Raw genomic sequence first — 70994 nt, 5'->3', positions numbered from 1 at the left:
GAAAAACATCTTGGGACCAAAAGAAACATATAAAGGGTCTGTAGTTAATGAGAAGAACAGTAGAAATATCTGGGTGTGATGTCTGATGACAGACTGAGGTGAAGTCTCCATGTAGACTACATCATAAAAAAAGAGAAACCTGCTCCTTACTGCTTGAAGAAGTTCAATTCATTTAAGATTCTGGTGTTATGAAGATGTTTGACGTGTGTGTTATGTGCAGTGTGTGGAATGACTGTGTTGTAATCTAGGATGGTGATGTGAAGAAAAGAGACAAAGACACGATTGATAATGTATCGAAGTAGGAGAGTGAGCTAATGGGTCAGACAGACATATCAGTTTTCTAGTAGAAGGTTGTCCAACACGTTTCAGGCTGTTTTAAAGGACGAACATCCACCTGTTTATCATGACATCAGAAACAGTTTTAAGCAGCAGATTAAGACCCCCAGCCTGGAAAACACTACGTTATTTCCTCTGCTTTGTGCAGGGAATTAGACAATATAATGGAACCGGTACAAGAGCATAACACAAAGATGTTGATGATGAAGAGTCTCAGTATGGACAGATGGACAGACAACAGCAGCTCTCCCACTGTTTCTCTGACTAACTGAGGAACTCTGCTTCATGTTTCATGGTGGATGTGAGTGAAGGTGGATGAAGCTGATTCTGACTTTGTCTCTTCCTCCAGGTTGGACCACTGTGGCCTGCAGAAACTGAAACCTGGTCTGACGAAGTGTGAGTGTGTTTGAATTCTAACATCTTTCCAGACACACAGACAAAAACCAGAAGCTAAATCCTGAATGAATCTCTGGAGAAATTCATCTTTGTACTTTAGTTAAAAAATGTCAAAATCTAGTGGAACATGTGCAGCTGTGTTGTCTCGGATCAAACTTCAATCAATCCATTTCAAATCCACCAACACAACAAAGTGAACACAGTGATCCAACCAAACTCATCAACACGTTCAACAGTGGAGCAGACACAAAGGAGTTTTGTTGCCTTCAGGTGCTGCTGGTAAACTGGTACTTCACAGTTGATAGAAGTTGTGTTAAAGTAGCTTCACTTTTCCTTTCTGGATGTGTTTAATAAGTCAGTGTTGAAAAAGCTACAAGTCAGAAACACCTCACATGAGAATTCATGTAGAACAGTTGAGTAAAGTGAGTTGAGGTTGATTTACCTTCCAGTTCCTCCCTGAATGGGAGAGCTGAGGCCACATGGACAAAACATACACACAAATACTAGGCACCCTCCATTGTTCATGCATCAGCTGGTATTTGTAGAAGCAGCATGTGAGCATGTCACACAGACTTCAGAGAAGCGTCCACATGGTTTCTAGAGCCAGCTGCAGGTGATAAGTTGGAAATGGAAAATAGGCTGAGAGATGGAATCTTCAGGAGAAAACATTGTTGGTTTGTCTTGTTGCCAATTTGACCAATTGTGTTTTTTTGAGTCTCCTACTGATTGAGGCTGTGTCTGTGTCCATTTGTGTCTATGAGGCTCCTGCATGTACAGTGGCAAGAAAAACTTTGTGAACCTTTTGGAATTTCATGGTTTTCTGCATTAATTAGTCATAAAATGTGCTCCGATCTTCATCTAAGTCACAACAATAGAAAAACACAGTCTGCTTAAAATAATAGTACACAAACATTATATGTTTTCATGTTTTTATTGAACATAACATGTAAAAATAGTAAAAAAGTATGTGAACCTTTGGACTTAATAACTGGTTGACCCTTCTTTGGCAGCAATAACCTCAACCTAACGTTTCCTGTAGTTGCAGATCAGACCTGCACAACGATCTGGAGTAATTTTGGATCACTCCTCTTCACAAAACTGTTTCAGTGTAGCAATATTCTTGGGATGTCTGGTGTGAATGGCTCTCTTAAGGTCATGCCACAGCATTTCAATCAGGTTGAGGTCAGGACTCTGACTGGGCCACTCCAGAAGGTGTATTTTGTTCTGTTGAAGCTATTCTTTTGTTGAATTACTTGTTGCTTTGGGTCATTGCCCTGTTGCATCAACCATCCTCTGTGGAGGTTCAGTTGGTGACAGATGGTCTTACGCTTTCCTGCAAAATGTCTTGATAAACTCTGGAATTCATTTTTTCATCAATGACAACAATCCATCCAGGCCCTGAGGCAGCAAAGCAGCCCCAAACCACGATGCTCCCTCTGCCATGTTTTACAGTGGGGATGAGGTTTTGATGTTGGTGTGCTGTGCCTTTTTTTCTCCACACATAGTGTTGTGTGTTTTTTCCAAACAACTCAATTTTGGTTTCATCTGTCCACAGAATATTTTGCCAGTAGTGCTGTGGAACATCCAGGTGCTCTTTTGCAAACGTCAAACTTTGCAATATTTTTTTTGCATTTACATTTAGTCATTTAGCAGACGCTTTTATCCAAAGCGACTTACAAGTGAGGAACAAGGTAAGCAAACAAAATCTAAGGCAAGGGGAAAAAACATCAAAGCAAAGTGCTATCAAAAAAGTGTTTCTGTTTCAAGAGATGTAAGTACAAGAGAGTTTTTTTTTTTTGTTTGTTTGTTTTTTGTGCCAAGGAAGAGTTCTGTTTTTAGCAGTTTTTTAAAGATTGCAAGTGAGGTGGCTGAGCGTGCAGAGATAGGCAGCCCATTCCACCATTGTGGGATCACTGAGCTGAAGAATTTTCCTTGTCGTCGACTGTGTGGTGCTGGTACCACCAGACGTCGTTCACTGGTTGAGCACAGTGGACGGGAGGGGATGTAGATGTTTTTGGACAGCAATGGCTTCTTCTGTGGTGTTCTCCCATGTACTCCATTCTTGTTTGATGTTTTCCTTATTGTAGATGTGTCAACAAAAATGTTAGCATGTGCCAGAGATTTCTGTAAGTCTTTAGCTGACACTCTAGGATGCTTCTTTCCTCATTCAGCATTCTGCACTGTGCTCTTGCATTCATCTTTACAGGACGACCACGCCTAGGGAGAGTAGCAACAGTGCTGAACTTTCTCCATTTGTAGACAGTCTGTCTTACCGTGGACACATGAACATCAAGGCTTTTGGAGATACTTTTTTAACCCTTTCCAGCTTCATGCAAGTCAACAATTCTTGATCGTAGGTCTTCTGAGAGCTCTTTTCTGCGAGGCATGGTTCACATCAGGCAGTGCTTCTTGAAACCAGTAAACCCAAAACTGGTGTGTGTTTTTAAAGGGCAGGACAGCTTTCAGCAACACATCCAATATCATCACACTGATTGGACTCAAGGTTGGCTCACTCATGGCTCCAATTAGCACTTGGAGTAGTCATTAGGCTAGGCTACATACTTTTTCCACCCTGCACTGTGAATGTTTACTTGTTATGTTCAATAAAAAACATGAAAACATATAATGTTTGTGTACTATTATTTTCAGCAGACTGTGTTTTTGTATTGTTCTGAGTTAGATGAAGATCGGAGCACATTTTATGACCAATTCATGCAGAAAACCATGAAATTCCAAAGGGTGCCCATACTTTTTCTTACCACTGTAAATGTGAGCTCTTTAGTGGAGGTAAAAAGAGCTTTAGAAAGCAGAGGGTTCAGAGCTTCTTTGTGCTGCAGTGAAAGATGATGTGCCAGTTTTCTTAGTGAGACTTTTTTTAGTCCATGTGTTTCTTGATGTGGATCTCCATTAGCTGTCTTACTTGGCTCCACAGCAGAAACAAAGCAGAACATCGCTGTTGAGGTTGTTCTAACTGGATTGTTTAATTTCACTTAAATGGAGTCAAACATTGTTCCCAGTTGAATCTTAAATGTCACTGATTTACTTTAGTTGTTGAGAAATCGACAGATGATAAACTGCAGCTGTATTGTGTCTTGTCTCTCAATCAGATGCCTGTGAACTGGAACTGGACCCAAACACAGTAAACAGAAAACTACAACTGTCTGACAACAACAGGAAGGTGACACATGTGAAGAGGGATCAGTCATATCCTGATCATCGGGACAGATTTGACTACTGGTCTCAGCTGCTGTGTAGAAATGTTCTGACTGGTCGCTGTTACTGGGAGGTCGAGTGGAGAGGAAATGTTGAAATATCAGTGAGTTACAAAGGAATCCAAAGAATAGGAGACAGTAATGACTGTGTGTTTGGAGGAAATAATCTGTCCTGGAGTCTGTTCTGCTCTGACGATGGTTACTCTGTTTGTCACAATAACACAGTAACATCCATCTCCTCCTCCTCTGTCTCTAACAGAGTATCAGTGTATGTTGACTGTCCTGCTGGGACTCTGTCCTTCTACAGAGTCTCCTCTGACAAACTGATCCACCTCCACACCTTCAACACCACATTCACTGAACCTCCTTATCCCGGGTTCAGGATCTGGCCGGGTTCCTCAGTGTCTCTGTGTAGTGTCTCTGTGTAGAGTCTCTTCTGTGGACAGAAACTCTGCTGACTGAAGGTCTGGTGCTGAAATCAAAGTAGACTCTGTTCACCATCACACATACTCTTCACTGTGAAGCAGATCTGTCTGAGACTCAAACACTGAACATTCATTTGTATGATTTTATCACTTTGATCATCATCTGTTCAACTGTTTGTAAAATGGTGATGATGACTCTTTTAACTATCTGGAAAAGTTTGGCTATGGGAAGTTCTTTAGCAAACCTGTTCAAACTTGAAAAGAAAATGGAAATAACTAGAAACTAGAAAATGGCTCCAGCCAAAGTTTTCTACTTCAAAGAGGCTTCCCTCAACCCTCTCTCAAACCACTTGTCCTCTTTGTCCAATATGTGCACGTCATTGTCCTTGAACGAGTGTCCGTTGTCCTTAAGATGAAGGTACACAGCTGATTCACGGAGGTGTTCTGCCTTCTGTGTAGCGGCTGTTTGGTTTCTCCAATGTACAGCTCAGAGCATTCTTCACTTCACTGGACCGGTATGCAGTTTTTTCTGAAAATCCTTTTCAGCTTCTCTGAAACCCCAGCCATGTAAGGGATGACCAGGTTTTTGTGTTGGACCTGGGACTCCAGCTGTTCCATTGTTCTTTTTCTGGAACAGGATGCTGCCTTGTTAAAGGCATCAAATCCTTCAATTGGGCTTCTGTAGAGGTGGGGATGTTTTGCACTCTATGGTTCAGGGTCCTAATGTTACAGTTCCCTGCTCCAACCAGCTTCAGTTTTCAGTAGTCAGCTCCAGCGAACTGTTTTCTTTGTGTTTGCGTTTATTTTCACCGTTTGCTGTGTTTTCTTTCTTCTTTCTTAGACCAGAGAGTCTCTAGTTTTACTGACTTTTGCAGAGTCCCTTTGTTTTCTCCTCCTTTTTTAGGTTTTTTGATTTGTTCCGTTTGTCTCATTGCATACCCTCTGTTCTGCATTTCGCTTGTCAAAACTGTTTAATAAAATCTTTTGTGGGAAATCGAACTCTGCACTTGTTGTTTTTTCTGCAACTGGCATAGATTTGCAGGAAACTCATCCACAATGACCAGTACCTTTTGACTCACATCATCCACTACAAGTCTGGATTGTGCCTCAGAAATCCATCTCATCTAATAAGATGAAGGAGAGTTCTTTTCAACCAGCCTCGTTGCTGCCTGTATTTCCCCCATGCCCTTATTTTGACAACTTTCCTCCTCCCAGTCTGATTACCTTCACCCACCTAATTGACTGCACCTAGTTTCCCCCACACTACATATCCAGGCCTGCTCACCTTTCTCCTCTGCCATATAGTCTATTCTCACCCCTTGAGTAACTATCCAGTGTTTTCAATTGGACTGCCATTTTGGATTTTTCGGATTCTGTCTGTCCTGGACCCTGTCTCTGGCATGACCCCCAGGTGCTGTGAGTTCTGTTTATTCCCCGTCATTCCCCCTGCTCACAGTACCAGACCTGGACCTGTATCTGTCTAATGCCCCTTCCCGGACCTGCACCCCTTCTACCCTGTCTCTGTGTGATTCCCCTCACCAGACCTGCCTGACCTGAACCTGCCTTTATGTGAGTGTTTTTACCTGATCTGTTCCCTCCCTCATTGTTGCTTTCCCTGCTTCAACTCTGTGTGGACCACCTAGTGTTTTTGTTATTGTTATTTTGTTGTGGATTTTGCCTGCTGGACTTCCCTTTAACCCTTCTCTCTGTGTCTTGCAACCTCTGGTATTAGTCTCATGGACTCAACTGTTGGATTATTGGATCTGGCCTACTCTTGTCTGACCTGTCTAATTGTTTGTGAAACTAAACTTCGGTTATCAATCTGTTTTTGGACTTGAACTGTTTTGTATGGTGCTTCAGCAAACTTGCCACTACTCACCTGGAACTTACCACCTTTATCAGTCATGTGTCTTAGTGCTCTCAGTGCTCTCAGGCCTCCCCCTCTGTCCAACGGACATCTTGGAATTGTTGTCACCCTCACCTCTCACACTCATCAATCATCTCCAGATCACAGTCATTACTACCTCCGCCATTCCCTCTGGTTCTCCACAGCAACTCACATCCAGACCTTTTGTACTCACCTGACACCTACTTCTCTCTGTTGGACCTCTGCTGAACCCCCCCCACTTTGTTTGTGTCCTTTTTCTGTGGTTAATAAACCTTCTGTACTCTACTCTGAATCTGAATTATCTCTGGCCATGGGGTCCTTCATCCAGCTCGTGACAGAATCACATGGATCCTGTGCAACATTTCCTTAAAGCGTTTAAAGGAGACATAGATGTTTGATGTTGGCTTTGCTCTGGTCACCCTGAAACTTCATCCCATTGATTTTGGCTTTGTCACTGCTCTAAAACACTTTGGTACCAGATGGGCTATTGAGTCTTTTTCAACTAAGGGACGATTTAGTTTGATGCCCTGAGAATGTTCTGTTTGACTTTGTTCAAATGGAAAAACCCAGTGTTAAACAGGCTCCAAGATCCGTCTGAAAGGGGTCTTAACAAAGTTCCTCTGTTCTCTGGCTTTAGAAAGAAGCTGACTTTTACCTACAGTCCATCAAATCCTGCTCTGATAACAAGACTGGAAAAAGTGGTTTCTGTCATTTTATGTTATTTTACTTCCTTTTCTCTCTCTTTGTTTTGAGGCTGGTTTCTAGTTTCAGTGTTACTTTGTTGTATTATATGGTTCATTAAATGGAACCAGATGTAGCAGCTGATGTTCCTGACATGGCTGTAGTGGAACTAGACTCTCAGCTGGTCTCTAGTCTTAGCCTTAGTTTGATGGGACTGGAAAACATTGCAGGTGTTTGTGTCCACATCAAGCTTTTTCATCACACTCGCTTATTGAGTTTTCAAAGAGCCACATCCTGACAGAATGTGCTACAGCATTCTCATGTTGATGTTCAAATCCTTTACTAAAACTAGCAGTAGTGGTGGGCAAATGAAGCCTTATGAAGCCCTGAGGCTTTCCTAACAATTGTCGAAAAAGGTTCAAAGCTTCAAGACCTCAGTGACAGTGACATCTGATGGACAACTGAAGCCAAAGCATCCTCTAAAGGGCACGACTGAAGCACTGGCACTGTTTCAATCCCATGACAGCAATAAAAGTTCAGAAAAGTCTGTGTGGTCATTCAAGTGTTTTGTTTATTCATACCAAATACTGATTATATAGTCATTACAATAAAATATGCAGATGCTCTCTCCCATACTCTAAAACACATTAACCCAAAGAATCAATTCAAATCATAATATGGGTTAAATGTTGTTTAAGGGTTTATTATCCCTAACAGGATTATAGATCCTTCCTACTTTGCAAATGATCAGTGTTTGAATTCAGAAACATTGTCTTTTTTTGTGTGTGAAGTGTTTAAAGATAATAGTTTGTCAGTTGAGGACTTGCATGATTGATTTGGAATGATTATTTACAGAAGCAGACAAGTTGGTTGTCTTCACAGGTTTTTGTTGAGAAATATCTTTTTTTTTTTTTTTCTACTGTCGCAGGCTTCAGTTGGCTCATGCCTGGTCGCAGCATAGATGATGTATTGTTGCTGTAAGACAACTCTTGTGTGCAGAGCAAACACCGCACCTACAAGCAAGTGTAATTTTGAGACCCATTTAAAAATTAAAAATACAATTCAATTATGGAAACATAAAATGTCTTCCATAAACTGTATTATACCCATCTGGTGGTATGAGATCAAAATGATCCCAAACATTAGAAGGTCGCTTATTGGTGGTACTCGCCATGAAACTTGGCAAAATACTCCCACTCTCCAAATCTGTCTCCTCACAAGCCCCATTTTGAAGCATAATGATGCATCTTATACAGCTGGTACAGCACCAAACCACTTAAATCTGTAAAACCTGTCAAGCTGTCACTGGCTCAGAATGTATTGAAACACCATGAGCCAATGACAAACACTGAAAGACTCTGAGCTAATAAGAAGCTTTGAACATTTTGAATGAATGAAGCGTGAAATGAAACAGCGATGATGCTTGGAAGCTTTGAACGTCATCGCTGTGTCACGTGACACTGGTGTTTCGATACAAGCTCCGATACAGCGATTCGAATCACGGAGTTTCACGAAGAGTGACACGAGCTCCGAAGCCTCTGTATCATTTGCCCATCACTAACTACCAGTACCATTGAGTACACTACAGTTTCCTCCTCTGAAGCCTTTGTATTATTGGTTACTAGTTTTTGTTTTTTCACTTACTTCCAGGGGGCATATCTCGGCTGGCTCGAGTGCATTCAGGTGTGTGTTTATATCAGGTGTTTTGTATTTGCTCAGTACTGTGATTGTATTTAAGTTGGTCTCTTCCTGTTAATCATTGCTGCTGTGTCACATGTCCACCTCCTTCGTTCCTTGTTCCTGTCACTCACCCTTATCCCAACCTCTAGCTGTTTTTATCATGGTTAAGTATCTGTCAGTATATTCAGCTTGTTTGTTCTTTGTTAGTCCAGTCAGATTTTGTACTGAGTTATTTCCAGCTGTGCTTTTGTTTTCTACTTAGTTCCAGCTATTGCTGTGGTTTTTGTTTCTCTGCTTAGCAGAAAGTAGTTCCAGCTTTGAGCTGCGATTTTGTTTTGCTTCTTTCAACTAGATAAGATGGTCTTTATTCTGCCTGCCTTTTGCAGTGTATGCTTTGTTTCTACCTCCTTTTGAGGATTTAGTTTTATACCCAGTAAGTTTCCATTGCATTCTGCCTAGCTGTCTTGATATAGTATCTGTATAATAAATCATTTGGGAAACCGTACTGTGCCTGCTGTATTTCTGCAACTGGGTCCACTTGTTAACCTGTTCGTAACAAATGGTGCAGTACAAGCTCAGAAAGCTAAGAAAAACTACCTGTGTATTATCAGCTACATGTTGTTCAAGTATCTTCAGTAAAAGCCCAGCAGTAAAATGTCCCTGTGAGTGTTGCACTCTATGATCTGATGGGATGATTCTTACTGATGATGACTGTGCATCATCAGCAGTTTTCAAAAGAGTTTAGTTTGATTTGATTGTTCTTTTACTTCCTGCTTATATCTGTTGTAAAACTGTTTCAACACTTTGACATTTGGTCTCTTTGGCTTTTGAATCAGTGAAACCCTTTAAGCCGCAGTTTGTGGATGAAATGTGTTGCATCAATGGTTTATTACTAGTAGTAGAAATATGAGCTCACAGTGAAGAACAATAAAGTCTTGTATCTCTTTACTGATGCTCATGATGTTTTCACTCTTGTTTTGCTATTTCACCACCTTGTAGCATGATGATGTCAAACAGACGATGAAGATCAACCCTCATGTCGATGTTGGACTGTTCCTTCCAGCAGCAGGTTTACAGTCCTGTTTATTAGAACAAAATTAACAATGAACAGAAAAATCCCAGAAATCAACAAACAGCGGAAAACAAACATTTTCTATCTAAAAGCTTCTGATGGTTGAGCTGCTGCAATCTCCAACCTTTCAAAATGATCTTCAACAAAAGTTCCTTACTGTACTTTGAATGAAGGACAGTTTCAAATGCAGAACTTCCACTTGGAATCGAGGATTTTTCAACTGTCCTGTTACTACTTTGACTTGAGGAAACCATCTGAAAGCTTCTTGGAGCCATTGGATTAGAAATGCTCTGGGTGTGGGTGTGTTTGTGTCGTGCACACACGCATGCTCAGTCAGTCAGGTTTGTGTTGATGAAGAAAAGCATTTTACTCTCAGCTTCACTGTAGCTTTGTTCTAGTGGTCCACGCTGACTGGGTTTTGTGTTTTCCTCCAGTCCAATCATATTTTTATCCTGATCTTAATTTAATCTCAGCCTGATTTAAATCTAAGTCCTAATATTAACACATTCAAAATAAATCCTAATCTCAATTCTGCTTATCTGCAGTGCAGATAATTAGGAAGATACTAAGATTGTTTTTAGGATTGTAAGTATTAGAGAAAAGATTAATATTCTGGATTTAAGTTTGAGATTAGGATTGTGATGTGGATAACATTTGTATTACAATATTAAAGAAACAAGATAATAAGGAAACTCTGGTGCTGATCCTAGTTCTAATTTCAACAACTAACCTCTGAGTCTGTTCCTGTCCTGGAGTCTCTGAGCGCCGTTGGATCCATCTAGTGGACAGATAGTAGAACTCCATCATCTGATGTGGGATTTCTGGGACTCTGGGTTTCTGACACAGGTTCCACCAGTTTTGACGTCACTCTGACGTTAGTTCAGATCCTCAGATCAAACTCTCACAGACACCAGGACTGACGAGGGAGAGGGATCCAGGACCAGTTCCTAGTCAGGATTCAGGTAAGTTTTGGTTTGGAGTTCAGTTTGTCTTTCTGCTGTAGAGGAGAGCAGATCAACCACGTTTAGTTTGATTCATGTTTTTGTTTCTCTACAACCTCCTGGTCCTGTCTTCCCTCACCCTTTTGTTCCGTCGCTCTTCATGATACATGGAGTGAATAAACTGCATGTCTTTTCTAGCTGCTCATTAGTTTTCATTTATTTTGATCAACATGGGTAGCTGTCTCCACTTCTCTTACTTCATTCTGTAGTGGGGACTTTGTTTCCCTGGTTTATGTTGTCACTTTGTTCATACCATGTTTGTTACTTTGTTCTTCACCGTTTTTCGTTTTTTTTATTGTCACTTTGTTTTCTCTTCTAGGCGGTATTGTCATGTTTGTTTGATTCCCCCACCCCCCCCCCCCAGTTGGTTCCCCGTGTCCTGTTTATAAGACCGGGTTGAAATACAATCCTTTTGTTCGTTATTCCATTGTCTTTTTAGTTAGTTTGTAACACTTTTGTATTGAAAGTACTGTTACATCCTGGTTCTGGCTCAAACCACCAGCTCTAACTCACTAGGACACACCCAGAAGTTAAACTCTGAGCTGGATACTAAAAGACCACTTCACTGCTGTTGTGGTAAGATTGTAGGTTTTCCGCTCACTGGTTCAGTTCCACTGAAGCAGAGACTCTAAGGATTTCCTGTTGTAGTGTGATGTGGAAACGCAGCTTTCGTAATGACCACACCTTTGACAAGACAACAAGCAGCGACACAGTTCATAACTTTACCACAAGGCCATTAGTACAGGCAATATTTGACCAAGGTATTGCCTGTTGCCTGTCTTACGATGAATCCAGCAGCAGAAAAACAAACAGCATCTGGCAAAACCGAGCTACAGAGACCTGCAGTTAGAAGTGTGCGCCTTATTTTTCGAAGTGTACTGTGGAAACATTTTGGATTTGCTCAACTATAAGAATTAACTGCAGGTAAGGGGAGACAGGGGTCATCATGAAGAGGTTGTTGAATAAAGGCTGCCTGGACAGACAACGTCCTAAAGTTGATCAAACTGGGACAAATGTTCAGAGCAACACGTCTGACCCCTGTCAATAAATGGTCCTCCATGCTGTGTTTCAGCTAATTCTTCATAGGCTAAAGGAATTGCACGGGTCGACCTGGCGAGATGTGAATGAGCTGGTTCCTGGTTTAAAATCCTGTCTGTCTAAACTAAACACACTCCATTATGCAGATAGCTTAAAGGAGCTGAAGATTGGCACCACACAAGTAAACAGAAGGCACCCTTTGAACGAGGAGCTAGAAGAACCAGACAGAGATGTCTTCAGGGTGGTCTGTAATCAGCCGTTACAGAATGAACTTCTAAATACGGCTTTGGCAAAAGCGCAGGGACTCGCTTTCAAAAGTCGAGAAGCCTTTCTGTCACTGCAGTTGTTGAAAGATGAGCATGAGCGATTGCAAATGACAGAGATGTGCCAGTGTGATATTGCAGTACAGTTATCAATTTTACCTAATTAGATAACACCACTGCTGCATATTAGATAACAGGCCACTTAACACACCAACAAACACCAGAAGCAGATTTCCGCAAATGATTTTCAGGTTATTCTTGGGACATCCAAGTCAGCAAGATTCTGAAGAAGACGACATGACCGGACAAAGACACAACTTGTCATGGTTCCGGCCTCATCCCCGTTCTGTTGATGTTTTTTGTCTCCCCCTGGTGTTTCCCTCATCTCCCTTCCTCACTCACCGGACTCCTAATTGACTAACTCATTTTATCTGTGTGTCTCTTTCAGAGGTGGGAAAAACGAGTCTTTGAACTGACTCAGATCCGTGAGTCTCGAACTCTAAAGTGAACGAATTATTTCGTTCATTTCACAGCGGGTTGCGGTGTAACCCTCTAGTGGGCGATATAAAAATGGCCGCGGTTCTCAGACACTATATAGTGAAGACAACATGGTTTGGTCAGCTGACAAATTATAATACACAAAATGCCACAAGCAATTCAAACCATGTGAAAACCTAGGAAAGAAAATAAACACCACAATAAAGTGACTTGTGTTCCTGCATCCTCCATGATATTGTTGTTTAACAGCGCAGCAGTGACTTTGTAGCTGTCACGTGACAAATGAACGAGAGACTGAACCGCGAACGAGTGAACTGCTGCTACAGCCTGAGCTGTGAACGATGAACGATGAATGAAGAACGATGAAAGAGAGCAGTGAACGAAGAACGATGAACGAGAACGATGAATGAAGAACGATGAATGAAGAACGATGAACGAGAGCAGGGAACGAAGAGCGATGAACGAAGAACGAGAACGATGAACGTGAACGATGAATGAGAGCGAGTGAACTGCTGTCGCAGCCTTTCCTGTGACGCTGGTAGAGGACGAGTGAAAGTTTAACTTATTTGGATAATGAGTTAGACTTTTAAAGCAACAAGTAACAAGTTCCCGAAAATATTTACATTGTGCATTTATTGTGTCCAAAACGTGACATCATCATTATTATTATTATTATTGATGTTATTGTTGTTGTTATTAATAATGTTACACTTTATTATTTTATGGACGAGAATAGCACAATTAACATGTTTATAATTTTGGAAAGTATTTATGTACAAACATAATTTACATTATTTACACAAAATCACTACACACATCTACAAGAATCGAAGACCACTAATTAATTATGATTCCATGAATAAATAATGTATGTTGGTCAGGTGACAAATAAATGATCGTCATATATCAGACATCATTCATTTCCTTGTTTCTCAGTCCACAGCTCCGTAGCGGAGCTACAGCTGTCACGTGACAAATGATCCGTAATGATCTGTATGAACGACTCGTGAACGGACTGTAGCGCTCCTGACACAGAGCCTGAGCGGCCTGGCAGAACGAGGACCTGAGGACAGACTCACAGTTGAGTGAGTCGTGAACGAATCATTTCTGTTTCCTGTCCTGCTGACTGAGCTTACGGAGCTGCTGCCATGTGGCGACAGAAGGTACTGCAATGAACTGGAAATGAACGAATCACTCACTGAGAGAACTAATCACTCCCAAGTCATAGAAAAGATTTGTTCATATTGAACGAATCGTTCACGACCGAAACAATACTAGTAAGTACACATCAGTCAGGCAGCACAGTGGGTGTGCATTTCCACCTCACAGAGAGTCATGGGTGCTAATCCATCAGGCACTTGTGACCTTTCTGTGTGGACTTGCTCTCCCTGTGCATGCGTGGGTTTACTCCGGGTGCTCCGATTTCTCCCACAATCCAAAGATTAATTACATTATGTCTAAGTGTAAATAGACATAGTGTCTAAAGACGTTACAGAGCACATGGCCCAAAGAGTGGATCGTCTGTAGCTGCGATGAGTGCGCAGAGTACAAGGGGCTGTTTGACTCAACATAAATTCCTGCTTCTCCAGCTGCGACTAAATTAACCCAGCAACTCCCACAGCAGACTCCGGTCTCACTGGTTGAGGTGTGTGACGGCTTGTTATCCTGTATATTGCTGGACACGGTGAAATCGCTGGTCAGTCGGTTGCTGCAAATAGCTATATACGCCCACCAGAAGGACATCTGCTATGGCTGTGTGACAAACCATCCGAGTCAGATTAACCACGTTTGTCTTTGGGAAATCCCCGAGCATTTCCTCTGGGTGCATTTTGAGAAAGTGAAAAAAAGAATGTGGACCGAGAAATTAATACCCACTGTTCTTCATCTTCTAGAATCCTACGACCTGCGTGCGTCATAAGCCAAAATCCAAGGAGTCATTGAGACATTTATGTATGAGTTGAAACAAAAGCCTGATATTATCCTGGCAATTGACGAGATACATGAGCCCCTGGTGGGTGACGACATGACAGCGGGGTCCCAAGCAGTCTTCAGACAGATGAGGAAATATAGAAAACATAGAAAAAATATTGGGTGAGCGTAAAATTAGAGGTCTAAAACACTTTTTGGTTAAATGGAAAAACTGGCAAGTGATGTTGTGAATATATAAGAACATATTACATCCATCAACGCCCTGTCAGTGTCATGGGTGAGGGGTTTTACGGCACCTTCCGTCTAACGCTAGCTACAATGTATTTAAAAATAACACGAGTTCAAATTTCCGGGTGGATTTGGCTCATCATATTGACCTGGATGGTAAGTGGGAAGTGGCCGTGACCGATATCTCATATCCGCATACTTGGTACACTGTGAAGAAGGAACAGGCATTTTTTCAATGTGTCGATTTATGGCAGCACGGTGCCCCTGCGCTTGGAGAAAATGTACCCACACCATACAAGGAGAATTTGAATGTACGCACAGTGCCATTTGAAGATGGCATGTACGAAGACAAAGACACAATCCTACAAGAGTTAAACGCTTGGTTTAAATTACAGGGCACTGAGATCTGTCTTGCCTATAATGAAATCAAAAGGAAATTTTAATGGGTGGGGGCAGGGCATTATCCAGTCTGTTTCTACACCCAACTGTCTTATTTACTCGAATTAAAAGAGGGTGTGTGGCTACGAGCTGGAACTGAGCCTGTCCTCTCACCGTATCCAGATGACATCAAAGGAGGCTTTTATCATATTTCCGGGTATAGTGACATTGTGCGACATCAGCTGGTGGGTGACGCTTACGCTCCCCTCCTTCGAGCTGTTAAAATAGAGGGAAAGTACGGTGACATAATCACTCTTTTAACCCCCCACAGTACTTACCTCTGGCAAAGAATCATATGTGCATAGATTAGCCAGTAATTGGGCCGACAGCCAGGAGGGTTCTGGTACCATGGTTCTCTCGAGGAGACCTAGGAGGCGACCACCTGGTGAGCGAGCGCCTGAGGGGGAGTAAAAAAGCTCCACGTTCTCAAAAAACAAAGTCAGTCGAGGGGAGCAAGCCGAAGAGAAGGAAGTCTGCGCGGAGCTCCAGCGACATATTTAGAGAAAAAAATGTGGCTCTTTTACACGAGAAATTGGCTGAATGTGCCATGTCAGAGCTGGATTTGTTTTCCTGCCCCATGTCCCAGCTTAGTATCGAGGATAAGCAGTATACGGAAATCAGGCCGATTTCAGCTATCACAGACCACGGCCCCAAGAAGTTTTTTGTACCCGGAGACTGTGAAAAGTATATGGATTTAAACGACACCTTGTTATTTTTACAGCTAAAAATTACAAATGCTGACGGAACAGACATTGAGATAGACTTAATTCACAATCCAGCGCAACGCACCCATACAGAGCAATAATTGAAACGCTGTTGAATTTCTCTGATGACACCCTGAAATCACAATTCACAGCAGGCCTGTTTTACAAATACACCGCGGGCTATTTAGATTCCTTTGTTACAAACAATGGTCCAAATAGAGGTCTAGTAAAAAAGGCCACCTCCAGTGAAGAGTCAAAGGAATGTTCTAGGGCCTATCCACGCAGATATATTTTTCTGTGAGAGGCTTCTTTTGAACTCTGTGGATTTGAGAATCAAGCTGACCAGAGCACACAATGCTTTTTGTCTAATGCGCGCAGCTAATGCAGATTACAGGCTCAAATTACTCGGGGCGTCCTTGTATATCAAGAAACTCAGTGTTTCCCCATCGGTGGGAATTGGCCATTCGGCTGCATTAATGAGGGGTAATGCTTTATACCCGCTCTCACGCATCAATTTGAAAACATATTCTATCCCTGGGAATTTCCGAGTATGCAACCAAGAAAACCTGTTTCTCTGGAATATGCCAAAATATATGATTTTCAGCACGGCTACGCATTGTCTTTAATCTGACAGCAGATGAAGATACATCGGGCCTGTGGTTTGTCGTATCAAAATGTTCTCTCTTTATAACAGTGAACCACAGTGAAAAACAGTGAACTAAATGATTCTATGGTTTGTGAATTTGTGGAGAAATATCAAAGCTGTGTAATTAATCAGAGAACAGCTCCCTATAACCATATGGCGTGTTCATTGAAAATGTTTCTACAATGTCATAAGTCATTTTCAATAAGCCTCTTTATTATTATGAAACAAAACAAATACATTGCATATATAATCATGACATAGTGAGCCAGCGTGGTGATGGAGCGATGTTCTTCTTTTTTTTTCTTATATTTGGCTGCAAAAGCACGTGTCACAGGGGGTTTATATGCGGCTTGTGCTGATTCAGACAAATCAGCATATGAACCATAACTTCTCATTAGGGTAGGTGTAGAATAGTTCAGAGAGGCTTCAGCGTTATCTTTGAGTTGATGAATTTCCATATGAGCACGGTTATTAGCTATCGTGGACAGAGGTATGTTCAGGGTAGATAAAGTCTGTGTGAAATCGTTCCAGCCATTCCAGAGAGTGAAGACGAGTTTACAGCGAGGCTGGTTACAGCTGCTTGTTCCATCAATTTCAATGGTTCCTCCTGTTTGCAGAGGAGGTTCTGCTGACATATGTAATATGTCAGACGATGTAGATGCGTTGGCAGGTTGATGAGACAGTATATTTTCAGGAGTGTTACTATTACTCAGGTCGAGTGCAATGTTTTGAATCTGATTGGATAGATTTATTATCTGATTTATTGTCTTGACATGATCGAATGGTGGAGGGGAGGGGTGTGTGTGGGGTCTTGTGGGAGTTGTCGGATCAAACTGTTATCAGCGTTATTATGACTCTGCTCAGACGCGATGTCTTGAAACTGGGTGGTTAAATGTATTATCTGATTAAAAATCTCAGAATGATCGAATGGAAAAGGGCTGGTCGGTGTATGAATTTGAATTTAAAAGGTGAAAGTCCTTATTTCATCTATGAGCGCCTGGTAATCGTTTTGCGAGTTTTTTTTGCTGTTAAGAGCTAAGTGAACCTAGTTGTTGTAAGAGAATATCTAATTGGCTGAGATTGTGACTCATGACGCGTTCATTGTTGTTGTCAAGGTTTGGCGTGATAGTTGGCTAACACGAGGAGGCGATGTGGGTGGTGACAGAGAGTTCACAGCTTGGAAAACGAATTCTCTCAAATTATTAAGCTACATTATTGTACTTAATTTCACAAATTATATGAATAATAATTAAACATAAATAATAATGAAATATAAAGCCATGAAGCACGTAACAGCTCCCCAACAGTAGGATTTTTTCACAAGGAATACACATCAGGATAAGCTATCTTAGTTTCACACATTGTAGTAATAATGAAACATAAACAATGATGAAATATACAGCCATGAAACGTGACATTTCCCTAAACGTAGCACTTTTTCAGAAGGAAGACAGGCTACAAAACAGGATATTCTAGAGTAGACGATTGGGTTGGATTTTAGGATTGACATGAATACAAACTTTTTTCTTAAAGAAATTAAGGGGAGTCAAATGAGGTGGAGCACTTACATCACATGACGGTGTTTCCATGCGCCGAAAGGGAATCCAAGAATACCGGCCCTAGCGTTAAAACACACGCATTGCATCACTGTTTTTTTTTTATGACCAAGATTTTAAAAAATTAAAAAAATTGTATTTTTAACATTTACTGGACTGGTTCAGAGGACTTACATAATGTGGTAATTTTTCCAGACAGCGGTGCACGGGTCTCCATTTTTGATGCCAGGATAAGAAAGCTGCAGAAGTGGTAGAACGTTACATAGATGGCTCACAACAATTTGAACTCATCACCACTGAAATGGGATACAATTCTTAGAAAGGAAAATTAGCATCAGGAATTTCCAGGATTTTATTGACATATAATCGATAGCTTAAAGTGACTCGCTGGATGCTAGAATATAAAAGAATGCTTTCTTCTTTGAGGTGTCAGAAAAAAAAACTACTGATGTGACTATAAAGTTTATGAGAGCTAAAAGTTGAGCATTGTTAGTTACACCATGTAGTCACACTGATGACAGGCTAGAAATTGCATATCAGCTCGAATTCTGTCGTTAATGATGTATAATAGTTTTTGGTGAACAGGCTGACACCTTAGAAATAACACTCTACTCTGCAGTCATGGGCCGTATGTCTAACACTACTGGGGTCGTATACCCAAATGTATGTAATATTTAATACAATAATTAATCCTCACGTTCTCCTCACGGGTCTAGAGTGGTGCCGGACTGAGTTCTCCAACATTCACTCTTTTGGTCTGAAAGCAGTCGTGATCAGGAGTAATCACATCCGTTTTCGACTTTATGAATAGCTCTTTATGAGGTCTCACATCCGGGCGCGGGGTTGTGTCACATCCAGGGGCGGGTTGTGACATCAGGGTCATTAAATTTTGACATAAAGGTGTCATGATATTCTCTGCAGCATCAAGGAACCTGTATGTTACTGAAGAAATGTCACAATAACATTTTTTTAAAAAGCCTTTATTTAAAATTAATAAAAAACTTTATTTTAAGGTTATATATCTTCAATGGATATCTTAGATCTAAATCAATCACAATCATTCAACCATTTTCTCACCCACCCACTCATTCTCTTTCTCTTTCTGTCACGCGAACGCTGTGTCTACAAGATTATTTCAATGTCTGTATTGACAAAGATAAGCAGCTCCGGATATTCCAGTTTCCTCCCACATTCTAAAGAAATTACATTTGGATAGCAATAAACTACAATTACAATTACAAATAAATTCTTGATAAATCATTTTTTGTGTAAACATTTTTTACTGTGCATTTTGTGTTTCAAGAGAAAAATATTCAAATTGATTGTAATTTGTAATATGTCACCTGGTATATTTAACCAAATAATAATCAACCGAATCAAGGCTACAAACTTGTTGGCTTTTTAAATAGCCCATTGCGAGAACTGGATATTATAATAATATAGTTCTTGCCCAGTAACAGTCTGTCTTTTAATTTTTTGTAAGGGCTTCATGTAACTAATAAGAATATCGGAACCTCAACCAACAAGAAATGAATGAAGACAGTGCAAAGAACAAAAATAACTCATGCCTCACCATCCTGTCACAGCAGACAGGCCATGTGCTGTCCGTGTCATGGTCCAGTCTGCTCTCTGCTAACCTTTACCTCACTAACCGGCCACAGTACGTCCGCCTGCAGAACTGTGTGTCTGACACTGTGGTCTGTAGCACAGGTGCTCCACAGGGGACAGTTCTGTCTCCATTCCTCTTCACCCTGTGCACCTCAGACTTCAGGTACAACTCAGAGTCCTGTCATCTTCAGAAGTTCTCTGATGACTCCGCAGTTGTAGGATGGATTAAGGGTGGAGATGTCACATAGTACCGTGGAGTGGTGGACAGTTTTGTTGACTGGTGTGGACTCAACCATCTGCAACTCAACATCAATAAAACAAAGGAGCTGGTGATGAACTTCAGGAAATCTGGGAGTCCTGTCATCCCTCTCTCTATACAGGGGGAGGAGGTGGAGGTTGTTTCCGAGTACAAATACCTGGGAGTGTAGTTGGACAACAAACTGGACTGGACCAAAAACTCATCAGCATTGTACAGGAAGGCTCAGAGCCAGATGTACTTCCTGAGGAGACTCAGGTCCTTCAACGTCTGCAGCACCTTGCTGCGGATGTTTTATGAGTCTGCTGTCTGCTGGGGCAGACACTAACAGACTAAACAAACTGATCAGGAGGTCTGGCTCTGTTCTTGGGGTGGAGCTGGACCCTCTACATGTTGCGGCTGAGAGGAGGATGCTGTCTAAACTCCTCTCAATCTTGAACAATCCCTCCCACCCACTGCACAGTGTGTTGCTGGACAGAGGAGCACGTTCAGCCAAAGACTTATTAACATTAAATGTTCCACTGAGCGCCACAGGAGATCCTTTCTACCTGTGGCAATCAATCTGTACAATTCCTCCCCCCTCTGTAAGGGGTGGGGGAAGTGATAGTGTCATATACCTGCTGTGAATCTAGATATTTTGACCCAATTTCATTCATCTATTTTACATATTCTGTATATATATTGAGTTTTTCTGTATGATGTTATTGTGTATTTATGTTGGTGTGGATCTTTCCTGGTTGTGGTTCCTATTCTTTCTGTCTGTTTTGAGAACAATGGTAATGAGGCAAAAAAAGTTTTTTTGAATCTTGAATCTTGAAAAGTGATCCAGATGTTAGTTGACTTGTCATGCATCTTCTGATTTAAAATTTAGTAAAAGGCTCCAGATAGTGGAAATATACCTTACAGCAGGACAAGGGACTGAATAGACAATAGAGCATATGCAGTTGCAAGTTTGGTATATTGTGTAACGCTGTCCATGGTGCTGATGCTGTCATAATTAATTCATAAAGTGAGATGTATCCTGTTGTAAATAAAAAAAAAATCATATTTTTCAGCCCCAAAATAGGGTGTCTAGCTTGACATATTTACTACTACCACTGCAGCCGGCCACGGGTGTCTTTGGTTGCATTTTAAACGCTCGTCAATACACATCTACCTATCCCTCACTGGTGTCTTTCCTTGCATCTTAATCCCTCCCACTGAAGACGTACATCTCAAGAATACTCTTCAGGTTACAAACTATTCCGTGTGTGGTCACTGACACCAAGCCAGTTTCATGGGGATAAAACTCAATTCAGAGATCGATCCATTTAAAATAAAAGATATGGATAAAGACTGCAGCTATGAATGGGAAATGTGGTGGAGTAGCTGCAGTTTTGTTTACAAACATTGCATCCCGAGGTACGTCACTGTGCATCTTCCTTGTTACTGTAATTGGTGCAGTGTGTAAGTACGATGAGCGCTACTAGAAACCAGAATTAATTTGCTTTTATGTGCAAACATGCTTGGCCCCTAAATCCAGGATTCACAGATTCTCATCTTATGGGAGCTTCTTGTGTAAATATGTCATGTTCCCTGGTAGTGGATGAATGATTCTTCACACTCGTCCTCTCAATCACTGATTATCAGTTCCTCACAGGGTAAAAAGATCCTCCCTGGAAAACAATGTATAAGACACTAGCAAAGGTATTGACCATTCTCAGAGATCTTCAGACTCAGAAAACCTATAATTAAGACGGAGACGTGCAGAGATGAGCCTATAGTAGGGAAGATATGCATAGTTCAAAGTACATGATAACACACCACTTCTAAGATAAAGTAATAAAACAGTTTTCAAAGAAAAGAGCTTTTTCTGCAATGTGACAGCATTTTCAAAACCTACTGTTTTAACTGCCTGAGAAAGTTTTCCACACTTGATTCAATGAGAGGCTCAGAATTCACTTACTGTGTTTGAAAAGAAATAAACAGTCTTGGTGAAACCTTGAACAACAGAAAGAATACGACTGAACTACGGCCAGAGTATACATTTCTATTATCTCTGCAGCACTGCTCAACATACCAACCCCCCTGCATCAGGACAATTACCGTAGTATAATCCAATTCTGGTCTGAGGCTGCATATGATATGCAAAGAATGATGAACTACTGCAGCCTGAATACAAGAGACTGCGTGAAAAGCTACCTACGAAAATGGAAATCTCATTAAGGAGGGAGCCGGTGCCAGCATACAGCTTAACACAGTCTAAAACTAGGTCTAAAGCAGAGTTGGAGTCCAGATTCATCAGGTGACAGCCAAAATGTTACTAAAAAACATGAAATGGCTTGATATGAATTTTAAAATTTAGCAGTCCCACAGCCTGCAAATGATACACAGAGGCATCAGATGCACAATATTAGCTGGAAAACGTGAGGAGATTATTCCCTATTGTGGACCAAAACAGGAAGTACATGTAAGAGACCAAGAGTTTCCCCAAACTGATAAACTCAAAGTAGAGGCACAACTGGTGTTGTGTACCCTTTCACATGCAAACTGTGTTTGTTCAGCGGCTCAGTGACCCTCTGCAGAGTGGGTGCAGAACGCAGGTAGAGCATGCTTACTTTACATGAACGAAGAAGACACTATAGCTATATGCCCTTGATGGCAGTTTTCTTGGCCTCCACTACAGTCTTCATTGAGGACTTTTGTGTTGGCACTGACAATGACAAAGAGAACATTTACCTTTGAAAAGACAGCCTGAACTGTGGCAGGTGTTTCCCAATTCTACAAATAGGAAGTGAAAATGAAAAGCAGCTTGGCTTCAGCAATGCTTGCATGTCTACACATATTTCACAGATCTTATTGGAGTTCTCTACATGTCTGACAACATGTCTGTTCCAGTGAGGCCGTGGAATAAGCACATGGCCTGTCTGCTGCAAATCCATCTAACCTCAGCTCAAAACTATTCAGTTTTAGCCATTTGTTTCCAGCTATGACCAACAAAAAGAGCTAAGCTGCAAACCAGTGTGGGCCAGGCTCATCTCAGGTTGTTACTAATGTAAATGATGATAACAAGTAAAGGGAATTTGATACTGTAGATCAGATGTGTGCATGGGTAGGTTATAGGTGACATTACAGATGCTCAAGTGTGTCCTAAATAATAATATTTAAACTGCTGTCAATAATTACCTATACAGACAAGCTGGAGCTGGGGAGACAAGAATAACAAGTACATGCAGTGATAAGACAGGGGTGTACCTCGGACCACACAAGTATCACTAGTGATGTATTATTTTGGTACCTCCTACCAGAGAGTGCACTAACAAGATACCTCTCTGCTCAGTCCATTTGATGCCTGCTGTGCTCCTAGCAGGCATCGTCACCTGGTGCTTTCTGTGGTCAGTAACAGTGCAAAGGTCATATTCATTAACCTGTTTAACCTCCTCACGGAGCCGTCACTTCCCCTCAAACATGTGTTGCTTCATTTGGATGTTTGGAAGTCTCAAATGCTGCTGCTTCCATTAAAGCTGGGATGAAGACGTGCAAAAATCATCATCAGTGTTCACTTTGCAACTAGTTTATTGTGATTTAACGTGCAACTTAGTGTGATGTACGGCAAACACACAAAAAAAAAACGAATGGGGACGTCTCGTGTCCAGTTGGTACATTTTGCATATGAACAATGATTAAATATTCAGAAATGTTGGGTTTTGTGTTGTTTCTTGACTCATTTTAATTTTTCTCATTTTTTAAAAATGAATATTAAACATACAATACATATAGTTACTGGCACTTATTGTAAGCACTGTAATTAATAATTTCAACACAAAGCAACTAAAAACCAGCAGCAAAGGATTTTCTACTCTGTTCAAGCGAAACCGGAAGTGAAGGGGAGATGATGCTCTCGCTCTCTCCTGCTTCTCCGCGGCTAAAGCAGACGGTCGGTGCCCGGTTACATTCCCATCAGGAAGGACAATAACTCATGACTGTGAGCTGAGCCGCTTATTAACCCGAGAAACATGACAGGAGAGACGCGGGGAGTGGTAAAACAGTCGTATTTTTGTATATATTAATTTGAGCTCGCTTTCATATGAGCATTGGCTAAAGTTAGCTAACGGCTATGTGAGTAAAACAGTGCTAGCTGGTAGAAATACATGCTACTGGACAGTTAGCTAAAGCTGTGTGTACAGAAAGACTCAAAGACAAGTCTGAAATGGGATTTTTTTAATTTAAATTTTTTTTAAAGCTAGCTTAGCTACATACATTACATTACAGTTGTAGTTTACTTCATGAGGTCAAATGTGTGTGTAAATAATCACAGATTAGACCAGCATGGATTCACTGTCATTCATTGAGGGGGTGATGAATCTTGAAGAGACACTTGGTGTTTAAGTAACACTTCGATTTTCCAGTGCTCAGGTCCCTGACATCACTGCTATCTGTACATCAATTTGTCAGCTGGAGACATTTTGTCCCTCAGATAGAGACAGTGAACAAAACAACCAAATATCCCGGCTTGTCATGTTGGCCTTGATCTGCACCCACTACACCCCCTCCTTCTTCCTTTCCAGCATGCCACATAAACAACACACACACACACACACACACACACACACACACACACACACACTGTACTTGATGTGCTTGTGCTGTTACTCAGAAGCACTATCTGGGCTCATCTCGTGCTTAAACATGCTGGAAATACTACAAAACGATAATAACTGGAGAAAGCCATATGTTTGGTCAGCCAGTGGGGACTTAGCTTAATGCAGCTTTTGTAAGCAGGAACATGAATTGTTGTCTCGCTGTCTGTTCAGCATATTTTGCCAGCAGCTCTGTTTAAATTAGAGTTGCTCCTGTTTAAAGGTTTGTGAGGACCAAATCCAGTGGTGTGTTCAGAGCTCACTTGCTGACCCTGTTACACAGGACAGACAGGCACTGTAGTTAAAAAGGAGTAAGATATCATGTGAAATCAATATGCTATATGTTTTTCTCTTTAGTAAAGAAACAGGTCAGTAGCTTCAGCTGTGGAATTGGGAGGGGGGATCTCACACAGCGCTTTTTCTTTTTCAGCTAAGGTTGTGTCTGCATCATGTGGCTCTTCTCCGAAGATACCCACCTCCTGGCTCATCTCTGCAAACACCCAGATTCTTCAGTTCACTCAGGTACCAAGTAGCTGTCAGACCATAATCGCTGGTTAACTTGTGTCTGTGATGATGCTGCTGTCTTGATGAAGTGGAACCTGTTCTTCTCCTCCTCCTTCTTCCAGGGAAGGTAAGCGCAGAGGGCTGTTATGGAAGACACTTGCTGCGATCTCTGTGGGTGTACCAATGGCCGTTGGTGCACAGTACGCTGTGTCAGAACCCAGAGAGAGGAGGAAGATGAGGATTGTAATTGAGGGATTTGGACGCTTCTGCAGGTTGGTCTGTGCTGTACTAAGTCATAGTCAAGACATATTTACTTTACTAAATTGTCATTGATGATCTGTTCACTCTCTGGCCTGTGGGTGGGGGCCACAATGTGTAGCTTTAAGCCTTTGAAGTGCCACTAAGCTTTTTATCTGTGCCACCTCAGATCTCTCTCTGTGGGACTCCTTATCTCTGTGGATTACTGGTGGACCACTAGTGTGACTCTTCGTGGTCTGGATGAAGTAGGTTCCACATAGAGTTAAAAAAAGCTTTTGTGGTTTGTTATAAAAAGAACATGCTGTGTTTTGGCCTCTGGGTGCTATTTTATGACAGATTAGGGGTGGTTATTGAGAAAAAGAGATGAACAGAAACAGCTATAATAACCCCTGCATTGATTAATCTAATGCTCAGGCATTACATTAATTAGTTTCTGCATTAGCCAGTTTTGAATTTGATCACTGATCTCTGACGTATCATGCGTTACATAATAACACATATGAAGATTAGGCACAAACTAAGTTATGCAACTTTTAAAAAGTAGCACAACGATCACAACGTATTTCTTCCTGTTTTGTTCCTTTTTGCTAATTTAGGAATAAAGTAAAACAGTGCCACAAAAAACAGTATTAACGAAGGTCAAAGGTTCATGGTCACAGGTTTAACGTGGATGCGATTTCTCACAGTGGATGTTTATACTGTGTGGAGAGTCATGTCTTCCGTCTGTCCTCCCCTGCTAGAGCAGTCCATCCTACTTGGCTGAGATGTCCGCCTGCCACCAGAGGGCAGCAGAGTGCATGGTGGAAGGAGCTGTAAGGAACGGAGGAATATACATCAAACTCGGCCAAGGTCTGTGCTCTTTCAACCACCTCCTGCCCCCTGAGTACATCCGCACCCTGCAAATACTGGAAGACAAGGCTTTGAACCGGCGGTACAAAGAGGTAAGGACTGCAGCACACACACACTCGTGGTGCAGAGGAAAGAGGACAGTCCTTAAGGTCGTGTCTGTGTCTGTCACAGGTAGATGCTCTCTTCTTAGAAGACTTCAACAAGACGCCAGTCGAGCTTTTTAAAACCTTTGATTATGAGCCCATAGCTGCTGCCAGCTTGGCACAGGTTCATAAAGCAGAACTGTTTGATGGGACTCCTGTTGCTGTAAAGGTGAGCTCAACTCCAGCAAGCCAGTTTTACCATGACCAGTTTTCAGTGGGGCGGGAAACAGACGTAAATGAATCAAAGTGAATGTTTGAATTTCTGCCCTCCACAGGTGCAATACATTGACCTCAGGGACAGATTTGACGGTGATATCAGAACCTTGGAGATCCTGCTGGATATTGTGAAGTTAATGCACCCAAGTTTTGGATTCCGATGGGTCCTAAAAGTACAGAGATACATTTAGTTTGTGACTGATAGATTAAATATGTGTGTGAGGAAGGTCTTTGGCTTCTTATTAAATCTATTCTACATGTCTGCAGGACTTGAAGGGCACATTGGGTCAAGAGCTGGACTTTGAGAACGAGGCGAGGAATTCTGAGAGGTGTGCAGAGGAACTGAAACACTTCAAATTTGTTGTCATACCTAAAGTCTTCTGGAAGCAAACTAGTAAGGTAAGATTAGTGTTAGTTATTTGTATTAGTACTATTACTAATGGTCCAAAACAAGTTTGACATGGCTAAAGCTTCCCTGTCTTTTGTCTCTCCTCTTTAAAGAGAGTGCTCACAGCAGAGTTTTGCAATGGCTGCAAAATCAACAATGTGGAAGAAATTCAAAGACAAGGGTTAAGTTTGAAAGATGTAGGTTCATGTACTCAACACGTGACATTTAGAATAGATTTACTGTAGAAATGCTGCTGGACGACTGTCATTAAATCTTTGTCTTTCAGACTGCAAATAAACTCATTCGAACGTTTGCTGAGCAAATATTTTACACCGGTTTCATCCACGCTGACCCTCATCCTGGAAATGGTGGGTACATCAGTCTCCATATACAGTATATGCATAAATTGTCATATATGGAACAGGCCCCAGCATCCTTGCGACCAATCCTTATTTATGTGTTTCCTGCGTTGGCAGTTCTAGTGAGACGAGGCCCGGACAACAAGGCTGAGCTGGTGCTGCTGGACCACGGCTTGTATGAGTACCTCAGTCAGCAGTAAGATCTGAGTGAGTTCTTTTAATAAACTGTCTTTTGCTATCAGCCAGTGTATTTATTAGCTGTGACCTTTGCCCTCAGAGACAGAGAGGCCCTTTGTAAACTGTGGAGGTCCATAATCCTGCGAAATAAGGCGGCAATGGAGAAGTACTCTAATGCCCTCGGGGTCAAAGGTGAGGAGTGTTCTACATTTAACTTTGTGGTAAATCTTTGTTATAACGACAGTACTGTCACATTAATATTTTATTACGCAATGTTTAGAGTCATCCTTTTCATTTCCTCTGTAACTTATTTTCTGCAGAGTACTTCCTCTTCTGTGAGATGCTACTGCAGCGACCCATCAACATGCGGGAACTGGGTCTGTCCAACATCCTGAGCAGAGAGGAGACGGCCTACATGCGTGAAATGGCCATCCACCGCTTTGAAAGCATCATGCAGGTGCTCAAGGCCATGCCCCGGCCCATGCTGCTGGTCTTCCGGAACATCAACACGGTCCGAAGCATCAACATCACTCTGGGAGCACCGGTGGACCGCTACTTTGTCATGGCCAAGAGGTTAGTGCAGCACCAAGTGAGCAGAATATACGACTCCAGGAATCAGTGGGGTTTCTACCTGTGGCTCTGACTGTAGAGAACTTCAGCTTCTAGAGCACAACAGCTTTTCCAGGACTTTAAAAACTGTGGCTGGTTCAGAGATGTTCCAGCTGTGTGAAAGGCAGTTTGACACTGAGTAAACATCTTCTGACTCTAAACTGTTCAAATGCATGAGTCTATGAGCTTCATCCATAATGTCTGGTACAACGTGTTTACATTATACTTCTTTTTACAAATAGCCAACAGTTCATCGTTCCACCATAGACAGGATAGTTAAATAAAAACAATCAACTACAACATAACATAAACCATTCATGCTACTAGCAACCATTGTTGACTAAAATAGGCACCAAGTGAGCACTGTCATAACACGTCAGCTGGCAGCTACCATGTTGTTAATGTGGAGAAATGATAATGTGTTTCAGTGCGGTGCGAGGCTGGGGGAAGATTCAGGCGGAGAAGGCAGGGATCCTGCACAGGTTCTGGGTCCTCAGCTGGGTTAGGACAACGTGGGAGAGTCTAAAGTTCGAGCTGGTTTTGAGGTAAATATAATTAGTTTCTATTCTATCAATACACTGCTCAGAAAATTAAAGGAACACTTTAAAAAACATATTAAATCTCACTGGAAGAAAAAAAATCATGCTGGATATTTATACTGATATTTGCTAGGTAATGTGTTAGGAATGGAAGGATTCCACATTGTTTGATGGAAATTAAAATGATCAATCTAGAGAGGACTGAATTCAAAGACACCCTGAAAATCAAAGTGGAAAAAGATGTGGCAGGTTTTGTCCATTTTACTGACATTTAATTCCAGCAACTCAACTCTTGAGACTGTGCTGGGAAACAGCAAACCTTCTGACAATGGTACGTAGGCTCCAGGTATCACCTCATGTTACCAGTAGCGACATTGACCCAAGCCAAATGCAAACTAGTGGACAAATGTCAGTGTCCTCCACCTGTAAAACCATTCCTGTTTCTGGGGTCGTCTCTTTGTTGCCCCTCTAGTTCACACGTTGTTATTTAATTAAAACCAAAGCAGCTGAAACTATTTAACAACTCCCTCTGCTACTTAACTGACCAGACCAATGTTCCAGATGTTTAACTGACTTGATGCTAAACTCCGTTTTAAAAAGTGTCCCTTTACTTTTGTGGAGCAGTGTATAAACGCTAGTGTTGTGACAGAAGACATTAACAAACCATTGTGACCTCTTCTTCAGGTCGGAGATGGCAGTGATGAGTGTGACACGTTCACTCCTGAGCCTGCTGTCGTATTTTGGTCTTATACATCTGGACGCTGACATATACGAGTACCTGAGATAGCACACAGCTCCCCCAGTCTGAAGGACCAGCGAATAACAAAGGACCATTTCCATGTGCACCTTAATGCAATCCAACAACCAGGACTCTTTGTCAGGTCACGGTGCTGCCCTGGTGTTTGTGTGTGAAAACGGGCGAGCTGAACTGAACATGAGGACTGTGAAGTACCAAACCCACTCTACTCTCCACCTACCATGTGTTTAATTGAAGAAATTACACATATCTATTTTTTTATAAATCATCAGCTTGTTTGTAAAGAGACTGGCATCTATTTATTCTCTCTGCAGTATGATTCTCTCTAACACTAGTAATGCCTAAATATTAAACCACTTCCTGGTTCCCCCTGTAATATTCAGCAGTGAGTACACTTCAGGTCAAAAGAACAATCCAATGCCACCTAAACATAAAGTTTCATAGTATTTAATAATAATAAAATGTTCTACCTCCAGTTTAAAGACCTTTCTGTCTTCATCACCTCAAATTGAACACTTAAAAAACACCAGACTTCTGTAATTACTTTTACAGATGTTTTTAATACAAAATATTCTAAGAAAACAGGCTTCCCTCTTTTTTTTTGTCCATCAAGTAAGAAAAAACAAAGAGGTTTTCACAGACAGTTTCAAAAACAGAGCTTTTGGTGGAGGAGACAGACGTGGGAATGTTGCACTCAGAAATGAGCCGTTACTCTGTCGATCTCCAGCAGGTCGTCCAGGATCTGGAGAAAGAAGAATAAAATGAAATCAGAATCAGGAAAAGGAAACCTCACTGCGTCCCAGCTTCTGTTGGTGAACTCACTATGTCCTGAGTGGTTCCGATCTTCTTGGCCAGCTCGCTGCGCTCCATTGTGCTGAGGTACAAGTACTTATTGAGGAGTTCTCCGTCCAGGATGTTTCTCACAGCGTTCTGCAGACTCCGTCTGTCACAGTGCAGCATTCTGAACGCAGGATACAAATCAGACAATATTTATACATCATATATCAGTTCAAGGCAAAAGTTTCAAGTTCCAGAACCGCAGGCAGAGACGAACCTAAAGGCCTTTGGGTTGAGACCAGCGTGATGAGGCAGCATGGTGGTGAGGGCGTTCTGTAACATCAGCAGACGGCGGTACGTTTTCTCCTGCATGGGTAGGAGCAGGCCGATTCCTCCGTCTAGGGTTGCTGTGGCAACAGACAATAAAGATGGCTTACTGCACATTTAACTTAGGTATTTGAAGTACTGCTAATTGCTTCAGACCATTGCAGAGTATGACTAGACTGATGCAGATGGAGAGAACTCACCCAGAGAGGAGCTTGCATTTCAAACAAAGCTCCCTCCTTCCTTATCCTGTTTGTCAGGAAACCTGACCACTTACCAAACCATGTGATGTGCTTGTTATCCCAGGTCAGAGACTTCTTGCTGCCAGCGTCCAGAGATCCTCTGCACGGCATCCGCCAGAAGGTGTTAATGTTGGCTCCTGCGTTAAAGTCAGCTCGCCTCAGCAGACGCATCCCTCCAAAGCTCTCTTTAGCTGCACACACAGAGCACACATTATGTAACCGGACGAGCATTTGACACTTACATCACATTTGTGGGTCTAACAGGAAGACTTACCTTCAGGCAAATACATGTACACGTAGAGGTTCTTGTCTCGATCTGACACTAAAAGGAAAAGAAAAGGTCAATGAGAGGGAGACGTGCTGAAACTGAATTTTCTTTTGAAGGTTTTTTAGAAATCTTACCCAGGAAGCCGAGCTGGTTGTTATCCACCATGAACTCGATGCTGTACACCTCCAGGGGCTTCGCATCCTGGTGCCAAAACAACAACAACACACTTACATCCAACTCCAGCTTCAGCCTTTGAATGATCTCCAGCTGCCAGACCTGCCCTCACTCTTCAATAATGTACATCGTAATCAATACAGTTCATTGTTTGTACAGAAGCTCACAGTTGAGTACAACACTGAGGCCTGATTGTTGGGAACCTCTTCTGGTCTGGACTCTTAACACCAACAAGAAACTATTCAACCTAAAGGCCCTCACCCTGCTGACGAGTGACAGTGTCTTGCTCTCCTCCTGGTAGCGCAGCAGTGAGATGCTCTTCATCAGGTCGGCGGCCAGGATGAAATTTTTGATGCTGAACATCTGGTGGATGTAGAGCTGCGTGTCGATGAAGGCCATGCCGGTCAGGTCGTTGTCCTTCAGAACCCACAGGAAGATCTGGGGGAACACAGAGGCCGTCACGCTCTGCTTCATTTTTCAACACAATGACGTTGGCCTGGTGCGAACACTGGCAGCATTGTAAGATAAAGATCTGATATGAGACTGTGGTTGTTGTGATGTGAGGGTGTGTGTGTGCCTGAGACCTTCTGTCCGATGGCGGACACCAGGTAGCCGTTGCAGTGACACAGAGCCGTCACCGGGCCCTTCTGTTCCTTCTCATACAGCACTTTGAACTTGTTCTTGGTGAGGGGCTGGCCTGGTTCTGGCACCACTTCAATCACATCCAGGATCAGAATCTGAACACAAAATAAAACAGGAAGTCGTCAGTGGATGGGTTTGTTTCATGTTTTCATCAACTGGTGTGCTGCTGGTGTGGCGTGTTCCTCACTCGGCCCCTGCAGGTGACCTCCTCCCCCTGCATCAGGCAGGTTCCTGCTGCGATGTAGCCCTTCAGCCCGGACACCGTCTCCTGACTCCTCAGCGCCACTGTCTTCATACATGTAACATGTTCCCACTCCTCCAGGTCGATCCTTGTGAAGACAGAGCACTGACATGAATAACACTGGAACACAGGCCAGATTTACCTGTGTGCTTCCTCTCCTCAGTGAAAAGACTGGGAATAGTACTGAGCACATAAATGACCACTGACTTACACAAACACTTTAAGTTACTTCCAACTGACCCTAAGTGAAATATAGAAAGCAGCCACGTGTGACTCCAGTGGAAGAAAACCAAACCAAACTTTATTTACTGCTGCCTTACATCTCTTAAACCAGGTTCCAAATGATTTTTGCAAACTGTCCTTAAAAGCTGTGATGTGTAAAGAAAAGCCTGTTTACCTGGTGTTGGGAATGGCCTCCCAGCTGACTGGAGAGATGAGCTGGATGGAGAACTTCTCCTGCTGAGGGTTAATGTAACGTTCATCTGCAGGATGACAGGAGAAACAACTGGAATGTTTCGGCATATTTATGTAACAGAAAAACTAGGATGACAAGATGCGATGCTCATCGAAATGTTTTGTTACAAAATAAGTAAACCTGCCAGCTTTGATTCAGGGTTTCAGTTTGACACATATTTTCTTATTAACAGTTGAAACCACTAAAAACACTATAGAAATGGCAGCTACTAATAAATAAACTGTTAATACTGTAGCTGAAAGTCATTTAGAAACAGTTCAAAACAACTAGCTTAAACTGATGAATGTGTGTTTGCAGTAACAGATCAAAGTTATTCATTACCAGGTAAAATAGTTACTTAAAATACGTTGCACGTTGTAGTAATGTTAAATGTTGAAGCAGTTAGTGGAGAGAACTGCGTCTGCTCTGCCGCCATGTTGGCTCAGAGCTCAGTTCAAAGAAATTAAATATATGTAAATCTATGTGTTACTGACCCCCTGTGTTACTTTGGTCTCCTACAACAAGCTACACACTCATCAGTCACAACATTTCTGCCCCCTGGTCACATGCTGAACCCTGTCCACCAACAAGACCATCAGAAGTGCCTGAACTGAAATGTTGGAAAAAATATGTAGTGTAGTGTTTTTGAAGAGGATAACGTCAGGCATGAAAGGTCATGAAAAACTGTCAACTCAAGGTAGTTTAAGTCAACACAAGATGAAATGTACTGGTATGAAAAGCCACATTTTAATGTAACAATCCTGTATCATGAATACATTTCTGTCAATGTCTTTATATCTATGACTAACTATACAACAGCTCAAACAAAGTGATTTAGAAACTGTTGAAACCACCATCAAATGTTAAAACGGCAACTGGAAGAAACATTTAACCATATGCTGTTTTCAATAACATCTAGTTTAAAAGACATTTGAAGGAAGACATCAGTAACATGGCAGGGGGTTCTAACCAGTGACATAAACAATAGGTGTGTGTGTGTGTGTGTGTGTGTGTGTGTGTCAAACCTCTTTCTATGATTTCATACTCTTTCTCCTCTCCCGTCATTCTTGGGATGCGAGTGCAGGGCTCTTTTACGCTGGTGCACACGGCGTACACCTGAAAAATCCAAAATCACGCAGAGAAAACTTCAAAGACTAATCCTTTAAAGTCACCCTCATTGATTTTTTTCCCCTTCTCGCAGTAAGAAAACTTTAAAACCAGGGGGCTTTCATCTCCAACTTTTCAAAGGAGCCCGATCAATACGCTTTTCTTTTGCACCAAATTATGCAAGAGCAGGTGTGTCAGTGTTGGGAATGTGTCTGAGCTTGAATTTGTGTCACGTTGCCGCTGTGGTGCCTCTGGGGCTGTGTGGGCTCAGACAGAGAGAAAGAAACAGACAAGACTCGCCTTGGATTCAACATGGTAGGAGACGTAGTGCACCGTGCACCTCAGTGGGATTTTTCTGACTGGCCAAGGAGCATCATAGGACAGATAAGTGGGCAGGACACTGATCCTCAGCTCGCCCTAGGGGAAAACACACACACACTCACATACACTAAAAACTGTGCAAAGCAGTAGAAGTAAGATGAAAGAAATGGGCTGTTGAACAGCACGCTTTGACCTGAAGCTGTCAGTGGCAGGTAATATGGGGCCTGTATTTAATATCTGCAAAAATGTGTCAATTAAAAAACATTCATTGATGTAATACTAAGTCTAAGTTGTGTTTTTGTCCCTGTTCCTGTGGATTATTACTTTTCAACAATAGACAGAAAGAAGGATCTACTGAAGTACAACCAGAAAAAAGCAACAACGTGCTCTGTGCACCTGTTTGTTGAAATAGAGGAAACCTTTGGGGCAGTTAATGTTGTGGAAAGGTGAGAAAGACTCGATGGAGCCATCAATGGTCATAGGGTGAAGTCTCATCGCTCCACGAGATGTGATCAGCATCCAGTGAGGAGACGGTCCACAGATAAACACCTGTCAAACAAGAAGGAGGGAAAAATAACTCATGCAGCACTAAAGAGGAATGTTCTTACCAGCACTGCTGAAATAAGTTTCAACAAATGTACCCCAGAGTATCCGGAGATGTCCTCAAAGTATCTGAACCTGGCAATCCGACTCTTCGTAGAAAAACTCTCCTCGATAGCTCCGCTCTCTGCCTTCTTATCTTTCTTAAGCTTCGCTTTCTTTTCTCTGAAGTTAATGTTGTGGGGCACCTGTGCAAATGTATCACAGTTGAGACTCAAACCAAATTAAATCTGATGATATCCAATAGTCCACGTTCATGTTCAGCTGCAGCTCTTACTTTTTTGAAGCGTACTTTCAGGTTGTTCTGTGGCTGCTGTTGATCGTAGGGGAACGCTTCATATATCAGAAGCTCCTGCTCCACATGGACCTAGAAAGCAAGAAAAACACTATTTTGTCTAAAACCTTTCAATCGAGTCAAAGACAAACAAACAGAACTGTGAACTCACCAGTAAATATGGTCTGCTCTGATTGTTGCCAAGGGAAACTAAAGCCACTTCTTTCACGAATGGGATCTCTCCTTGACGTGTTACTTCTTCCTTTTTACCCTCCCCCTGCGTTGCTGATTGGCCAGATGAACTATCAACCAGCACTCTCTGACCAACAGGAAAGTTCTTCACCAGGAACACCAAGCGCCAGTCTGGCAGCTGGTAAATCTATTAGAATAAGAGAAGAACCACAAAACGTTCATGTACAAACTGCTTTTACATATATACATATATGTCTAATCACTGATATACAGTTTTTACAAAGCTAAAGAACAGCCCATACCTCCATGACGCCATTTTCCCTGACGATCATGCACCAGTGTGTGGGCTCTGCTTTGCTTGAGCTTCCCTCACTTCCAGAAGGCCCTGGTGCCGCAGAGCTGCGGCTGATTTCCTCCTTCGCAGGTGTTGTGCTGGCGTTGGAGTCTCCATACAGCATTTCCTCTTCATCGTCAACTGTGCTGCTACATATTAAACAACAATCAGCTCATCTGTTAGTGTTAATGACGGAGTGTGAAGGATTCACTATGGAGGTGATGGGAATTTTTACCTGAGGTCCTGGATGATGGTCTCTGCTTCAGACTGACCCCTGATGATGCTGTCCGGTATGACAGAGCAGCTCACTTTGTTTTCTGTGGTGAACATGCCGCTCACGTCTCGGTACGCACACAGCGTGATCACGCGCGATTGCTGTCATAGGAGACGCAGGTTTAGCTGAGGTAATAACTGCATTTATGGTTTCTGAAGTACAGTTTCCAATACAGTCACAGGCAAACCTTCACTTTGACCAGCAGGGAGCAGATTTGTCCAATAAAACTCTTTCTTTACTCACAGTGGAGATCTGCGGTTTCTGCAGAGCCAGCCGGTGTGTCTTCCCCATGTATGAGTCAGTTTTTAGCACAAACATGGTGACGACTCCCTCTGCAGTCATGATAACCACGTAAGGGTCCGCCACGGAGCAATGCACTATGGGGGAGCCCAGGTCCACTGGGATGAAGTGAAGCTGTGTAACTGAGAGGATTAAAGAAAGTTTGTCAGACAAATGCAGTTTTACCATTTCATGGTTAAATATTAATTTGAATTTCTCCTTTACTTTTATTATTGTTTGCTGTCAGAAGAACCCAGTGTAAAAAAAAAAATAACTCAAGCTTCTCTTTTTTTTCCCCAACTTTTTGGTCTCTTTTTACCTCCTTCCAGCAGTCGAATGCCCATCGGGGAGACCTGGATGATGTATTTGTTGTCACCAATGTTTCCAGCAAACACAGTGGGTCCCTGAGTTGCAAAACCACTGGTGTCCAGCTCCATGATCTCCTGCCCAGTCTGAAGGATCTAAACAAAAGCACAGGTTTCCTTCATACACATCACAGGTAATTATACACATACCTAACTACATTTCATTATTCCCTATGATGAACAGGCATCTATTTTTTATTTTGCTACCGATCTGTCTTTTTCTTTAAACACGCCACTTTAAAAAAAAAAAAAGGTTTCAAAAATAGTTCAGAGTAAAATGTCATTAGTCCCTATCAAACTGCATCAAGTCAGTGTCGTTCAAAGTTACAGTGTAATTTCAGTCTTTGTTTCTGAAAGTACCAAGTTGTTGCTAAGAGTGACCAAAATGGATATAAATATAACTTTTGTTAAGAGACAATTGTCTGTGTGTGGAGCCATTTCTTAGAGAACCATGAGATAAAGACTGAAGCTGTAACCTCACAAACTAGCAGCTGATGTGGGGGTAAATACTGCTGTTGCTAAAAAGGCCACAATAATTACATTCAGTTACCATCAGCAACTCACCTAAGCTGCAGTGTAACAGTAACGTTCAGCTCAGTTTGGAGATATTGCTTATGTTTGGTTTTATTAGGGCCGTCATTTTGATTAATTAATCACAGAAACAAACTGTGGGAAAAAAATTAACAATGATTCGTTGGGTTCTGTGGTGACCTTTGAATAAAAGAAGAGATGAAAAGTAGTGATATTTCAGCACCAGGAAGGCAAGGAGAAAGAACATTTACTGATGCACTCAAAACCAAACACGACAGTCTGCAGACAACTGAAGCAGGTCACAGTATGTATAGGGCAGCAACCTAGTCCTGCTGTAACAGCTATATACGGACCTAAATATATAATAATTCAATATTCATAAAACCAGCTTACTGTGCAATTTGTTCAAACCAAAACTACACTGACATAAGATGAGTAAAGCGATGTGCGGTGTGTTTTTACCATGGTGGAATCTTCTCTGCTCAGAATGAGAAAGCCGTGCTTCTTTGAATCATCCTCCAGGGGAGGCTCTGTCTTCTCATCTTCCTCTTTCTCCTTCTCCTCCTTCTCTTTTTGTCCCTCCTCACCGTCCTCGCCAGCTTCAGTCTCTGCCCCATCGTCTGAATCGTCGGTTTTCGCTGCCTGGACAAGGATTAAGAAACGTCTTAGTAAAAATGGCGTCACATATACATAACTGAACATTCTGAAGACTGATAAGAGTGAAATCCTGAAGCTGTTAGTTAGAAAATCACAGTACTTTTTTGTCTTCCTTGACCTCACTTGAGATGACTGTCCACATGTCGTGACAACCTGGCAACTCAAACGTAGTGACTACTTGGGGTCGGATGCTTCTCTGAGGGCGGAATGGAAACAAACAAAGCATGAAAGAAAGAACAAATGGAGACAAGAGGAGATTCGAATGCTGTGACTCACACAAACATTCACTTTGTGTATTTGAGAACTCAGGCTCAGCTTGTGTCTGGGGTGTTTACAGGCTACTCCGTCGATCTCTGAGGCAGCCCTGGTAGACCCAGACTTTACTTTAGCACCATCACTGAACCTGCGGCAGACGGGCCTCGCGACCACAGGTTTTTGGATGTTGCAGTGACATTAATCATGCATGCTTCAATCACATGCATTTCAAACAACAAATTGCAGGTGTAAGATTTACCTGAAGCACAGACAGCGCACCGTTTTTGCCGTAACCAGAGCATACAACAACCTCAAGGTCAGGTTCAGGGTTGCTCTGAAACTTTGGGTAAAATCAAATCAAAGTCAGTTACCTCAAATACGGCCTCTCCCAAAATCTACAGAAACTTTAAAAACAATACTCAAATGTCTATACCTCTTCAGACAAGAAAGCAGGTTCACCCATGGAGGCCATTCCACAAGGTCCAATGTTGAGTAAGCTATCGCACACCTGGGAGGAAACACAGAAAATAATTCTTGATCGTGCAGATCAAGATCTGCATTTACAATGATGCCATAAAGTTTTTCAGCTTTCCTACCTCAAAGGAGTAGGTGGCCAGCTGGGTGCCTGACTGGGCCTCACTACCATACACTTCTATCTCGTCCACCTCATCTGTCACAACAGAGAAAGTATAACTAAGTTTGTCACTGACAGGTCACAAACTTATTTCTGGCACCAAAATTATATTTGAACATACCCGTCCAGTTGGCGGAGGACTCTACTCGCTTCTTCTTGTTTGGTGGTTCCTCCTGAAATTCATTAACAGTGATGTAGAATCTTTCCAAAGACTTTACTTTTAAAGACTAACAATTGTCCGGTCTATGGAGTTATGGCTTCCTGACAACTTACCTGCTTGTCTCTATCCTTCTCTTTCTCCTTTTCTTTGTCCTGCTTCTCTTTGCCTTCCTCTGGTGGCGTCTCCTGAAGTTTCTCTGTGTACTTCAAGAGCAGGGAGTTTCCAAGACGGGAACCCAGGAAAAGGTACCCAGTCTCCATGGTTACCATCTGGAGGAGAAGAGGCCACAGTATAGCAGATTTTATGTTTATGATCCAAAAGCTGGCAAAACATAATATACTGAATATTCAATATTTCCTTTATATACTAAAGTGTCAGTCAGGCATAAGAATCTACATGTGTAGAGCAAAGATCGTTGCTAACTATTTATTATTTGCGCGTGTGCTTCTCAAGTGCCCTTTTTTAGCCCACTTGAATCGAGTATTCAATTCTCTAAGCATCTCACTGCACATGAATGGAATAAAATAAATGATCTTCTAGACTTCTTAAAAGATACAGGACTGAACTCTGATCATAAAAGGAATTGATTTGAGGGGGGTGTAAAATTTTGAAAAACGTGTCTCCTGTATTCTAGTTACAATTTTCTCTGGGAAAAAAGTGTGCAAGTAGTGTGTAATCACCTGAAAATACTAACATATGTTTTCCTTAGCTTAGCTTTTTATATCTAGCTATGGAGCAAGTCCCATTAAACACTGTGTATTTACAGTAGCCCAGAAAGTACAAAGCAAACACTGGCTCTAGAAAAGAAATTGCATTTTTCTTGAATTTGGTGACACATCAGTTACAATAAATCTTGAATTCTTAAAGCTATGGCCTATAGTCTTACATAATAAAGGTTGAACTTAATCCAGTTTCTATAAAATATTCAGCAAATGTGGCGATTTCATGTAACATTTAGTCATTTGGCACAAGCTTTTATCCAAAGCAACTTAGAAAAGAGGTACAATGCAAGTAAAAAAATCTAAGTCAAGTAAAAAACATTAAAGCAAAGTATTATACGAAGAAATGTTTCATTTCATGACATAAAAATACAAGATGGGACAGAGATTTAAGTACATATGAATTTGCAGAAGAGTTCTGTTTTCAGCAGACTTAGCAGCATCTGGGGGTGATGATGTTAAGACTAAATCTAATTGAAACAGAAGTCATCTCAAGGCACTTTACAGTGCACTTTACATCTTTAAGAGTATAAATGCTAAAACCCTGCAAAATTTGGCAGCTTTAGTTAAAAACACTTCCTGTATCATCACATTAGTGCTGCTCAAACTGTAGCAATAAATGCAACTTACACAGGTTGTCAGGACACTGGCAGCAGCTTTGTCAAAGTGGAAAGCCCGGACACTCCTCATACCATCGGTAATGAGGGTCAAGACATAACTGCAAAACGACAAGAAAACCATGAATTAGAAATCACAAACTGTCAGGACTGCTCTTGTATTTTTTTTAGTAATCCAGATGACTCACATTTCTCCTCCTTTCAGTGAGATGACCATCTTATCATAGGCTATAAAGTCAGCCTGGGAGCAGTCTAGTGTGATCTTCACTTCATCCTGTATACCTGTTTGACCAAAATACAAACAAAATCAGATAGGGAGGCAGACACACTTTCTACTCTTAAGCTCCAGCTTTTAGACTTTAACTTCAATTTAACTTGGAACCATCTCTTAGTTACGCTAAGAGGTGCTTCCACCTGGTCTCCCCCGGACCTTACACAGTCTTTGTACTAGGAAACTCTCAGGATATAGTCAGGGTAATCTCCAAGTCGAATAATTTAATAGTGAGACCTCAATACATTGAGTTACAGTCCTCTCTTGATCCATTTATATGCTACCATTGCCTATCGTTAACTTTGCGTTTCGTTTTTCCTCCTACAACAGTACATCTCTCTGTACCTTTAGAAGGTATCACTGGCTTCCGAGGTGTATGTTTTCACTGTGCAGTTCCTGACCCTACCAACCTGCCCAGTTTTGTCTGTTGCTTCTCGTTGCTTTTCTCTTTCCACTCACCCCAACTGGTTAAGGCAGGTGGTCGCCCAACCCCAGCCTAGCTTTGCTGGAGGTTTCTTTGGTTAAAGGGAGTTTTTCCTCTCCACTATCACCTAGTGCTTTCTCAAGGGAGACTTGTTGTTGTTATTATCTATATAAATCTGTAGGGCCTTGACATTATTATTCAAAATTCAAGATTCCCAAACCTTTTTTTAAATCCAAGAGGGAAATTGCTTCTATGTAAAATGCCTTGAGATGATTTTTGTTGTCATCTGGCAAATTAACTGAATTGAACTGAATTATTTTCAGGATATGCTTACGCAGTGGGAAGGCTGTGGTCCCATTTGTCTGAGAATTGAGAGAAACTCCATATGGTGGAACGCTCTGGTTGAGATACAGCAGTGAATTCACAGCAAACACCACCACACCACCTGAAAGGAATTCGTATATAATCAGAAACAAAAAGTGAACAATGAATACTCAACTTGTTATATGCAGTAAACTTTATTCATAGTGATACAGAAAAGAACTGAGCTCACCGATGGGTTTGGGAACAGCCATGACCTGTGTACAGTCAAAGGGCAGATTACTGAGGGACCAGATGACAGGATGGACTTTCTGCATGATGTTGAGAGAAATGGCGACGATGCTACACGTGTCCTGACGCACAGCCACACGCCTGAAAGAGTGAAAAACAACAGAGTGTAAATGATCAACTGGTTGAATAAAAAGGGGGTTGGTACTCTATAGTTCATAATGTAGTGGACTGACCCAGGCCATGTCTGGTTGGGCTCAAACAGTATGAGCAATGTGGGCTCATAGTAACCATGCAGGAACTTCATGTCAATGATATTTAACAACTTCTCGTCAAGTTCACGGACATCAATGATGTAGCTGGGTAGGAAGCTGGATTTAGGCCTGCAGACGAGATTCACAGACAGTGTTGTGTTTAGCACGGCCCCGAAAACTTTTAAAATCTTAAAATCCTATAGCAGCAGGATGAAAGTGGAGAAGTTTAGTTTTTGGGGCACAGTTTCCACCAGATATTTAAGAAGCATTAAGGAGCAGATTATGTAGTAAACTGCAAGCATACCCTTCTCCAACTCCACCTTCCTGTTCATCAGTTAGTGTGTCTTTTCTGAAGGGCAACACTACAAGCTTGGTGCCATAAATAAGCATTACAGCACAGCGATTCTCTGGATCGACACGGACAATGGGAATATGTACGTTCTGTACAAAGCCATCCTGAAAATGTGAAGAGAACATAAATGAAACATTTCAACATGTCTCCCAATTTAAACCAAGATCACATATCTATGTTCTTGTCACATACTCTGAGTTCTGGCTCCTCAAAGTAATGAAGAGAAAGTGTCTTGAGGTCATGTGTCCCAGGGTCATACTCCACTACAGACAACTGGTGAGACAACAAACACACCCAAATGTCATTCCAATTTAATTTTAATTTAAAAAATTCAGTCATTGTACAGCTTAGATAATGATACCTTTGCATCTTTGAAACTAAGAAGGAGTGCATCTCTGTTGGCTCCTACAAGCTGCACGCTGGCCATGGACATGACATTGCCAAAGAGAGAAAAGGACGCCACCTGCTCCAGTTTCTCCTTTCGAGATTTGGAATCTGCAGGAGGAAAGAGTGAAGCTGAACTGCAAATTCTCTTGTTTATCATCATTAGGCTTAGATATTTTGCATGCTTTATACCTCAATTGTAAGTCGCTTTGGTTAAAAGCATATGCCAAATGACTAAATGTAAATTAGTAAAATCTTTATGTTGTGAATAATACATGTGGACATACCTGAAGACTTGTCACTCTTTGATGTGCTCTGAAACAATGACAAAAATACACACATCACCTGGAATCTTGTGCATTTACATTTTAAACCTAGACAGCATGAAACTCTGCAAGATGACAATTACAGTTACCTCCACATCGTGGATAATCCGGTAGACAAAGAGTTGAGATGTACCAGCAACAACCAGATTCTTCTCCTTACTCGATATGAAGTTGCAGTAAACAGAAAACTCCACAGCAGTAGGAGTGTGTGCTTGTCTGTACACAGCATACATCCTGGATGGCTGCACTCAGCACCTGCCAGGTAACAATGTTCAGGTCAGAATCCCATATATATATATATATATATTGACCAAAGGCAGTTTTTACAGTATTTAAACATTAAATTAGTACCGGATATTCTGACATATTGTTGGGACTAACGTGTGCCTCTAAGCCAGCTAACAGTTAGCTGCAGCTGCCGTTTACCAATCTAAAGGAAAACCGGTAAATTTAGCCGTAAAGCATTAATGCCCATATTTGTAGCATGTTAGCTAGCACGGCATGGCGTTTGCACCTGCGTTTATTGGTTTTTATTTGAATTAAACTTGTCTACATACCTAAATCAAACAGTTTGTAGTTTTATTGTTCCTTCTTCTGTACACATTTACGGTGCATATTAAAGGTTTGCTAACTCAAGCTATCTATCCGATAGCCAGTTATGCTAACAGTTAGCTGGTTGTTTTGTGGCTGCGGCAGTCTTCTTCTTCGGCCTTTCTTTTTCCGGTAGACAACAGGCTTCCGTGCGTATTGCTGCCCCCACTGGTCAGAAAGTTTATAGACCAGAAAATAATAGGTAATTGAAGTAAACTAAACTAAAAATGACCAACTCAAATGTTGTTAGGGTGAACCTGACAATCTTGACTACACATTACATTATTAATCATCAATTTGGCTCTGTACTCCATCACAAAATAATTGAAATTAAAAAATGTAGACTGTTGGCTGTTATCTAAGGTTTTAGGTTAAATATTTAGTTGCAAACCTTTTGCAGTCAACAATCGTCTGGAGGCATTCCAATGTATTCACGTCAGGTGATTGACTTGGCCATTAACCAACACTGTCCAGTGAGATTAGGCTTAATCTAGGCAAATGATATAATCCAAAACACTTATTATTCATCCTAAAATCAACTTTATTACTCCTAGAAGTGAAGTTCAGGTTTGGGTCCTTCGATGAGTTGAATCACTAATTTCAACTCAATTAAATGAGTTCAATCCATCTGCTTTGGTTTGGATTTACATTAGTAAATTCACTGGAACCAGTTCCTTTGGCAGCAGTATATGCCCATGACAAAACTAAATCCACAATGCCTCACAGATGTGACTTCCTTCATTTCTGCTACATGTAGTGTGGAAAACCCCTTGCATTTGCTCTGGTGAAGTCCTCTTTATGACAGAGCCTACCTGCTGGAGGGTACGCTTGATCTTTCCAGCTGTTGTGAAGGCTTTCTCTTCACTGGGTAATACTTCTCTGTTGTCTTCCAGGGTCCCGTGGGCCTTTGGATGACCCTGAGCTCATCAGTGTATTTAGTGACCTGGCTTGAATCCAAAAGTTTAAATATTCCTCAAACAAGCAACTAAAGCTGTATGGAAAAATGTTAAGTATTTAGAAAATAGCCAGAGCAAGGAATGCAAAATATAGCTGCATTTAAAGAAGATTTATTATTCTTTATGATAATAATGATAATTCTGCTATTTCATCATGTTCTCTAAAAAAAAAAAGACTTGACTAATGGAAAGTTAATGGAAAGATTTGTGACCAGCTCACTTTTTTTTAATGAAAAATAATCTCCAAACAAAACACAAACACATTATTCAATCATGTCCACAAATTCTGCAATTCACAGATCCATCTCTGTTCTGCACATGGTACAAAAGGCACATATATGCTGTTTTTCTACAGTGAACAGTAGACATCCTGGATGTTCAAGGTTTAGCATTTACATTAAATTACTAATATTCTAAAATATCATCATCAAAAGCATCATCTTGAAGAATACTTCTTATTATAAACATAGGCCTTATGTCCCATCCTATGTACAGTATTGTTCAAAATAATAGCAATACAATTTGACTAACCAGAATAATCCAGGTTTTTAGTATATTTTTTATTGCTACATGGCAAACAAGTTACCAGTAGGTGGAATAGATTCTCAGAAAACACACAAGACCCAGCATTCATGATATGCAAATGTGCAATTGGGCAATTAGTTGAAAGGGGTGTGTCTGCCGTGACTGTACAAACTCAAGACTATATTGTACAAACTATTTTGTTTCTAGGATTTAACAATCCTGTGAATCACTAAACTAATATTTAGTTGTATGACCACAGTTTTTTTGTACTGCTTCACATCTGTGTGACATGGAGTCGACCAACTTGTGGCACCTTTCAGCAGTTATTCCACTCCATGAATCTTTAACAACATTCCACAATTCATTTACATTTCTTGGTTTTGCTTCAGAAACAGCCTTTTCCATATCCCCCCACAAGTTCTCCATTGGATTAAGGTCCGGAGATTGGGCTGGCCACTCCATAACATAAATTTTGTTGGTTTGGAACTTGTTATTTGTTGCTTTAAAAGTCTCACTCATTATCAAAAGTTTAACTTTCACTCGTCCTCTACCAGCCATCACGTGTGAGGCAGCTCAGGCTGTAGCAGCAGTACACTGTTCACGGATCGGTCTCACGTTCATTTGTCCCGTGACAGCTACAAAGTCACTGCTGCGCTGTTAAACAACAATATCAGGCAGGATGCAGGAAACAAGTCACTTTATTGTGGTGTGTATTTGCTTTCTTATGTTTTCACATGGTTTGAATTGCTTGTGGCATTTTGTGTATTATAATTTGTCAGCTGAACAAGAGAACTGTGGCCATTTTTACATCGCCCACTAGAGGGCTACCCCGCCACCCGCTGTAAAAAGAACGAAATGAACGAAATGACTCAAAATGATTTGTTCACTTTATTGTTTGAGATTCACGGATCTGAATCAGTTAAAAGAATTGAATTTCCCATCTCTACCCTTTTGATGGTCATCTTCCGTTTTCTTCCACATCTCTCAGGTTTTGCGCTCCATTTTAAGGCATTGGAGATCATTTTAGCTGAACTGCCTATAATGTTTTGCACCTCTTTATAGAATTTCCCCTCTCCAATCAACTTTTTCATCAAAGTACGCTGTTCTTCTGAACAGTGTCTTGAACGACTAATTTTCCTCAGGCTTCAACAAGTGCTGGCTTCATCCTTAAATAGGGGCCACCTGATTCACACCTTTTTTTTCACAAAATTGATGACCTCACTGATTGAATGCCACATTGCTATTTTTTTAAACACACCCCTTTCAACTAATTGCCCAATGGCACAGCTTTAAGAGCGTGCATATCATGAATGCTGGGTCTTGTTTGTTTTCTAAGAATCTACTGGTAACTTGTTTGCCATGTAGCAATAAAAAATATACTAAAAACCTGGATTATTATGGTTAGTCACATTGTACTGCTATTATTTTGAACAATAGTGTATGAACAATGATGTTCTAAAATAAATTCCTATACTGTGAATGCATCCACAGTATTGTTTTCCTACATATTTATATTATTATTGTTCTTCTGTACGTTTTTTGGCGCTTAACTACTTCAGCATACTTTGAGCTACAGAAACCATTCAGGTATCAAAATGTTCAGCTTTTCAAGGACTAGTGTGCTTCATGTGTGCAGTGTGCTGCATTCAGAATTTGTCTAACATTCATGCTTTTTATAATATTCAGTTTTTTTTAGCATTTGTTTTTAATTGCGGTGAATAGAGAGAATCTTCAAATCCTCTGAAACTCAGAGCTTTAATTACTTCAGGATACTTTCAGCTCCAGGAATTATTTAGCTATCTAAATGTTCAGCTTTTCTGATGGACGGTAGAATCTGAGGACAGCAGGCTTATAATGTTTTCGCATTTGAACAAACCCCATCGCATTCAGCAGTGGCAAAACGTCTTTGCTTTTGTTCTGTTGGCCATAGACAAACCTGCATGTAGCTGTAGAGTCGGCCAAGCACATCACCTCAAACTCTGGTGTTTCTGGTCACGTTACACACGTCCTCTAGCTGTGACATGGGACGACTCATCCTCCAGATTAAGTGTTTTGAAGAAGCTCACTTGATTGGTTCTTTCTGCTGGAGCAACAGAGCAGAAGCCTTCACTGAAAGATAAAATCTCCTCAGCAACATCAGGCGGCTGCAGACATGATTCTAAAGCCAGACCTCATTAAGCATGTCACCTTCCTGTCTGTGTCAGCTCTGCTCCTCTGGTTGATCATCATCATGTGGCAGCAGGTCAGTCTTTTTCAGGATCATTTGCAATCATCTTCCCCATATTCAGCATCATCTATTGTTTCACAATTGCTCATGTCAACTCATCATTTTAATTTTCTCTTTATTTTATCATTTCAGAATGGATTTACACAGCACAGATTCCTCATATTTTAGGCCACCACCACTTCACATACATGTTGTGGCAATAAAGGACAAATCCAGAGTTTTGCCCTGGGATTTTAAACCTTAAACCAAAGAAAAAACAAACAAAATAAAACTTTGTGAGTGAAACTGTAAGACAAATAGCTTCTATGAAGAGTTTGCCTCAAAGGTGGCACAAGGCAACAGCTATATTATGAGGGGCCACACACTGGGCGGGCATTCGCCCCCTTATTATATAAACGTTAACAAACACACACAGTTCTTCCTCAGTGCTCCTGTCAGCAGGACGGAGGAGCTTATTAAGGAGGGGGAAACCCCTTCTTCAGCGGGCCTCTCCAGTCACCCCCCTGAACAAGTGTGCAGACACACACGGTTTTATAGCTGTGGAAAGGGAAGTCGTTGAAGTAAGTCAATTCATAATATAAGTTATCATACGAAATAACATAATATTATTAACGAAGACTGTAGTAGTAGACTGTAATGAAGTGTTTGGTAGGCTAACTCATCAATCTTCCTTGCTCCTCCTCAGATTTCATCTGTAAAGAAAGTGCAGTCAGGGAAGGAAGCCATACCCCTGAAAAATGTGACATTGCAGAAGGTAGATTATCCACATAATGTCATTATTTCCTTCTTTTGTTGTTTTTGCTTTGTTTAAGATTTTTGCCATATTTTAAGGTAGCAACTTTTTCTATCTTGTGAAGCCATATCAGGGTGTCCCACTTAAAATGTGGGAAAAGCTGCTATGGACTCAGCTGAAGTCTGATTCTTCTAAATGACTTAATACACCTGATCCAGGTAATCAGTAGTGAGTGGGGCACTGATCGTGGAACTGGACAACCCTCTACTATACACTTTGTTAAGGCCAGTGTAGTTACCAGGCCGCTGGTTAATGAGAAATAACATGAGTATGAATACCCAACTAAAGTTTGTGTTATTCTCACCAGGAGTTGAACACAGTCTGGGACACCAGGGATCCTCGATCTCTTAATTTCAAACGATCAGGTGGTGAAAACTGAAGGAATGAAGTGGCAGCCTTTTAAGGCTGAACAGAAGGGACCTCTAAAAATTCAAATAAAAGTCAGTGATAAACATGTCACAGAAATCCAGCAGGTGAAGGCCTAAAAATGTGTAATATAGTTAATAGTTAGTGTTTATTCCAGTTATTACATTTTTTCTATATATATATACATACTATATACTACTATATATAATAGTAGTATTATTGAGTGTATTTTTCAGTAGTGTATTGTTTGAATAGTGTATTAAAAACGTTTTAATATAAAAATAAATAATTTTATCAAACGTTAGTTTCATGTCAGTTTTTAGAGATTTAAGTTACACCAAAGCAAATCGGGAGGTGTCAATTAACCTGCATGAAAGTAACTCGCATAGGGAGGGCATGTCATCACACATAACTGTATCAACATAAAACAATTACAGGGAGATACAACCAGAACACGTACTCATCATTCACGCACAAATCACATCCGATACAAACTACGGTACCACCGAACTGCAGTCATACGCCGCTCCGCCAGCTCACGTCACTAATTAGATGACGTCAGTTCCAATCTGCCAACAGCACGTGGGCTTATGTGTAGATTTTACTGAGGTCGGGCTACCTAGTACCATCTTGGTGCAAATATGAGTCAATTTAGTTTGCTAAAGAGTCATTTTTAAAATTGTCAGGTTGGCTTTTATTCGGGCTGAAGTGACTAACAGTTGTGGTGGTGTTACTGTCAGTGTGCTGTGTAGAATTAGAGTTGACGTGAAAGAACCAGCACTGTGACCAAGAACTAGTTTGAATTTAGTCAGAACCACCTGTTCTTGAAACTTAATGAGCCAACTGATCGCAAAGGTTCGCTTCACCTGTATTGGTGGCATTACCGGACCAAAATGGAGCTGCAGCAGTAATAATAAAAATAATCTTTTAAGAAGAATTTGCTACTAAACTGATGAAAGGCAAGAGTTATATATATATATATATATTATAAGGGGTTGGACACTAAGGAACCCTTATTACAGCAATATAACAAAACAAACACACTTCTCCACATAAAATGTGTTAGCTAGTCTTCAGATGTTTCCTCTTCTGCCTGGCTTATCCAGTCCTCTTCTGTAAAAAACCATTAGGTTATGTTTGTATATTGTTTGTTTGTAAAGGCTCTAAATCAGTTTTCACCTGGGTGATCAGTCTCTATGGGATCGACTGTGTCAGGTCACGTGATCGAGGCTGTTTATAAATCAGCGTCAGACACTTATGTTAGCATCTCTTTGCTAACCTGCTTCAGTTTCTTATGTTTAGCTCTGTTAAAATTATTCCTATTTCTCTTCAGCTAATTTCAGCAGTGTTTTAGAAGTTTTATTAACTTTCAGCAGTTCTTCAGGAATCAATTCAGCATTACAGCATTAATGCTTTATCTAGTTACAATTACTTTTCTGCACACCCAACATTGTAGACAAGACAAAGAATTAAAGATCAAAACTGTCACATACTATAAATTCACATTAATACAATTACTATGCAAAATCAGAAACTTTAAGCAGCAGGTCACTTATGGTTATTTTTAAAAATCATTATTGAGTTTTCTTATGCTAAAGTGTTTCAGGTTTTGGATTCAGTTGTACATTTCCCTTAGACTAACAGAGCAACTGATGAAACATGCAGCAATGTACGACAAAAACAGAAAAAAACTGTACACTATAACACATTAGTCTTTTTAATCAAGGCACAAACATTGAAACAGTCCATAATCCAAATCTTCTATTTAATATTATCTAATGACTAATATGTTTTCTCAGCGGTGGATTTTCTGGCATGTAATGAGATATTCTGGAAAAGCTTGCGTATCATTGAAGATGACAAACATTGAAGGCTTTGTAATGTTGTCTGTCACGCTGTCGTATCTGAGGGGAATCTCACCGGTCTCCTTCAGCGGGGCCGTCTTCATCGAGTGGCAGCCTTTAGTGAAGTCTCCCGTCAGGACCTTCGATACGAAAACAAACTTGTGTCCATCGGTGTTTGGGGGTGAATACTGATCCTGGACAGACAACGCGGAGTTGACGGCAAAATACACCCCCTGACCATAGACGGTGGCTGTGTGGAGAAACCATGATGTCACAGAGCGATACACAAGATCATACACACAAAGTCACAGAGCAGTAACAGTGGTACTGAAAAACGTACCGTTCTTTCCACAGAAGCTCCTGTTGAACCCATGAATGCAGATCTCTTTGACGCTTGCCTCATTTGTGCCGTGATACAGTGTCCGTTCAACTTCTGGGTATGTTGCACGCTGCAGTATGCTCGCCTTCTTCAACTTGTACTGATTGTACAACAGTCGATTCATGAGCTTCTCCACCTGCAGAAAAACCTAATGTTATCACAGAGCCACCAAATCGTCTGCTGCATAATATACAGGTTATTTTTTCACCTGTATGATTCTGATCTTGTTGTGGTATTCTTGGATGGTCTCATAGAAATTCTTCACCACAGTCTGAAATTCGTCAGATTCCTCATCCACTCTGGTTGCTTCGGGCAGGTTTGACAGCAGAGAGATTTCCTCATCTGTTAACAAATGTTTTTCGTTTTTATCATTTCATTTGAGGGTTTAGTTTTGAGATTTGATTCTACTGATATATCAACACAGATACGGTGGCTCAAAACTGACCAAATGCAAAGATGAATATAAAGAACAAACAGGTCAAAAATATGAAATCTGCCAGTAAAGCATACTGCTTTTTGAAGTATAAATTATCCATATACTAGACAGGACACTGTAGTATCACTGTGTAAACTCTAGTAACCATTGCCTTACGGAAAGCGGGCTAATGCTACTAAGAGGCTTTAAGTTTATTTTGACATTATGAGGAAGACAATTTACAGATGTGAAAATTGTTGGTGACAAAAGATGTATGCGTCTCGGTTGGCAAGTTAAATCTCTGACCTCTGATTGGTTAGAAGGGGGAGACTTGTTCAAAAACCTTTAGAGCAAAATACAATATTCCTGTTTCATTGCTTGTGCTTTTCTGTGAGAGTTTGTGTGACAGTTGTTCTGACAGCACCAAGCCACATTTCGAAGCTTATATCTACTAAAGAAAATTTATTTTTTGAAAGTTATATACTATAGCTTTACCTTGCAGACAAGAAACTGAATTCAGTTCCATTTGATTAGTCTGCAATTTTTTAAAACATATTTTCTCAGTTTTGGACTGATGCACAATCATGATTATTAATAATGCACTAGAGCACCTTTACCTGGTATGTCCTCAGACAAATCCCCTAATTCAAGCAGCTTTCTGGAGATTTTCACAGACTTCCTAGAAGCGATGTTATATTCTTGCATCTTTTCAAAGCTGATGATGTGGGGCTGATTGTCTAGCAGGATATCAACCTTGTCCAGCTTCATCCTCCAAGCGTTCTCAATGAATACCGTGGCATCGGCTGAATAAGGAACTGCTTCTGAGGAGACTGGATCATGGTGCAACCATTTGACAGTTGTCAGAATTTCTTGATCAGATATAGAATTGGTGATTTTATCCAGGAGGAGCTTCACATCCCACACTCCTCCAGTCACGAAATCCTTGAATCCAGAGACAGTGATTATGGTGCCCTGAACTTGAATCTCGACTGCATGCTTCCTCTTGATCATCTCCAAACACTTCCTGTGGTATTCTGACATGTTCTTCACGCTCCTGTGCTCGAGTTTCTCCTCAACTTGTCGCTGAGTGACCTTCTTCCCAAAGGCTATGTCCACTCTAATCAGATCACAGCTATAACCTGCAAACACAACTAACTGGATGGTGTTGGCTGCTTTGATGGCATCCTGTAAGGAAACGTCTATGCCCATCTCCAGTTTGTCCCCCTGGGGGCTCTTGTCAGTTGCTTGCACCATTTTTCTAGACAGCTCCAGAGCTTTTCTCAGCTGTTCCTCCTCGTCGTCCAGGGACCAGTTGCTAGACTCCATTGAATACTGTATGGCTAAAGACAGTTGGGCCTCCTCTTCCAGACTGCCAGAAAGGTCCCGGGCTCCATCATTCCGAAGCAACCCACTCCCGGTGTTACCTTCAGTCGAGAGCTGAGAAGCATCAACAGAAGTCGCATCAGAATCCTGGTGCACAAGGGTGGTGGACACCTCTTCTGTGTACAGGTCCATCTCGTCAAGTTGGTCTGAACCAGAGGCACCCACATCGAATCCTTTGTCAATGGCTGAGACAATTTTCTTAGCCTCAGCTAACAGTCCTACAAAGAAGTACATGCTGTGAAAGGTGTTCAAAAATGCACAAAAAGATTAAATGTTATTGAAGAGACAGATATTACCTGTGTTTGGGCGTTCATTATGATTATTTAGTATTGAATCCGAGAGGGAAGAACTATCCATGGATACTTTCTGGAAGTTTTTGCCGGACATTAACTTACGTGCACTTTCAAAAATGTCCTGGAATAGAAAAAAAGTGTAGTGTTGTAATTCTATAATATAATATAATATAATAAATAATATAATATTTCAAATGCAATAAACATTTCTTGTGTAATCAAAGGGCGACAAATTCCAGTATTCCAAAACCATTTTTTCAGACCATTAACAAAAGACTTAGACAATAGTTTATACCACCGCTGGACATTGTACGGCCCATTGGCTGACTTTGACCGGCCCGCGTGATTTTCACATTTTCAGATGTGCTGCTTTAATTTTGAAGTAGTTTTCTTTTTAATTCATGTACACGCGACGCATTACGTAAGTCAATGCTGCGCATTCTTAAAAAAAAGAAAGGTAGATGCTGAATGCAGGGTTTTCTACAAAACATGGACTATTAAGTATTTATTTACTGAAGTCAGAGGTAAGGCCACGCGTTTAGTTTGAGGAGAGCAGATTACCGTGTTGAAGGATTATAAGAAATACAAAAACCTGACACATGCTGAAAGGGCGCGAACATCAGAAGCTTTGCAAGCTAAGCTAACAACAGCAAGGTTCAAATGCTTCAAAAAAGAAGCATTTGAGCAAGCCCCGCTGTCCAGGGGAACCGTGACGAGAAGGTTTAAGGACATTACTGGAAATCTAGAGCTTCAGCTGCAACCTGAAGTGGCAGAAGTTTTGACTTTTTCTCGATGGCTATGGACATGAGATGTGATGTCTGTGACACCGCCCATTTACTAGTATTTGTTCGTAGGATAATGGACTTCAAAATTACAGAGGAGCTGGCAGCCCTGCGTTTTATGAAAGGGGCGACGACAGGGAGCGATGTGTTTACAGTGGTAAATGCATGCATGGACACGCTGGGGCTGAAATGGGATAGACTGGCAAGTGTCACAGTGGACAGTTGACCAAATCTAACGGGGAAAAAATGTCAGACTTAAAACATAGGCAAGATAAAGTTTAACAAATCCAGGTATAGATCCCCTCTCACTGAAGATTATCTGTCAGCTGTGCTTTGCATATCCACCTCAGACATTCAACCTGACTTTGATGCACTCGTTAAAGCCCAGCAGAGAGAAAGATTTCTCCCACTGAACAAGAAAAATAATGAGTCACAATGGTAAAATTGTTCACGTTTTGTGAAAATTGATTAAATAAATGACATTTTTTGTAAGGAAACTTAACTTTTGCCAAAGCTATCTGACGAAAATCTTTGGTGAACTGCAAAGTGCTGCTGTTTTGTTTTGTTATTAAAGCCTAAGGGACTTCCTCCTCGCCACATGTTCAGTCAGTGATTCAGATTCAGATACTGTGAGAGAAAACAATACTGTACTACATTGTTCTTTAATCTATATGTATGTCTTTCTCTCTCCTTTTCACCTGGAAAGGGTGAAAAGGTCCCTCTATTATATTTAGGAAATTGTTGGACAGATGAGCTGAAGCTGACAACTAACCAAGCATTAAAAAAAAAAGTGTTATAAAAATATTCAGCACATGAAAGCGTAGAGAGAGTATCAGCTGCATATCAGAGCTTCAAAAACACAAGAGAACACTAACAACAGCATGTCTGCTTTGTTCGAACATTGTGCTACCTGGTGCGGCAGGGGTTTCCAGGGCATGTGTTTCGTGGTGATGTAGACCTGAAACTTGGACTCCATCTCATTCAGGATGCTCTTGCACTCTGTCTCTTCTAAAAAGCGGGCAACGCCTGGAGCATTTACTGTGATGGTTCTGGTGCAAATAGAGTTGACCACGCCTTGCAAGACCTCCTCAGCCATTTGGCAAGCTACAGCGTAGCCATGGATCTGCCAGGTACATTTACAAATATGGGAAAATCTGATGAGACTGGTTTCTGAAACATTTACAAATGCATCACACAACAGAAGAATGTGATAGTAACAGACCTTTAACCCACAGACATCCTCTGCTTCAAGTGGGAAAATAGTTACTTGGTCCATGTCAGCCAGCAGCTGATGACAATGTGTTTGGATGTATTTCAGCATGCCTGGTTCCATTGAGATAACTGTCTCTCTGTCAATTGGTGTAGAGAGAAACTGCAGGATTGCAGTCTGCTTCTCATTCTCCATTCCTTTCAGAGTCACCACATCAATATTCCCTCCTCGTTCTGACACCTTTACAGAGGCAAAGCCCAGACCCTGCACAAACTCAGACCACTCTCTGCAATATAAGATGCCTTCATATTCTACATCTACCGGTATGCTGATGTTACACATGTGGGACTTTAAAAGGTTACAGGCCTGGTTAGCTGAATTCTGGGAGAGTGATGTTACCACAACTTTAGAGTCTGATACAGAGTACATAGTGGGTGACCCAGCTTGATTAATGGTTTGCAGTAACCGCTCTTTTACGTCTTTTCTTGCAAAGAATTCAGCCTTCACTGGCTCAAGGGTGAAGTGAGTCTCAGCCAAATTACCAAGAAAGTCTGAGATTGTGTGCTTTATATGCTCCAGCTTTTGTCTGTCCGTTCCTTCAATGTGTACACCATCATCTTTGATTTGAACTGTAAAATTTGGGTGAGCCTTTTCAATATTCTTCATGACAGGGCCAAGTTGAAACAAGGCTATTTTTACTGGGTCAGTAACAGCAATATGGCTTGAAATTGTATCTTCATCCGCTGTTTGAAGTTCCATAACCTCCTCTTCTGCCTCTTTTACCTCTTCATAGACAGCGAGGGGCTCTGGGGCTGTCTGGGAGGAACAATGGCTGTTATCGACTACTGCAGGAGGACTGGTCTGCATCTGACTGTCAATCACATCCTCAGAGTTTGTCTCAGTCATATCTTGGCTTTCGCCTCCAGAGTTCAGTGATGTTGTGCTTTCTTTAGGTGGTTGAAGAAAGTCAAAGTATGGCTTCACCACTAGTTCAGCACTGCCCAGGTTGTGTTGGCCATTCAGGATAGTGTCCAATGCTGTTGAAATAAATACAGGCTTTGTTGTTTAGGAAAACTGTAACAGCAAAACAATAGAGTTTCAAAGGCTGTATGGTGAAAAAAAAAAAACTTACATTCATAGCTGACAAAGGAAACCTTTGCTGTGTCCTCTGACAACATGATGACCTCCTGCACCATCTGACTCCCACCTCGATTGCTCTCAAAGTATAAAGTGAGCATATCTGGAGTGGTGCCAGGGTGCAGGTTCTCCACTAAGATAGAGTCAGTTTGCTCAATCTGTTCAAGTGTTACCTCGGCCCCGTCAAGTGTTTTGCTAGAGATCTTAGCACTAAGGTTTTGGAAATCTGTAGAACAAAGAAATAAGAAATATCCTGACAACCAGCACAACCTTTGAAAAGAAGAAAAAGACAACATGCACATTTCTAAGACCTTTTGAGAGGGGTTGGTTGAGATGAATGAGGATAAAATCTCCTCCCGGTGAGGGATACAGGTTGTAGTCTGCTGCGTCCAATCCCATCATATTCTCCACGTAGAGCTCTACCATATCAAGTATGGTACTGGGTTTGACTCCCCTCAGCAGTAGTCTGTATTGGTCCTTTGTGGCAGCTTTTCTCACACTCAGCTCAATGTTATGCAGAACATGATGCCCTTTAGACAGCACTTTGGCTGCAACTGTCAATAATAAAATAAAATAAAAATAAATGCTATAATAAATAAAACCAGTTAGGCAGTATTTGCAGCATGTAACTTTTCCCTTAGCTGCTAAGCTGAACTTGCATAAGCTTAAATAAATCAGAGGATAAATCAGGGGATAAATAGCTGAGTTTCCAGAAAAGAAATTCAAGAACACAAGATTCAAGATGTTCATTGTCATTATGAAAGCACAACAAAACTCTCAGCCTTCAACAATGAATTTGTCATAAGCTGTCAACACATACTTAAAAATATGAAATATAAAGAAATTAATGAGAAACTATCAATGTCAAAATACAACAGAGAAAAACTGTGGGCACTAATCCTACAACTAAAGATTGCAACAAATAAGGTAGAAAAGCATCAGCAACAGAAGGAACAGTAAAGCTGTGGTACTGCACATACTTACTCGTCTGTTGCATTTTTTCAGTGCATTGGTATATAGGCTGTGGTTATGTATAAATAAGATATTAGAAATATCCAGCCTGTAACAAGTGCACACTATGCTAATATCACCAATGAAACTGTGTTAATTTTCTGTTGCAAATATATGACCTATGTTTACAGGTTATATATATATATATATATATATATATATATATATGTATGTATATATATACACATATGTCTCCACTTGCCAGCAGCATCTTCAAACACCAGTATGGCACGGTCTGCTCTCTTCTCCACAGAGAGCAGGGGGCCTCCTCCAGAGCGCTTATTCTCAAAGTAGAGAGCCAGCAGCTCCTCATCCACTGCTTCAGGCAGTGCCAGCACCTCTACCGTCCTCTCCTCCAGGCTTCCAACTGGCATCCTGAAAAATACACACAATGTAAGGTCAGGTTCAAACATGCCCCGACTCTCAGTTTAAATCTTAATGTGAAACACAGAGAGTGGCTTGTACAGATGTACAAGATGCCACTTTCTCAAACATTTGCTTGTTGCAGCTTGTGGAAAAGTTGCAGTTTTTATCTGTTTCACATCAATGTAAACTGGACATCTTTCAGTTTTGGAATATTGGTCTACTGGAGCAATCTACTGTAAATATCAACTTGGTTTTATTGACACTGATAAATATATGAATAAATATATTCTTACATACTTTATAGTTGAGTACAGAGTTTCAACAAGGTAATTGCCATTTGAGACGTATCATTTGAATCATAGTTGATTGAAATAATTGAATATTCATGTAATGCAATATCATTAGATTTTAAAGGATTGGCATGGGGTCCTCTGATCCATCAAGAGAAATCTGACTAATCACATCTGTATATTTATTACTGTAATAATATGGAGATTGTTGATATTGTGTCCACTTGTGTCTTGATTCCTTAGCATCATTTGTGTACCACCAAAGACTGGACACATTTCAGGTTATAGCTGTCTGAAGTGATGGTATGGCTTACTTTACTGACTTATGCTAACCACTACACAGTTTGTGCTGATGACACAGCTGTTCATGCGGCAAATATCTCTTCCCCAGGTTAAACTAGGTTATTTTCATGCCTCAGGTTTCTGGTTTCTTCAGGAATGTCCCGGGTTCTCGTAGCCTACATATGTCAGCGTTTTCACGCACAAAACATGGGGTTAGGGTTAGGGTTAGGTTAATATTTATGAAAACTGTACATTTTGTAAATCACATTATAAGCAAAACAACAACATTTAGATTTGAATTTAGTTTAACAAGTTAGGGATTTGTTTAAGTACAGTTTACCTGTAGGTTTTAGCTGTACCTGGGGGAGTCTGACCAGTGACACAGACTGTGGCCTACTGTACACTGAAACTGCCAAGTGCCTCACAGGAAGCTCGGCCTTTATAACACCTACAATGTTTTAGCAGCAAACACCTAACGACATGTTATGTTTTTAACACTTTCAGAAAGACAGTGGCTGAAACGCTGTTTCTTGTTTTTACTGCGTGGTTTTCCTCAAGTTTAACTAACGTTACGCCTCCACATCGTTTATCTTAGTTAGAAAGTGAAACCAACTGCTGCAGTCTCCATGTTAACCCATAAAACATTATTATATATATATTTGTTTCGCAGCAAGCCTTGTATTCCGCTAGGAGAATTGACAAATGCGGTTTCACACTGCATTTAAAGGCTTTTGGAGCATTACTTACCTGCTACAGTGTCAACATTTGCTCAGAAAGTCGCTCCGTCTGACGCTACGAGCTGAACTGCACACTTCCGTGTTACGTTGTTTGTTGAGCAGCAGGGGGCGTCATCAGCTGCGCGTGTTAAAGGGGAACGACCAGTTCAAAACAAGTTATCGTAGAAAGGAGAGTATAGTAGAGAGATGAAAGTATATTAGGATAGAGAGATAGAGTAATTATATTATATTATATTAGAGGATTGTATAGTAGATATATAGTTATATATATAAATTAGATTAATTAAGTATAGGATATTAATATACTATAAATTATTATATTATATTATATTATATTATATTAAATATATTAATTTATTATATTAGATATATAAATTATATTATATATATTATATTTTAGTATAAATTATATTATTAAATTATGATATTATAGTATATTATTTATAGTAAATTATATTATATTATTATTATATTATATTAAATGATTTAAAATTATATTCTATTATATTATTATATTATATTTATATTATATTATATTAAATTATATTAAGTTAAATTATATTAAATTATATTATATTATATTAAATTATATTATGTTATATTATATTATATTATATTATATTATATTATATTATATTATATTATATTATATTATATTATATTATATTATATTATATTAAGTTATATTATATTGTATTATATTATATTATATTATGTTATATTATATTCTGTTATATTATATTATATTATAGAAGAAGTGCTTACTGTTAATGTCCTCATAATGAAGGTCCTTCATCCAGTATCCAGTTATATTCTATAGAAATCTGTAGTGAACCGACAACTAAAGTCACAAAAATAAATAAGGTACAAATCAGAATCAGTTTGTCTCTGAACTCTGGTGAAGTTCAAATATAAAGTATTTATGAAGTATAAAGTATTCATTTTGGCTACAGTGTATATCTCTCATTTATTCATTTAAAGCAGTTTTATAGTTTTCACAGGAGACATACGAACAAAATGATTTATTATAACATAAAGCAGTTGAAGTGGACTCCACTGACCTGCTGCAGCATTTGAATATGAAATATAATATATGCTAATGCTTCTGTTATAATAACACACAACAGTGTACATGTAGTAACGTCCTACTGACATTATTGTAAAAAGTGATAATAGCTGATGACATTTGCCAGTAGTTAGAACTCTGAATTCAGGCCTTTTATTGAATGATTCAACATGGTTGTAATATACTTACACCAATTCAACACCATATGAGGATTAGGTCTGTAAAATATGAATAGACTGTGCTGTGTAATAGCCGAGTTACAGGCAAGACCAAATGAGGCTCTTTAGCACTTCCATGAGTTTTATGATTCATAAAAAGCATGATTTGACTTAAGATTGGACATTTTTAATTCAGTGTCAAATTGCTGCAATGTCTGGGTGTATGACTATTACCTAATTTAAATTGATTTTATAATGTATAATGGCTGAGTTATAGCTACAATGGCTTCACTTTAATAGACGCCCATGTACCATGACCTATAACATAATATTTCTGAACTTAGTAATTTAATTCCATAGTTAATGTTACTTTTTTCTTGCTCAAATAAAGTTAATGACAGTGCAGTACTAAGTAAATGTAAATTCATTGTGTGCTTACACTATCCACAGACTGGTGTATACTGTAACTACAGGAATGACTGAGTCCATACAGTTTAATTTATTCTATATATCATTGCTTTTCAGTGGCTGTTAATGTGAGCTTATTCACTGATGTTCAGTAGGTTAAACCTGAGATGTACTGGTAACTGAACTATATATAAAATGTAACACTACCTTATTTTAACTCCTAAATATCATCATATAAATGTAAAATATAAATTGTGATTTGTGTTGTTTAAAGATTTGATTATGGAGTGTGAACACTGAGTCTGCAACCACTGCAATTAAAATAATTTGTGAAAATGAACGCTTGTGTCCCACATGAGCCAGAAGACGAAGCTGTGACAAGTGTGAAAAGCTGAGCTGCTTCTCAAAGCAAAGAAAGTACATGTGTAGCAATCAGGGACAATACGTCAGAGGGTAACAACCGTAGTTTAGATAATTTAAGGTCACAATTTAAAAAAACATCCCATTGCAAATGCAGTTTACCATTCATTACGTGTATCATATTATGGTGATTATTGCAACAAAACACTGATGTGAAAGCAGAGAACTGTTTTCTTTTATATTTCAGAATAAATCAAAAGCTTAGGAACATGCGGGCATTCAAACATTTTTATTAAGTCTATTCAATGTAGGAACGGTGGAATAAACAATCTCATTACCCAGGACCACACGGAGAAGGGTACTCAAATGAACACCCCCTCAGTGATTAAAGCTATGATAGAAATGAGATGGATGAAAAATAGAATCTTCTCTAATAGTAAAAACAGGAGTAATGTTGCCACAAAGCATGAAAGCTGGATATTTTTCAGGAACATATAATGTAAACTACAGTATGTACCTCAATAATGTATTTTTCTTCAAAGGAAGGAACAATTTGTAATTATCTAATTTTGGCATTTGCTCATTTGTCTGTTATAATACCTGGTCCGTAATATAATAACTGGTCCATACACCAGCTATTACCCATCTAAAAATCTGCATAAAAATGCGTTATTTATAATTTATTAACCTCTTTGTCATTTTCACACACCTTCACAAAGCTATACTTGTATTTTCCAGCACTGTGGGAGTCAACAGATTACTGAATAACTGAATAATTCACATTTTCATTTTCTATTTCTCCCACACAAGTCAGTGTCTTTGACCCGAAATTGCTTTAGACTGGAAAAATACACAACCGATATAAAAATGAGATTTTTTTTTCTGAAGATACTGCTGTAATAGGTTTTCTTTTATGAATAAAAAAACAGAAGCTCAGCTGGATGGGAAAAAAATCAAATACAGTACAGGGGTGTGACACATTTGTAATTATGTCTGAACATTAAATAAATACAGTTAAAAAATCTTCAGTTAATACTAAGTCATCAATTCAGACAAGTAAAGGACAAATCAGTTCATGTTAATACAGATACATGGTGTTGTCCACTAGGTGACAGTGTCCCCTGCAGAACAGCCGTACATCTCTGTGGCAACAGTTTATACTGTGTAGTAGATGGACGAGAAATCCTGTGGTTTCTCTCCTTGACAGCCTGCTCTCACACGAAGAGAAAAACAATCATGAAAACCCTAACTGGGCAAAAATCCCGCTGTGTTTCAAGGCACATGGAGCAAATCATATTTATTAGATAGCCAAGCTTAACTCCTGATGAGTAGGGAAACATTGACAACATTTCAGATCAGACGTGCTGGTGATGATGATGAGAACATGAAGGCAGGGTAAGTGATAAGTGATGCTGCGTTTGCTGAAGTCGTATTGTGTTCAGCATTCATACATCTATTCAGAAAGTTCAGCAAATGTAGCTAATACATTTTGCAAAAACATAACAGTGCGAAAGATGTTGAACTATTAGCTACTCAACGTTTTGCTCAGTGGCATAAAAATAGGTTATGTGCAAATGGCTGAAGTGTATCTATCATGCAAAAGATGATCTTTAAAATTTACAGTTTACACAATAATATCATCTTGTAAAGGTTACTGACAAACGATAATGATAATGATTACACTACAATTTCATGGTATAATTAAGTCTTAAAACCCCAATTAAAGGCACTTAACACCTACTTTTCATTGAGAATGTCACAAATATCCATGAAAACTGTACAGTACATTGATTTTATTTGTAAGGCACCACTGTAAAGGCTGTATCCTACTGCATGTTCACTGTCCATGATCAATCACTGTACAACTTGATAAGCAACCCGCAGTTTGTGTTACACCCTAAGCATGTAAAAAAAAGAAAGAATTAATTAATAAAAATAAAAAATGACACTGAGAGATAAGAATGTGACTGACTTCTTCACTATAGAGCTACTATTAATTAATCACTGACTGCTTACTGGAATAGAATAGACGTGAATAAATAGAATTGGTAATTGACACAGCTTTAGGATTTGTCATCATTTCTTACGTTGTGCAGATCTGCTTCTACAGACTGCTTGTTCTGCTGTCAGCTGCCAGGTCGTGGGTAATCAGGACTTGCCACTAGCTACCTTTAAGGTCACTGAGGTCATGTCCTCAATACTGCTATTTTGGGCTATTGTAGCACCCTGAAGGGGTTTACATAGTACTATTTAAATCAAGTCAAATCGAGTCTGCAGCTACCCTTGTAGATCAGTGCGGCTGTACTTAGGCACAGCAGTGCTTTAAGCTAAATGCTATTGTCATGCTAACATGTTCACTATAGCAATGTTAATGTGGTGAAATTATTTTGGACTGTTAGGGTGCTAATGTTTGCTAATTAGTGCTCAACACCAAGTCCAAGCAAGGATAATTACATTTTCAGGCATTTGGTCACTAGCCAAGGTGTATAATTTGACAGCAGTTGTAGATAAAAGATTCAGTATTTCCCAACTAGAATTTCATATTGAGAAATATAATTTTTCTAATTTCTTTTTCAAACAAATTGATTAAATAAATATGGTAAATTTAGAGGTCTTTGTCGTGGCATGTGACCAGAGCGCTTCAAAATGGGACTGTGTGTTACTTGGAGTCAGTTGGAGTCATGACCTCGGTATTACAAAACCCTCTGGGTAATATACAAATGTCACATTACGGTAAAATACTGTCTATTCTTCTGGGCTTGTTTTGGCTTGATTTAAAGTGTCCCTGGCCCCGTCTGAATATATTTTAAAGCTGCAATCATGCAAGCGAGAACTGATTATTTCTCATGCTTGTCATGGTTATAATTTTAAATCTTCATTGCTACATGGTAAATATAGTTTATAGTTTCAATATGATATTTATTTTATAGTCAGTGTGTTTGTTGTGACTTTCTTTAAATACCTTTACTGTAAGTGTGTAGCCTGCCAATTTTGGTTTAAAACAGCTCCCAGTACACAGCAATTACTGTACATCAAACAGCAAGCAAATCTTTCCGTAAAAATGACAATGATGAATTTTCCACAACCGTCTGTACAGTACATCAACACTGTAATTATGGCACTTTGACTACTGCTGTCAACAGACAGTACTAAAGCTTTATATATAGCATGCCTGCCCAACTGCTCCTATCTTCTTGTCTGTTCATATCTGAGTTGGGATTCCAGATTCTGAACCATGTGGCAGTGTTGACGATCTCTCCTGTTCCATGTCCGGTTACAGTGAGAAACTCTTGGTTTGTTAATATGATTGACAGGTCTCAAACTGTACTGTAGCTTAAGTGAGGAAGAGAAAACTGGACAGACCACAAGAAATCAGGAAAAATATGCTCTTTACGTGAGGCAAAGGAAATCTAAAGATCAGAATACTACTGAGGGTCATTTGGTGGTCACCCCACGTCACATGTGGGCTTGGTATCATCTGCCTTTAAACATGTGGATTTTATGCTTGTCTGCCAGCAGCAGGGTAACATTGTATTCATAATCTCCATCGTGGACTCCTGTGTGTCTAAAAGCTCCAGACAAATGGTTTTCCTCCCAGTAGTGGTGCCAGTTCCCGTACCGGTCTGCACCAAATCCAAACACACTGACCTGGAGCGGAACAAGGAGGACAAGCATGTCATGTCATGAGACACAAATTGTCATGCACATAAGCTCTATGCTTAGTTAATTGGAAATTTTGGTCAGAGTCACATATTTGTGATTCATCACTTTTCAAAATACATTTCAGTATTTTTTCCAATGTTTAAAAAAAAAACATCAAGCAAGATGTCTTGCTCGATTGCTTGTATAGTTAGTTAGAGTACATGATATTGAAATGTAACACTTCTCATCAAGGTGAAAAGCTGTCCCACAATATTGGTACATAACAGAACCAGAGCGTCAGCCAGCCAAAGGGTGACATTAGCATAGACGATGCCACTGCCACTTTATAATTGCTTATGTGGCAGCAGTTTAGGGATCCAGTAGAAGCTACACACACAAATACATGTGTGGCTAACGCGAACATTATGCATGGAAGTGAGTCCAACAGTTCCTCTCTGCCATTTCACTGTGACTACTGTAAATGTTCAATTTGTGGGATGGCATTCAAAAGTGCCCCTGCATTGTTTTGCATTTGGTGACTTTCAGTCAAATAAAGGACTATTTTTTAACTGATATAGTTAATAATTGAAGATTTCCTGGTGGTAATTTAGAATTGAATTATGGTTCCCTACACTACATCCACAATACTTTAACTACTTCTCTGAAGAATTCTATTAACTTTTGTTTGTATCAACTTTAAATAAAGCAGTTCACTTTACCTTATCACATATGTGCATAGCGAGCAGCAAGCTGAGAAAGCCAGTGGAGGGGTATCTTCCATGACCCTCAAGCCAAGACTCGTAGACGTATTTCAAAAACGTTGGACTGTAAATTAACACCTGTAACAGAATTGGCAGAGAAAGATTCAGGTTTTAAATGTCTTAACACGCTGTAATTTTACTAAGCATTGAAAAAGCTGATTCAATATAAGCTTTATACAGAGTCAAAGTTTACTTTTAGCAACCTTGGTCAGGTGCTGTTTGGTTTGAGCTGAGACCATTAGGTTAAATTCAGAGACATACACAAGTACTGTAGTAAGATCAAAAAGTAACTGATGCTATGGCACTCTTGTTTTAACTCGCTTAAGCCATTTCCTCCATGAACTCCAGACAGGTTTACCTGGAGTTGCACTCCAGCATCTGAGATTGTGTCAGATGCTGGAATTACTTTGTTTGGCACCTTTAGTAGATTTGTTTGTGTAATTTCATATTAAGTTTGTTTTTATACATGCAATTCTTTAGTAAATCAGGCCCTTAATGGTCATGCTAACACTAGCTTTAAGAAGTAAAGGTGTGTCAGTGACCTCTGGACATTGACCTGCTCTTTTTACATATGCGCTCAATCAGAAATTAGAGGGACTATGTAACTGGCGGGGAAACTAATGCCCAGTCCAACTGCTTGGGACATTTCTGTTCCATCTCATCTGGGTAGTGGCCAGATAAGTTCAGGGTGACAGTGCGTGTCTGGAAACAGCTTTAGTGGTATGTCACTGGTGCACTGCTGGCTGATAACTCTGCTCACCACCATATGGTGATTCTTACTGGCATACATCTCTCACGTAGTACAGTTGTACTTCTAATAAGTGCCATCACTGTTCTGTTTGCTTCTGTTCTGTTCATTTTCTGCATTAGAGTATTTTATACTGCCATTTTCTTAGGCGTCAACTAAATAAAATATTTAATGCACCCAAATAAATCAATTTATTATAATAAATTGGATTTGAAATCAAATGAAGTGACTGCAATTAAAATTAAGTAGGCTACAGATTTAATTCAAATCTCTACTAGCTACAAGAAAAGTCTAGTTTACTGTATAACAGCTGCACACAATGAATAGTTACTGGTATCTTCAGTTAAAATGTATCACACAAGCTACAATTGTTTCATTGCATATGCCTGTAAAAGGGGCATCTGTGAGTAGGAAACAAATGGCATTTCATTTTTATGGAGCACAGCAGAGACAAACTATATTAAAGAACTGTCATATTTTCGGGGGAGTGTACGTGTCAGTAAATAGAAGTGGCCTACTGTTTTAATGTGCCATATGCCACTTGAACTGCAGCAACATACCACTTGTGAAAGAGAAAAACGCAGTGCTGCAAGAAGTACTTAAATGCTTATGCAAAGTAAACTTAGCAATACTGTACCACACTCTACCCATTACAAGGGGAATCATGTATTCAAAATATTACTCAAGAAAGAACACAGATGTTTCAGATATTTTGTGCACTACTTAACTGCATCACATATAAAACTGTATTATTGGATATACCACAAGTATTGTGATAGATTTTATAAAACAGAGTGCACTGGCAGACTAATAGTTTGTGCACATGCAACATAACTGTAACATACTCGGTCCAGCTGAGAACCTTTGTTGAGCCCTGTGAGGTCTCCAGGATAGTGGGATAGATGGATGGATGTTATGTATGTGTAAATTATGACTTTTGACTCTTACTCACCTTATCCTTGTTTGCCTTTATCCTTGACATCACAGGTACATATGTGCTGTAAAACAAAAAAATAGCAGGGACTTCACATCTGGCCTGCAACTGCAGTCTGAAATGTTGTTTTGCTGAACACAGTCCTGCTTGTTTATCTACACACAATAACAGAGAACATGTCTAAAAATAAAAGCCCAGCGCCAGGAAAGCTGATTAAATATCATATGCTCATGGTCAAATTTTTGCAATTTGCATCATCCATCACAAAAGGGCATGGAGTGTGGAGCTGTTTGTCACTTCTGGCTGGTGAAGACAAACAGTGCAAAGGTAAAGTATAAAAATGGGAAGTGGCAGTTTGAATAAAGAGCTGTGCAGCTCCCATAAGGTGACCATTCAGTTTGCATATGAAAGTGTTTTTAGATTAACTCAGAAGCTGGAGCCAGATTTTAAGGGAGTGTTCCATTCAAAACCTTTACCAATAAAGGAATTTGAAAACAAAGTGGTAATTTTAAGACTATGCATAAGCTACACTACAACTGTGTAGACTTTTTAAAGCAGTGACATACTAATGGGATGAAAAAAAAGAGGCTGCATAGTAACAGACAATCCAAACTAATGTTATCAATTGAAGAATATTTGGTTATATCCTGATTTCTAAGATATTTCTGACATCTTATTCACCAAATAATAAAACAAATTCCCAAATTCCCCTCTGCCCTCCAGCAATTGTTCGGGAAGCTGTTCATGATTACCTACTCCAGATTATTGGAGGCGTGGCTCTTAGTTTGCCCCCAATCAATCAAAATATGACCTGATGAATAATGCTAATTCCATGACAGTGGGATGTCCAGCATGCTCTCATGCCAGAGCGAAAGAGAAATAGTGGTGTGAAGTGTAACAGTTCAGCAAGCATATGTTTATTCAGAATAAATGAAAACGGTCTGTCTTGTGTCCCACGTGCTACAACATTTTGCAACTTAATGGTAAGAAGTACACCTTTAACCCACACAGGCTTGACAGCGTGCACAGAGAAGTGTTTAAGTTTCCACACTGTTATTATTCAGGGTCAGGAGTGAACGTTCACCCTCTTCACACAGTCCTGAGCCCCATTTTATTTAACAAGGATAGAAAATGCAACAAACAAATTAACAACGCTGAGTTAAAATTTAATAGCTGTTTGGGCTAATGCTGGCAGTCCTGCAAGTAAAGTGAAATTTAATGATGCAGAATGATTACTTTGGCAGAGTTGGAAGACAACTCACTTATAGGAAACATTTGTTTGGATTTACTCTTCCTTCTACCGTCTAACATGTTGGCGTGTGTGAGTTATTGGCAGCGACATTAATTGGCAGTAGCTTCATTTTTTCTCAGAGTCCAGTAATCAAGCTAATGATTACAGGTCACTGAGAATGAAGAAGCTGAAGGTGAAATTTACAGGATGGTTAAAACCAAGTGATTATCCTTGTTAGGACAATCTGACAAGAGCACTGAGTGAATGGGATTGCTATGATCATCTGGTATTTGAAGAATGTAAATGAATCTGGGAGGGCATCATATGCATGATGCATCTTAATGCAGTTCTCTCAATCTCTCTTACATTTCAGGAACAAGAAAAAAGTTTTTTAAATTCTGAATTGAGTTGACACCCCATTGACAAATGGGGTGGTAAATGAAGCATCTCTTCTTATGTCTCCAAATGAGGATAAAAGTACATTTATTTTTTATAGTTTTGCCCAATGATGACATTTAATCAAAAATGAAAAATATAAAAAACAAGTCTCTTATTTTGAATGCAGAATTAGTGCAACTTGGTACAATCCCAACAAATATTTATTTAAAACTTTAAAAGAGGTCTTCTTTGAAATGTTTAACTCAATTATAACTTTAGAAACCATACATCTAGTCCTGGGTGATCACTATGCATTTACTGTTGCTCTCTGTTCTTTGATATGATTTATTTAAGCTCTGTGCTATTTAATTTATGTTTTAATGCTGCCTGTTTTCATAAAATGTGTTTTCATTTGCTTTTGCTTTACATACTGATGAACCACAATGTTAAAGCCACCTGTTGGTGATGGACACGGCTCAGCATGGCCACTCACATCACAAGCTGTGTACAATCTGACACCTGTCAGTCATGGCCAGCATATAATTTTACCCATGCTGACCTGAAATATAATCTTATTAAGATGTTAGCAAATGCAACTATTTACAGTATACATCCAGTGGACTGTAGTATGTTGCTATGTGCGAACTTTATTTATTGTTTTGGTCTTAAAAGCTAATGTACAGTAAGTTTATATCACGTCTTATGCTCAAAATAGCTGGAAATTAGGTTGTTAAGAACAATTAAAGTCAAACAAAAAGGCAGAACTGTTCACTTTAAAGCCAAAACTACTTACAGTAAATGCTCAGTGCTACTAAAGTGCATCACCAGTAATTATTTATCAAATCTTCAATAGAAGTGCCACCTTCAATATTGAACATAGTCACTTCATCCATTTTAATATAAAAATGTTGATTATAGCAGCTTTAATGTTCAGTCGATACACTTACTGTTTAATAGTGCCTGTGGTCAGGGCACTGATGATCCACTGCAGATCCAGAGTCTTGAAAGGGATCAGAACCAGACTGGTGTTGTTGTCCAGATCTATGGCACTTTCTGGATACATGACATGATGAGTTGTTCTGGTGCCCACATCTCTTTCAAAGCCAGTAGTGGGAGCCTGGTTCATTCTGCAGGAATTGAGACGCAGAAATATTAGTTTCTGAGTTTTTGTTTTTTTGTCATTTCCTCCTTCCCAGGGTAGCTCAATTGAGTTTTTGTTTCCCCCACATATAGCAGAAACAAAACATTTTTTGTTCTAATAATCCCCATAATCTATAGCAGGGTTATAGTAATGGTCCAAATGTTTTGCTTTCACAAATCCCTCAACTCAGCCAGACCACATAGCAGCGAGACACGCAAAACCAGCTACAATAACTATTTTGAGAAAGACATTATACATAAAGAAAAAGAAAAAGTATAATTTGTCCAGCTGTTTGGACATCCAAACAGCAATTTAGAACAATCCAGAGTCTGTTTAGAGCACAACAATTACCACTTGGCATGCTGGACGAGCCCTCCCTATTATCATGTCCAACAACACTCACTCAAGCTGGAGCAGTAATTGGCAGGGATATACTTTGACAGTGGCAGTTGGTTTCGGTCAGTGGAAGGGGGTGACACATGATAGAAAAATCATGAGGCCGACCTCCCGTGACTAGCATCACCTGTTTGGGTGCTCCAGTCTGAGCAATATCATCTTCCTCATTACTGACTCTGAGATGACAGCTATATAACAAGTTGACATTTTCAGCCTGAGCCTGTCAGGTCTCACAGTGACCTCCTGCACGAAGCACTTTGTGTCTGGGATGTGTTACAGTTGATGAGATCTTTTTTGCTATTTCATGTTACATGCAACTTAAAAAATAAGATGGGGCCAGTTAAAAAAGACTATGACCTTGCATATTTGGAAATAACTCCATATCTAAAGATAGTCTGAAAAAAATTTAAAAAAAAAAAATTTTTTTTAAAGTGAAATGAAACATAATTAGACATGTGGATAGACAGAATGATTAATAATCAATTCCTCAGTTTCCAGATGTTTGCCATTTGCGCTCTGAGCTAATTCTAAAAAGTGTTGCAGTGGTTCTCAGGTCTGTGACTCACCAAGCCGACCGTCGGCTGTCAGCCAGTTTTAGGCCGTTGGTGAGCATCTGTCGCCCTAGCTGTTGTGGTGTGTTCTGCACCACTGGCACTATTTGGACCTCCTTCTGCAGCTTTTCAGCTAATTCAACATGTTAAATCAGCAATGTTCCAAGTCAGTAAGAGAGACCCCTCTGATTGGCTGTTCAGCTTAGCGAATCAGAGCACAAAAAGGGAAACAGATGTGACGAAAGCAAGCAAGTCAAGTCAAGTCAAGTCAAGAAGCTTTATTGTCATTCCAACCACATATAGCTGAAGCAGTACATAGTGAAATGAGACAACGTTTCTCCAGAACCATGGTGCTACATAAAACGGCAACAAGACAAACATGGGGCTGAGGACTGCTAAGTTGTCCTAGCGACGTAGTCAAGAGGGCACACACGGAAGGCTCTTCTCATTTCTCATCTTCATCTCATCGGCACGTTCTGACGTGACAACAGCTTGAATGAAGAAACTGAAGAGACTCTGGTGAAAATGTTAACAAATGGTTTGTATATGCAGACTCAAGTCTTCATCTTTCACTTATTGAAGGATGAATACAGACCACCAGCTGCTGTTATGGAGAGTTATTTCTCACACTGTACATATTATTTGACCGCTGGCTGTCGTCTTAATGCTCTGTTCCAGTGGCCACTCTTTGGCCCAGACGAAGGTGAGGTGAGCCGACCTACGAGTCTGACTTCATCGTCAGCTTGGTGTGTCTCTGGCCTTACACCATGAAACAGGTCACTTAGGATGGAATTTGCACTCTGCTAGTTCCTCTCATGCAATACAAATCCCATTGTTAACTCCAGAAACCCCATAAAAGCTAATATGTTTAAACTATGTCTCACTTTACTGAGCACAGTTAGACAAAAGTATTTGTGTATTTGTGAGTTCTATGATTTTCTACATACAACACTTTCTATTTATGGACTAAATAAGTACAAGTAACAGAATTAATAAGGCATCTTTAATAATTTTCAGTTGTTTATTTAGAAATGGATATTTGATCTTCCCAACTTTCTCTTTTAACCTTTCGTCTTCAAGTCAAAAAGACTGAATCCAGCATCTAATTAATAAAGAGACATCAGTGGGTTGACAAGTTGACAATCGGACCGAATTAAGCACCTGATTCAAAAACAGATACTGCATTTGTTCAATTTTATAAAAACAAGAGGGAAGTAGAGACATAATGTGGTTATTGGAACAGCTAAAGCAATGCTACAGCTGTGAAATGATAGAAAAGCCAGTGTCTCCCACAGGAGAGAAGTGTTGTCAACAGTCATAAAGCTGATGCACCAGATGTGTCTGTGGTTACTACAGACA

General features: G+C 40.2%; 5 protein-coding genes across 7 annotated transcripts in view; 2 read left to right on the top strand and 3 right to left on the bottom strand.

The window, feature by feature from the left end:
- LOC113153604 (NACHT, LRR and PYD domains-containing protein 14-like) overlaps nt 1-5368 on the top strand; it is a 20346-nt gene extending 14978 nt beyond the window's left edge. Inside the window, exons 10-11 of the mRNA XM_026347285.2 lie at nt 686-732; nt 3840-5368. Coding sequence (XP_026203070.1) covers nt 686-732; nt 3840-4372 — 580 coding nt within the window. The 3' untranslated portion in view covers nt 4373-5368. The remainder of the gene's footprint in view (nt 1-685; nt 733-3839) is intronic.
- Nucleotides 5369-23759: 18391 nt separating this feature from the next.
- On the top strand, nt 23760-29790 carry adck5 (aarF domain containing kinase 5). 3 transcript variants are annotated; one of them, XM_026347934.1, is made up of 15 exons: nt 23760-23819; nt 24905-24996; nt 25101-25250; nt 25406-25481; nt 25977-26177; nt 26257-26397; nt 26504-26617; nt 26712-26843; nt 26946-27029; nt 27119-27200; nt 27309-27387; nt 27469-27560; nt 27689-27941; nt 28406-28522; nt 29201-29790. In XM_026347934.1, exons 1-15 carry the CDS (start codon nt 23814-23816, stop codon nt 29301-29303), a joined length of 1722 nt encoding a protein of 573 aa, XP_026203719.1. In that variant the 5' UTR covers nt 23760-23813; the 3' UTR covers nt 29304-29790. The 3 variants fall into 3 exon arrangements, with proteins under 3 accessions (XP_026203719.1, XP_026203718.1, XP_026203720.1); XM_026347933.1 differs by having other exon boundaries at nt 23765-23874; XM_026347935.1 differs by lacking the exons at nt 23760-23819; nt 24905-24996; nt 25101-25250 and having other exon boundaries at nt 25425-25481; nt 25982-26177; nt 29201-29789.
- Nucleotides 29791-29822: 32 nt separating this feature from the next.
- cpsf1 (cleavage and polyadenylation specific factor 1) lies at nt 29823-42989 on the bottom strand. Its single transcript, XM_026347932.1, has 38 exons — nt 42832-42989; nt 42364-42529; nt 42236-42263; nt 41926-42059; nt 41757-41837; nt 41517-41668; nt 41195-41341; nt 40963-41102; nt 40744-40854; nt 39903-39996; nt 39728-39815; nt 38492-38647; nt 38340-38391; nt 38181-38254; nt 38018-38092; nt 37844-37924; nt 37430-37525; nt 37135-37314; nt 36096-36237; nt 35741-35919; nt 35459-35598; nt 35192-35372; nt 34870-35076; nt 34701-34790; nt 34465-34611; nt 34220-34372; nt 33803-33919; nt 33421-33511; nt 32339-32423; nt 31888-32029; nt 31643-31795; nt 31320-31496; nt 31019-31085; nt 30891-30938; nt 30652-30807; nt 30328-30457; nt 30096-30234; nt 29823-30015 (listed from the first exon to the last, which is right to left on the bottom strand). The coding sequence occupies exons 2-38, from the start codon at nt 42505-42507 to the stop codon at nt 29968-29970; spliced, it is 4425 nt and encodes a 1474-aa protein (XP_026203717.1). The 5' UTR covers nt 42508-42529; nt 42832-42989; the 3' UTR covers nt 29823-29967.
- A 6086-nt stretch (nt 42990-49075) lies between these two features.
- Nucleotides 49076-57989, bottom strand: parp10 (poly(ADP-ribose) polymerase family member 10). Its single transcript, XM_026348712.1, has 11 exons — nt 57872-57989; nt 56389-56561; nt 55487-55729; nt 55171-55401; nt 54051-55075; nt 53739-53951; nt 52050-52167; nt 50988-51971; nt 50164-50297; nt 49917-50091; nt 49076-49826 (listed from the first exon to the last, which is right to left on the bottom strand). The coding sequence occupies exons 2-11, from the start codon at nt 56558-56560 to the stop codon at nt 49528-49530; spliced, it is 3594 nt and encodes a 1197-aa protein (XP_026204497.1). The 5' UTR covers nt 56561; nt 57872-57989; the 3' UTR covers nt 49076-49527.
- A 4517-nt stretch (nt 57990-62506) lies between these two features.
- Nucleotides 62507-68673, bottom strand: LOC113155467 (CMP-N-acetylneuraminate-beta-galactosamide-alpha-2,3-sialyltransferase 1-like). Its single transcript, XM_026350228.1, has 4 exons — nt 68495-68673; nt 65957-66002; nt 64215-64334; nt 62507-63501 (listed from the first exon to the last, which is right to left on the bottom strand). Exons 1-4 carry the CDS (start codon nt 68671-68673, stop codon nt 63328-63330), a joined length of 519 nt encoding a protein of 172 aa, XP_026206013.1. The 3' UTR covers nt 62507-63327.
- Nucleotides 68674-70994: the final 2321 nt, after the last annotated feature.

Source organism: Anabas testudineus, chromosome 11, assembly GCF_900324465.2.
Source record: "Anabas testudineus chromosome 11, fAnaTes1.2, whole genome shotgun sequence".
Lineage (NCBI taxonomy): Eukaryota > Metazoa > Chordata > Actinopteri > Anabantiformes > Anabantidae > Anabas > Anabas testudineus.
The sequence above is the reverse complement of the archived record's forward strand: the minus strand, read 5'-3'. Positions and strand labels throughout refer to the sequence as shown.

Excerpts from the sequence above, each read along its gene's own strand:
- adck5 (XM_026347933.1), top strand. The coding sequence starts at position 23,851 with ATGACAGGAGAGACGCGGGGAGTG. Across the intron at positions 23,875-24,904 it reads CAGGAGAGACGCGGGGAGTG|CTAAGGTTGTGTCTGCATCA; the intron begins GTAAAACAGTCG and ends TTTCTTTTTCAG. Across the intron at positions 27,201-27,308 it reads TGACCCTCATCCTGGAAATG|TTCTAGTGAGACGAGGCCCG; the intron begins GTGGGTACATCA and ends CTGCGTTGGCAG.
- cpsf1 (XM_026347932.1), bottom strand. The coding sequence starts at position 42,507 with ATGTATGCTGTGTACAGACAAGCACACACTCCTACTGCTGTGGAGTTT. Across the intron at positions 41,103-41,194 it reads CCCAACCAGACATGGCCTGG|GCGTGTGGCTGTGCGTCAGG; the intron begins GTCAGTCCACTA and ends TCACTCTTTCAG. Across the intron at positions 36,238-37,134 it reads GCAGAGAAGATTCCACCATG|ATCCTTCAGACTGGGCAGGA; the intron begins GTAAAAACACAC and ends GCTTTTGTTTAG.
- parp10 (XM_026348712.1), bottom strand. The coding sequence starts at position 56,560 with ATGCCAGTTGGAAGCCTGGAGGAGAGGACGGTAGAGGTGCTGGCACTG. Across the intron at positions 52,168-53,738 it reads GGAAACCCCTGCCGCACCAG|GACATTTTTGAAAGTGCACG; the intron begins GTAGCACAATGT and ends TTTCTATTCCAG. Across the intron at positions 50,298-50,987 it reads TTTGTCTGAGGACATACCAG|ATGAGGAAATCTCTCTGCTG; the intron begins GTAAAGGTGCTC and ends ATTTGTTAACAG.
- LOC113155467 (XM_026350228.1), bottom strand. The coding sequence starts at position 68,673 with ATGAACCAGGCTCCCACTACTGGCTTTGAAAGAGATGTGGGCACCAGA. Across the intron at positions 66,003-68,494 it reads ACCACAGGCACTATTAAACA|CACATATGTACCTGTGATGT; the intron begins GTAAGTGTATCG and ends TTTGTTTTACAG. Across the intron at positions 64,335-65,956 it reads TAAAGGCAAACAAGGATAAG|GTGTTAATTTACAGTCCAAC; the intron begins GTGAGTAAGAGT and ends ATTCTGTTACAG.